At 35.5% G+C, this 72,089-nt stretch overlaps 4 protein-coding genes across 4 annotated transcripts in view; 1 reads left to right on the top strand and 3 right to left on the bottom strand.

Moving 5' to 3' along the window:
• Positions 1–9,716, top strand: part of LOC131680170 (uncharacterized) — a 14,827-nt gene extending 5,111 nt beyond the window's left edge. Inside the window, exons 2-4 of the mRNA XM_058960891.1 lie at positions 3,913–4,228; positions 4,393–7,521; positions 7,590–9,716. Of these exons, the coding sequence (XP_058816874.1) occupies positions 3,913–4,228; positions 4,393–7,521; positions 7,590–9,700 (5,556 nt within the window). The 3' untranslated portion in view covers positions 9,701–9,716. The remainder of the gene's footprint in view (positions 1–3,912; positions 4,229–4,392; positions 7,522–7,589) is intronic.
• A 5,291-nt stretch (positions 9,717–15,007) lies between these two features.
• LOC131680168 (uncharacterized) lies at positions 15,008–19,504 on the bottom strand. The gene is made up of 2 exons (XM_058960890.1): positions 16,457–19,504; positions 15,008–16,366 (listed from the first exon to the last, which is right to left on the bottom strand). Exons 1-2 carry the CDS (start codon positions 19,502–19,504, stop codon positions 15,008–15,010), a joined length of 4,407 nt encoding a protein of 1,468 aa, XP_058816873.1.
• Positions 19,505–41,337: 21,833 nt separating this feature from the next.
• On the bottom strand, positions 41,338–42,319 carry LOC131680167 (uncharacterized). The gene is made up of 2 exons (XM_058960889.1): positions 41,554–42,319; positions 41,338–41,510 (listed from the first exon to the last, which is right to left on the bottom strand). The coding sequence occupies exons 1-2, from the start codon at positions 42,317–42,319 to the stop codon at positions 41,338–41,340; spliced, it is 939 nt and encodes a 312-aa protein (XP_058816872.1).
• A 125-nt stretch (positions 42,320–42,444) lies between these two features.
• LOC131680166 (uncharacterized protein K02A2.6-like) lies at positions 42,445–47,009 on the bottom strand. The gene is made up of 4 exons (XM_058960888.1): positions 46,565–47,009; positions 44,809–45,371; positions 43,180–44,729; positions 42,445–42,721 (listed from the first exon to the last, which is right to left on the bottom strand). The coding sequence occupies exons 1-4, from the start codon at positions 47,007–47,009 to the stop codon at positions 42,445–42,447; spliced, it is 2,835 nt and encodes a 944-aa protein (XP_058816871.1).
• Positions 47,010–72,089: the final 25,080 nt, after the last annotated feature.

Genomic DNA, 72,089 nt, shown 5'->3' with positions numbered 1-72,089 from the left:
GCAGAGCGAATAATCCATGAATAATAGTCTGCGTTCCTTGTAATTGTTTGCGTAAGTATATTAAGACTATGTGGAAAATTAATTACTTCATAAACTATAACATGAACAGTTTCACGAGCTCGACTGTCATGAATCGGTTAAAAAATCAATGAATAATAAACTACGTTCCAGTGAAATTGATTACGTGCAAAGATTAAAATCAGGCACATAATCGTAAATTTCATTAACTATATCTTGAAAGTGGAAGTGTTTTTTTTTGAATTTGTAAACCATTCCACGCGCACGAATGGTGAATTGTAACTTATATGCTCGCAACTATAATCAGTTGACGAAGCAAGAATGGATCCATGAATTATATTCCGAGTGTCGTGTAATGATTTTCGAGAAAATATCAAGACTTTGTTAATTTTGTGATCTAATTCACAATCAGTAATGAATCAGTTAATGTCGTATATTTGGACCATAGACAATGTTCCTAGATTTGAGGATAAAATATGAGTCAACGACTTTCGAGTTCGCGAATTGTTGGCGTGAGAAAAAGGCGTCTGCGGCGCGCCCCCGGGCTAACTTTCGGCGTCGGCGTTTGTTAAAATTTTCCGGCGGCGGCGGCGTGTCGCGACGGCGCACAGGTCTACTGCTAAATGGCCCCTCTTTGCAGCGATCGTATCCTTTGGTGACTAAGTAATCAAACAAGGTCACTGATTCGATCACTGACTACACTGGAATTGCAGAAGTATCCTCCCGAAAATCGTTTCCTTCAAATTTTCAGTTTAACAGTTTAAAATGTGATGTTTTCGCATTATGTAAAACTTGGTTAATTTTCGATATAAATCTCAACTTCCACGACTTTAATATAATCCGTCTGGATCGAGAAAACCCTTATGGAGGAGTACTTTTGGGGATTAAAAAGGGCTATTCTTTCCACCGAACTAATTGCTTCCATCTGCATTCCTCCTTGAGACTCGGTAGGGCACCGAACGCTTCTTAATATTACGGAATCCTTACCGGAACCGCTCTAGTTCTAGGAGACTTTAACTCGCACGGTACGGTATAGGGGTTGTCTTGATGATGATAATAGATCAACATTAATCCAAGATCTTTGAAACAATCTTAACCACGGTAGAAATGACGCGGATTCCTACACCACCAGCACACGCAGGCGCGTTTGCCTATCATAATTTCAATTGCTGACGGTTCAAAAACATCGGAAACAATCAATGTCTCGTATGACCTCACACGGAACATTGATTGGAAGAGTTACGCGACAGCGATATCCGCTAAAATGGAATCCACTCAAGAACTTCCTCCGGAGGTAGAGTACAGGTTTTTGGCTGGCTTGATCCTCGACAGCGCGAATCAAGACTTAACCAATACCCGGTGCGAACACCCACGGCCGGTCTCCTATCCCGTGGTGGGACAAAGAGTGCTCAGAGCTGTACGCGGAGAAGTCCACTGCATATAAGGCCTTCCGAGAAGACGAGTAACCCGTTAACTATCAACAGTACGCGTCGTTAGAAAGACGAATGAAGAGTCTAATGAAAGCCAAAAAACGCAGTTATTGGCGACGGTTCGTCGACGGGTTAACGAAAGAAACAGCGATGAGCACTCTTTGGAGTACGGCTTGACGTATGCGTAACCGAAACTGTACCAGCGAGAACGTAGAATATTCAAACAGCTGGATGTTCGCTTTCACCAAGAAGATTTGTCCGGACTCTGTCCCGGTACAGAAAACGTACCGCGCCGCGTCTCTTCGTGATACCGCGAACGAAACACCGTTTTCGATGGTGGTGTACTCACTTGCTCTCTTGTCATGCAACAATAACACCCCAGGGTTACACAGAATTAAATTCCACTTGCTGAAGAATCTGCCTGACACTGCAAAAAGGCGCTTGTTGATCTTATTTAGCAAGTTTTTAGAGGGCAACATTGTCCCTCATGACTTTAGGGAAGTGAAGATCATCGCCATCCAAAAACCAGATAAACCAGCCTCCGACCACAACTCGTATCGACCGATTGCGATGCTGTCCTGTATTCGGAAGTTGTTGGAGAAAATGATCTTGTTCCGCCTCGACAATTGGGTCGAAGTAAATGGGTTGCTGTCAGATGCACAATTTGGTTTTCGCAAAGGCAAATGGACGAACGATTGCCTTGCGTTTCTTTCTACAGAAATCCAAATGGCCTATGCTAACAAAAAGCAGATGGCATCAGTCTTCTTGGATATTAGGGGGGCTTTTGACTCAGTGTCCATCTATGTTCTTTCAGAAAAGCTGCATCAGCATGGTTTTTCGCCGATTTTAAATAACTTTTTGCTAAACCTGTTGTCTGAGAAGCACATGCATTTTTCGCATGGTGACTTAACAACGTCTTCCCCAGGGCTCATGTCTAAGTCCCCTATTTGACAATTTTTATGTTAATGATATTGACGATTGTTTTGCCAATTCATGCAAGGCAACTTGCAGATGACGGGATAGTCTCTGTTACAGCCCCCAAAACTGCCGATTTGCAAGGATCATTACAAGATACTTTGGGCAATTTGTCTGTTTGGGCTCTTCAGCTGGGTATCGAGTTCTCCACGGAGTAAACTGAATTGGTTGTCTTTTCTAGGAAGCGTGAGCTGGTGTAACTCCAGCTTCTATTAATGGGTGTAACGATCAATTAGGTCTGTCTGAAGATGTGACATTACTACCCTATGGTTACCAATTGCCACCAACACAAGTATGCAGCCATTATCAGCGATCGGTCATCTGTGCACCCTATGGTGCTGTCGGAGTTGCGATCACCATTATCTAAACCAGCGTGGCGCGAAAGGGATGGCTAATCATCTACCTATCGTTGGATCGACCAAAGAAGGAGAGATCAGTCTGCTACCGATCACGGCCGAATATGGGTGTCCCAAGGGGAACCTGCGTGCAATTTTATATCTAATTGTAACCGAATTATTGTAGAGTCGTAATATAAGTTAATTCTAGGAAATTGAGTATTAAATGTTCGTGTTAAGGAATAAATCGCGTGTGTAATATGTGTAACATGAAGCCTTTTATTCACGAGGGGCCTTAATTGCCCATTCCGACCTAACGGAGGGAGGCACTGGCGGTCAGAAGTTACCCTGGAAAACCGATCATCGAGACACAAGGAGGTCAGCAAAAGGTCAGTCATCGTCTTTCCCAACATTGCTGGTCCTTCGAGCCGGATCGTCACGACGGAAGGAAGGAATTCGAACCTTCGGATTTGGGAACAAAGGGACCCTTTGATTGACGCTGAACAACGGACCTGGATAATACACCTTTGTGACCGCAGACAAAAGGACCGCGCCATCGCGCTGGTAGATGACGCCGCTATTCAAACGCCAACTATACAAAGGGCCTTCGCCATTACCAACGCTTCAGGACTGGTGCGCTATCCAACCTGCAACTCAACGGGGTGCGACTGCATGTTATCGCTATTTGCATGCTGGCGCATTTTCGAAATTTATCGCATCTGGAAGGAATTCATCGCAAGGAATTGGACACTGAACAACAAGCTCCGTCTATTTTCTGTCAGGTATGTAGAATAGACTACGTATATGTTCAGCCGAAGTTCCACTTGCGTCATCTAACAATCGTCCTTTATCCCCTTTAACTATCTCTACGAAACCTTGAGCGTCGGACGGACGTGATCTGGATCCAACCTACGGAGTGGTTGGAGTACACTCCAACAAGCAGAGCAGACTATTAGAATCGGAGGCATCGAGAACGCTCTATTAATATTGGATCTGGTCATCGTGCAACAGCCATTGTGGCCAGGTAAATTTATTGAACAAGTATATGCCCAGCCGAAGCTGGATTTTATGGATGCTACCTACAATAAATTTAACCTTTTCGTGCAAATTGGATTTCTGCTTCAACAAAGTGAGCCCTGATTTGTGAATTGCAGTTACATGCAGTTACAAACCCTTACGATCTCGTTGGCATCAAACTTAGTTCTCCAGGTGAGGCCAAGAGTATATGTCCTGCCGAAGCAGGTCGTCTTTCGATATTACACCTGTATTCCCCTTACGATTGCATTGGTATCTACGCTGCTCCAAAGATAACGAAAATCATCTTTCGGCTTTGGTTGCCTTACGGAATTTACGGCTTGGTGTGGATATTGCTTGTCCAGTTATTCGACCGAAAGTTCTTCGCACATCAGCTGGTGGAAATACCTCTACAGTTGGTGGTCTTCGGCTCTGGTGCCACTGTTAGTTCTCCAGGTAGGGCGAGACAGTATATGTTCGGCCGAAGGCGGTCAATCTTGATACTACATGATCATTTCCCCTTCCACTGTATTGGATCAATCCTATTCTGCTACAATCGGAGCTGACAGCAAGGCAGCATCGGTGCTGTTAATTTGTAATTGTATTCAACATGCCAGCAGCTTCAACATCCACGTCGAAGAAGATGGCTTCGTTGAAGTCGCTTCTTTCGAAACTGAAGGGTCTGCACGCTTCCTTCAACAACATCGCGGAGTTTGTGTCAGAGTATCGCGAGGACACAAGTGCGAGCCAGGTGTCGGTTCGTTTGGAACGATTGGCAGAAATATGGGACAAAGTGAGCGACGTGGTTTGTGAGGTGGAAGCTCACGAGGAATTTTCCTCGGAGGGAGATGCTTTTGCGAAGGAACGAATTGATTTCGAAAATCGTTATTTCGATATTAAATCGTTCTTAATGGATAAGGCACGGGATTTGCAGGACCCTCCGGTTTTGGACCAATCAACGAGGCAAGCCGATACCTCCATACAAGGATCATTGGACCATGTTCGACTACCGCAAATTAAATTGCAAACGTTTGGTGGTGACATCGATGAATGGCTTAGCTTCAGGGATCTCTTCACGTCATTAATTCACTGGAAAACGGAACTTCCAGAAGTGGAAAAATTCCACTATCTGAAGGGATGCCTTGAAGGCGAGGCAAAGGCTCTGATCGATCCAATTAAGATCACGAGGGGAAATTATGTGATTGCTTGGGAAATGCTACTCAAGCGATACAATAATAGCAAATTGCTGAAGAAACGTCAGGTCGAATCGCTGTTTAAACTTCCTACAGTTTCAAAGGAATCGGCTGTCGAGTTACACAATCTTTTGGATGGATTTGAAAGGATCATACACACTCTGGATCAAATAGTACAACCTGTGGATTATAAGGACCTACTACTAATAAATGTGCTGTGCTCACGGTTAGACCCACACACGCGGCGAGGCTGGGAAGAACACTCGTCGACCAAGGAACAGGACACATTGAAAGACTTGACAGAATTCCTGCAACGTCGTATCAGAATACTGGAATCTCTTCCATCGAAATCTACGGAGCATAAACGAGAGTCATCACCGATTAAAAGGAAGCAACCACCATTTCGAGTTAGCCATAATGCAGTGCAATCATCATCGGTTGGAAGGTGTGCTGCCTGTCCAGAAAACCATTGGCTGTACAGCTGTCCAGTCTTTCAGCGCATGGCGGTAGCAAACAGAGAATCACTGCTTCGTTCTCAGTCTCTCTGTCGCAACTGCTTCAAACGGGGCCATCAAGCCAAAGACTGTTCGTCAAAATACTCTTGTCGGAAATGTAAAGGCCGACATCACACGATGGTATGCTTTAAGGCGGATGGGGAAGGCAGTTCCCGGGATCAAGCAAATGAAACTAGTGCATCTACAAGCAACAAACCATCAACATCCGCTCCAAGTACAAATACGAGGGTAGCAAATGTGGCTGCTACCGAAACCGTTGCATCAAACTTCGCTCAGAAGAGAACATCCAATGTACTTCTTGCTACGGCTGTAGTCATTATCGAAGACGACGGGGGAGCTCGCTACCCAGCGCGAGCGTTACTTGATTCCGGTTCGGAATGCAATTTTATCTCGGAAAGGCTATGTCAACGGTTGAATGTGTCAAGAGAGAAGGTGGACATTTCTGTCCTAGGCGTTGGCCATGCGTCAACTCAGGTTAACCAACAATTTCAAGCGACAATCAAATCTCGAATCTCGTCATTTTCGCGCAAAATGAGCTTTCTTGTTTTGCCAAGGGTTACGGTCAATCTACCTACAGTAACAGTGCAAATATCGGGATGGGAGATCCCAGATGGAATTGATCTAGCGGATCCCACTTTCTTCCAATCAAAAGGTGTGGATTTAGTGCTAGGCATTCAGGCATTCTTTAGCTTCTTCAAGAAAGGCAATGAATTATCGCTGGGCGATGGTTTACCACTACTTACCGAGTCGGTTTTCGGTTGGGTGGTTGCCGGAGAAGTAGATTCTACTAGAAAGACCACACGCATAGTATGTAACATGGCGGTATCTGACACTATGGAGAAGTTAATGGAGCGGTTTTGGTCCTGCGAGGAAGTGGGAAGCGGCAAAATTTACTCTCCAGAGGAGGCGCGCTGTGAGGAGCAGTTTGGGCGCACTATTCACCGAGAATCAAACGGTCGGTACACAGTAACACTTCCCAAGAACGAGGCGGTCTTGGAACGGTTAGGGTCATCAAAGGATATCGCCATGAAACGCTTTCAAGGACTGGAAAGAAGGCTTTCCAGGGACGATGAACTTCGCCGACAATACGAGGATTTCATGACAGAATACCTTCAGCTTGGACACATGCGAAGGCTGGACGATTCCCAGGAAGACAAGGTCAAACGATGTTACTTACCGCATCATCCTGTAGTGAAAGAGTCCAGTACCACGACTAAGGTGAGAGTGGTCTTCGATGCTTCATGCAAAACGTCAACTGGAATTTCGCTAAATGATGCGTTACTCGTCGGACCAATCGTGCAGCAAGATCTTCGCGCAATCATACTACGTTGTCGAACTCGCCAGGTAATGGTTGTCGCAGATGTCGAAAAAATGTTTCGGCAGATTAATATGGATCAGGCAGATGTACCCTTACAGAGCATCTTGTGGAGGTTTTCCCATGAAGAAGTGGTTAATACGTTCGAGCTTACGACGGTCACCTACGGCACAAAACCAGCACCGTTTCTAGCCACGCGGACACTCAAACAGCTGGCATTTGACGAACAAGGTCGATTTCCTCTGGCAGCACAAGCAGCAGATGAAGACATCTACATGGACGATGTAATATCTGGGGCTGATGACATCGAAACCGCTATGCAGCTCAGGATGCAATTCGATGCAATGATGTTGAGCGGTGGATTCAGACTGCGAAAATGGGTTTCCAACTGCGAAAGGGTCTTAGAAGGAATACCGAAGGAAAATCGAGCACTACCAGGGGCGGACGAAATTACTTGGGATAAAGATGATACAGTTAAAACACTTGGGTTATCATGGCTGCCCAAAACGGATTGCCTGAAATTTCAATTTACTATACCTACACTTTCACTAAATCAATCTCTAACCAAGCGCATGATTCTGTCTATCATCGCATCACTCTTCGACCCCTTGGGGATCTTGGGGGCAACCATCGTAACGGCCAAGATTTATATGCAACAACTGTGGAACTATCGTAACAAAGATGGGCAACGTTTGGAATGGGACGAATCTATACCTACAACGGTAGGTGAGGAGTGGCGAAGATATCAGCTACACTGCCTTCGTTAAATTTGCTTCGGATTCCACGATGTGCAGTCGCACCGGAAAGCATAGATATCGAGATCCATTGTTTCTCAGACGCCTCTGAGAAGGCGTATGGAGCTTGCTTATACCTTCGCAGTAGGGATACCAACGGAAGAATTACAGTCCAGCTTTTAACTTCGAAATCGAAGGTAGCACCATTAAAGGTTCAAACGTTACCGAGACTGGAGTTGTGTGGCGCTCTACTAGCGGCGCAGCTTGTGGAGAAAGTTTCGGATGCAGTGAAGGGTATCAGCAAGGTTCATTTCTGGACCGACTCAACGTGTGTTCTTCAGTGGCTGAAAGCAGAATCACCAAATGTTTGGAGTAGTTTTGTGGCAAATCGTGTATCAAAAATTCAGGCTATTTCGGAAAATCATTCTTGGCATCACGTCCCAGGTATCTGCAATCCCGCAGATCTAATATCGCGTGGTATTCTACCGAATGCAGTAGAAGGAAACAGTTTGTGGTGGGAGGGCCCAGACTGGTTACAGGAGAAAGCTGATAAATGGCCCAGTCAGCCGAATATTAATTATACTGACGCACCAGAAATGCGACGAAGTACAGTAACCGTTATCGCAACTAAACTGCCAACATTCACAACAAGCTTCATTGTAAAATTCTCATCCTACAGTCAGCTCATCCGGGCCACTGCTTATTGGTTACGGTTAATTGCTATCTTACAGCACAAGGAAAGCGGTAAGAGAAAGGGATTTCTCAGTACAAACGAGCTGCGAGAAGCGGAAACTGTAATACAACGGAAGGTACAGCAGGAATCATTTGGAGATGAACTGAATGCTCTGAAAGGTGGAAAATCTGTTTCTCGTGGTTCCTCGCTTCGATGGTTCATCCCAGCTATAGGAGAAGATGGTATTCTGCGGGTAGGTGGCAGGTTAAGTCACTCTCAGGAATCGTTTGATACAAAACACCCAATTATTATGCCAGCCAGACATTTATTGACGGCGATGCTATTTAAACACTACCATGAGAAACTGCTACACGCGGGAACTCAATTGCTATTGAGTACAGTACGGTTACGGTATTGGCCTTTGGGTGGCAGAAATGTGGCCAGAAAGATAGTTCACCAATGTCTTCGATGCTTCAGAGCCAAACCGTCGGCCATCAAGCAGCAAATGGGTGAACTGCCAGCTGCTCGGGTTACAGTTTGCAAGGCGTTTTCAAAAACCGGAGTGGATTATTTCGGACCGGTGTACATTCGGGATGGCAGACGTCGACCGACGATCAAGGCATACGTAGCGGTTTTTGTATGTATGAGCACGAAGGCAGTACATTTGGAACTGGTTACTGACCTGTCTACAGAACGCTTTCTTCAGGCGCTGCGACGCTTTATTTCTAGACGGGGCTTATGTACAGATGTGTATTCCGACAATGGAACAAATTTTGTTGGTGCCAGAAATCAATTAAAAGAACTCTTTACGCTGCTGAAAAATAAGAAGCATCATGAAATGGTTTCAAAGGAGTGCGCCAAGGATGGCATTCAGTGGCATTTCAACCCACCAGGTGCCCCACACTTCGGAGGCTTGTGGGAAGCCGCTGTACGTTCAGCTAAATTTCACCTACTTCGAGTGCTCGGGGAAAACTCTACGTCGTACGAAGACTTCAACACACTGTTGATCCAGGTAGAAGGTTGTCTAAATTCTCGGCCTTTGACGCCTATGTCGGATGATCCAACAGACCTAGAACCGTTGACACCGGGTCACTTTCTAACCGGAGGATCCTTGCAAGCTATTCCTGAGCTTGACTACACCGATGTACAACTAAATCGGTTGAACCGATGGCAGCTAGTTCAACGTCAGCTTCAGGATTTCTGGAGGCGTTGGCGGCGAGAATATTTGTCACAACTACAAGGCAGAACTAAAAATTGGGAACCACCAGTGAAGGTAGAGACCGGCCAATTGGTGACTATTGTAGACGGAAACCAACCTGCAATGCGCTGGAAGATGGGTCGAATTCACGAGCTGCACCCAGGAGATGATAACGTGGTACGAGTGGCCACCGTAAAAACAGCATCTGGATTCCTTCGTCGACCAGTAGCGAAGCTGTGCATCCTTCCAACACAAGAAACACCAAGTTCATCAGCTACAGCAAACAACTCACTCAACTAGATCATACGGTAGTATCCATCCAATGCATCGAAAGGGAGTTTGTTTATTTATTTCAGAAGTTCCTGTCAACTTCAGGGTAGGTGAGGATGTCTGAAGATGTGACATTACTACCCTATGGTTACCAATTGCCACCAACACAAGTATGCAGCCATTATCAGCGATCGGTCATCTGTGCACCCTATGGTGCTGTCGGAGTTGCGATCACCATTATCTAAACCAGCGTGGCGCGAAAGGGATGGCTAATCATCTACCTATCGTTGGATCGACCAAAGAAGGAGAGATCAGTCTGCTACCGATCACGGCCGAATATGGGTGTCCCAAGGGGAACCTGCGTGCAATTTTATATCTAATTGTAACCGAATTATTGTAGAGTCGTAATATAAGTTAATTCTAGTAAATTGAGTATTAAATGTTCGTGTTAAGGAATAAATCGCGTGTGTAATATGTGTAACATGAAGCCTTTTATTCACGAGGGGCCTTAATTGCCCATTCCGACCTAACGGAGGGAGGCACTGGCGGTCAGAAGTTACCCTGGAAAACCGATCATCGAGACACAAGGAGGTCAGCAAAAGGTCAGTCATCGTCTTTCCCAACAAGGTCTTTACATTTAAATATCTCGGGGTCTGGTTCGACTTTAAAGGTAGGGGAAACCGAGGTGATTTGAAACAGAGGAGAGTTGAAACAGTTATTAGTGAAACAGTACCGTTAGGGATAAAACAATAATGCATTTGTTTTATTTATATCGTGCCCACAAATCCTCCAATACACGCCAACTACGTTATATAAGTGGTTGTGTATTTAGGGTAAACACTGTACAAAAAATGTGCAAAAGTAAGTTTTCGTTATTTTCTTAAAATTGGTATAAATAGGGTATTAAGTGATTTTCGATCAAGAAAATATCACTATTATGTAGTCTAAGCGTTAACATTTATGAATTGTATGCGTTTCTTTCTATCTTTGCGATGTATAAATTGTAAATTCCAAAAATTCTAAAAATTTCAAAAATTCCAAAAATCCCAAAAATTTCAAAAATCCCAAAAATTCTAAAAATACCAAAAATTTCAAAAATCCCAAAAATTCTAAGATTCTAAAATCCTAAAATTCTAAATTTCTAACATTCTAAAATTCTAAAATTCCAAAATTCCAAGATTCCAAAATTCTACAAGTCTACAATTCTACAATTCTAAAATTTTAAAATTCTAAAATTCTAAGATTCTAAAATTCTAAAATTCTAAAATTCTAAAATTCTAAAATTCTAAAATTCTAAAATTCTAAAATTCTAAAATTCTAAAATTCTAAAATTCTAAAATTCTAAAATTCTAAAATTCTAAAATTCTAAAATTCTAAAATTCTAAAATTCTAAAATTCTAAAATTCTAAAATTCTAAAATTCTAAAATTCTAAAATTCTAAAATTCTAAAATTCTAAAATTCTAAAATTCTAAAATTCTAAGATTCTAAGATTCTAAAATTCTAAAATTCTAAAATTCTAAAATTCTAAAATTCTAAAATTCTAAAATTCTAAAATTCTAAAATTCTAAAATTCTAAAATTCTAAAATTCTAAAATTCTAAAATTCTAAAATTCTAAAATTCTAAAATTCTAAAATTCTAAAATTCTAAAATTCTAAAATTCTAAAATTCTAAAATTCTAAAATTCTAAAATTCTAAAATTCTAAAATTCTAAAATTCTAAAATTCTAAAATTCTAAAATTCTAAAATTCTAAAATTCTAAAATTTTAAAATTCTAAAATTCTAAAATTCTAGAATTCTAGAATTCTAAAAATCTAGAATTCTAAAAATCTAGAAATCTAAAAATCTAAAATTCTAAAATTCCAAAATTCCAAAATTCCAAAATTCCAAGATTCCAAGATTCCAAAATTCCAAAATTCCAAGATTCCAAGATTCCAAAATCCTAAAATTCCAAAATTCTAAAATTCTAAAATTCTAAAATTCTAAAATTCTAAAATTCTAAAATTCTAAAATTCTAAAATTCTAAAATTCTAAAATTCTAAAATTCTAAAATTCTAAAATTCTAAAATTCTAAAATTCTAAAATTCTAAAATTCTAAAATTCTAAAATTCTAAAATTCTAAAATTCTAAAATTCTGAAATTCTGAAATTCTGAAATTCTAAAATTCAAAATTCTAGAAATCTAAATTCTGAAATTCTTAAATTCCAAAAATTCTAATATTCTAATAATCCAAAATTATAAAATTTTTAAGTTCTAAAGTTCTAATATTATACAATTCTGAAATTCTATCATTCTCAAATACCAAAATTCTATAATTGCAATATTCTAAAATTCTGGAATTGTAAAATTCAAAGATTCAAAAGGTCAAAAATTCTGAGATTCTTAAATTCAAAATCCGAAATTTCAAAAATTTTGGAATTCTAAAAATTCTGCTGAAATTGGAGAATCTAGTATCCTAGAAATTTGGAATTCTATAATTTGGCAATTCTTAAAACCATAAAATTTCAAATGCTAAAATTTTAAAAAGTTCATTTTTTTTTGTTTTAGATTTTTAATATTCAAAAATTCTTTTGTTCTCGTGTGCGCTTTGAAATAGACGTATCTAACAATGAGAGACCCTTTGCTTACTTTCGCTTCTGTTAGTAACTCGGCCGATTTTACGTAGACCACTTTACCATTCTTGTCATTGAATAATGTTCTTGTAAAAACCGCTGTCTTTCGTACTGTACTGTAAATAGAGTGGAAAGTTTAATAGAGACCCCGTAATGATCGCAAGTGTAAGTAATCAAAGTCCCTCATTGTTAGATAGGTCTATTTGAAAAAGTGCTAGCGAATTCTAGTAATCTAAATTTGAATTTTTTTGCAATTTTATAATTTATTTGCACTTACACTTGACCTGCACGACCGTAACGTGCACCGCGGTTGGATGAATAACATCAAGGGTGCAGACGTGGAAGCAGCTCTGGGAATGATCAATCGAAGGATGATATGCTCCTGTAACTGCCACATATCGGCAGCAGCTTCTGGTCCTGGATAATGCGTCACAGCTATTCCGTGTTGTCGGACAACGAAATTGATGCTTCTTGTTCTCCATGTCGGTGCTAATCGACGAAAAAATCTATCATATCGCATGTTGTATCCTTTAATGTCTGTTGCTTTGGTCGAATGGCAAGTTTTCTATCAGCCTCAATTTTTTACGAGTCATAGGATGTTTTTTCGTTCAAAATCTGGGACCGCTTCTGTTAAATGAAGACGAAAAATATTTGAGAAAAATGTATCCCAAATAAAAGAGCAACATCAACTAACTTTGGATCCGCCAACATTAACTACACCGGATCTCCTAGATCAGAGCCATTCCCTGGATCGCAACGAAAATAATGTACACTATTGTATTCCTGAGCGCTTCCACCAAGGCACCGGGCGGCACTATCGTACGCATAAACCATGGGCGGTTCGTTGACCTGCCATTGCAATCGGCAGGAAATGTTAAAAATGAACGAGCTTCGTAGAAAAACTTCCTTTTGATGGTATTCATGAACCGGCGCGGCTGTTTTTTTGTTTTGATTCACAGATATCCGCTTAAATCTGTATCAGTCACAGTGCTTCTGGTGAATTCTTTTTTTTATAATTAAGCATTGACGTCGCATAAAATTTTCAATGATCGCCTGACCGAAATTATTAAAAAAAAACAGAGGCCGCGACAAATGTACCACCAACTTGAAACAAATTATTTGATCCGCTCTCTGCACAATAAATTATTACCGAACTACCACCGGTAATCTGTTCCGGCATACCGAACTACTAAAAAAATGCACCCGCGTCGATCCAAGTTGAATTAAATCATGACACGACAGGAACGTTTTGTTAAAACGTCAATATTTCGCGATGGCGCAGATCCGCCATAATTATGTAGAAACAAAACGCACATTCGAAAGATTCATGAACGAGACGGAAAAGAAACTCATCGTGCTATCTTTTTCGTTCTCATGGAGTAGATAGAACCGTCAAAATTTTCGAGACCGATTCGCACGACAAAAATGGCACTGGGTTGAGAAAAAGGCAAAAGAAGTTTTGGTCGAATTCATTATAATTCTATTTAAAAATTTAATACTGTTTTATTTAGTTTGATTGCGCATATTGTTTACATCAGACACTCCCCTTAATTCATTTAGTACGTATTTCACTGCCTTTATAATCCTTTTGGAATCAGTTACAATAATCCTTTATAATCATTTTATAATAAGCGTATTGCTAGTTAGGACTTTTATATCAGCCGGGCCCTTTTATAATTTGTTATAAAATCATTAACAAAATTCTTCATAATCCATTGTTGCGTTATGTTTATGCACATGGCCAGATAGGCCAGATAACTGGGACGTGACGTGTGGATACGAAAAAACCTAATGTCAATTGCAGCCAGGAGGAGCTGTCAAATGCAGTCAAAGGGAACCGTCAAATGCAGTCAGGGGGAACTGTCAAATGTAGCCAGTCCATTTAAAATATGTGAGGAAGAAAGAGTGGCTATGCAAGACAAGAGATCAAATGAACAGAAAAAAAGAAAACATATCCACAGGTTTTGTCCCAGGATTTTAATAGAGAACATGAAAATTCGATTTGTTTGCATTTGGCAGTGGGCCTTTTTCAAATGTTTGGTTAGAAATTCCTTACTTCTACAATGAATCATGTACAAGAAAGGTAAAAATGTTAAATTTAACGGAATAATGTATGATGCCGACATCAAATAAAAAATTACAGCTGAGCGACCTTGTTTGGAAAGTGTTAACATTTGGCAGCGAACCAAACCAAGTTTCTCATACTATGATCGAATCAACAAAAATTCCAAGACCATGTAAACAATCTCTCTGAACTGTCAAAAAAGTGAGGTTAAACTTTATCATGCAATGTTCTCCACCGAGAGGTTCACTTTAGTTTGTTTACATAACCAATGAACTTTGTACCGCGACTCACCACTTCATTTGCCGCGTTGCCAGGAACTCAAGCAAAAATATTCAAAACAGTGTTGCCCAAACACACATTTTGAGTCCCACCATTCTTGCAAAGGTGGAAAAAATACTCAACATTCTTGCATTTTTCAAATTTAAAAAAATCATTAAAAAATCACGATAGCTCCAAATAGTCTCATTTCAACGGCAATATTCTTAAAAATGTGTAGTCTTTTGAATAAAAATAAGAAAAAAGGGGGTTAGGTCGGACGAGAAAGGTCTATTGGCTTCGTCGGTAGAAACCATTTAGTTCTGCGAGTTATTGTAGGTAAGTAATCTAATAGCCAGCGTTTCCAGAACATATTTGCTATCATTTGAGACACCTTCCAGGTCTGTCATAGAGCCGTGGTACTATCGTCATATGGAACAAGTGGTTTTGACCCATTAGAGGAACCGATAAGAAAATGATTAGGTGTTAATGCCGGCGACGACTCGTAATCAATCGGAACATGTGTAAGCGGCCTGCTGTTAATGATGTTTTCAACCTCCAATAAAGCGTTTCTCAGCACCTCGTCTGTGGGAAGGCGCGATGGACGAATTTCTGCTAGAACCTTTTTTACTGATTGGATTAGTCGCTCACAGCAGCCACCCATGTGTGGGGACGCTGGTGGATTAAACGTCCAGGAGGTTTCAGGTGTTGTGAACTCTGCGACCATCTTGTTCTGGTCTAAATCAGCTAGTGCTTTTTTCAACTCTTTATCGGCCCCTATAAAGTTCGTGCCGCGATCGCTAATAATTTGCACGGGAGTTCCTCTTCGCGATATGCAGTTTCGCAGAGCCATTATGCATGAATCCGCTGACAGCGAGTGAGCTATTTCGATGTGAATTGCTCGAGTTGTTAGGCAGGTCATTAAGACTCCCCATCGTTTCTCTGATCGACGACCAACTACTACGGTCATGGGGCCGAAGTAGTCCACGCCCGTGTTGGAAAACGGACGAATATATGCTGCCAAACGGGCTTTTGGTAGATTTCCCATAGCTGGTGGGTTTGGCTTCGCAGATCGAATCTTACAGCGTTGACATTCTCGTCGAATTCTCCAGCATACAATGTGCACGCGAGGAATGTAGTACTTCCTGCTAACTTCATTGATGAATGTTTTTTGACATTGGTGATGATAACGTTGGTGAATTTCTTGGAGGATTAGTTTCGTGACAGGGTGGTCACGTGGTAGAACAATGGGATAGTTCGTATATTTCCCAGCGAAATCGCTTTCATCAATACGACTGTGAATGCGCATAACACCATCGTTATCCATGAACGGACAAACTTTGAAGAGCGCACTTTGTTTGGGTAAGGTCTTTTTAACTGTAGCACTGATCGTCACCATTAGAATCTTAATCTCAGCACCGTAAGACATTTCTTGAGCTCGCTTCACATGGAACCTTTGTGCTTGTGCCATTTCATCCCGCGTAAGAGGACCTGTAACGGGAATTCCTCCTGCTTGTTTGCGCCTAGCGTTTGTCGGGAATCGCCGTACATAAGCTGTTAGCCGCACCAGATGTTTCCAGCTCGAAAAGTTTTCTGGCTGCAAGATGTCGGTAATCGGACTTTCGGAATGGTGTAAAAGGTTTGGTCGAATCTCTTCAGTTGTTTTCTCGACATTGAATGATGACACCGGCCATCCGTTGTGTGCACTCCAAAGAAAAGATGGTGCGTTAAACCACCGACTGTTGTTCGTCAGATCCGGCAATCGCTGCCATTTCGTGGCTTCATCAGCTACGTTTAGCTTTCCAGATAACTATCTCCACTCTGAAATGTCAGTGGATTCTAATATTTCCCCAACGCGGAAGGCAACGAATTGCGAGTATCGCCGATGATCGGAATTAAGCCAGCACATGACATCACGTGCATCGGTCCAGAGAAAACGACGAGAAATTTGAAAGGTGTGATTTTGTTGAATATTCAGAGCCAGTCGTGCTCCGATAACTGCCGCTTGAAGCTCGAGACGAGGGATTGAAACAAATTTTAGTGGCGCTACTCGAGTGTTGGCTCCCACAAGAGTGCAGTGTATCTGATCATCCTCCTCGAACCGGAAATACGATACAGCAGCGAACCCAGTTTCGCTAGCGTCTACAAAGGTATGTAGCTCGATATTTCGTCGGTTACAGTTGGTATTGAATGGATGATAACATCTAGGAACTCGTACCGACTCGACTTGGGGTAGAACGCGCAACCACATATTCCACTTTTCCAGTTCCCTGTCTCCAATCAGTTCGTCCCAACCTGTACCGGCTCTCCAAATTTCTTGAAGCAGTGTCTTCAAGAACATCGTATAATTCGCTATAAGACCAAGAGGATCGTAGATGCACATCAAAGTTCTTAGGACTTCACGCTTTGTTGGTCGCTTCTCTCCAAATAGCAGTTCCCGGTTACGGTCTGTAGATAGTTTATATCGAAACACATCGTTTGTAGTACCCCACCACATCCCTAGAACTTTCTCGAAGCAAATGTCGGGATTAATATCCAGGTTCTTCTCAGGATTTGGTCCACCATCGACTGCTTTCAGAACTGATAATGAGTTCGACATCCAATTTCGCATCTCAAACCCACCTTGCTGATGGATAAAGCGAACATTTGTTGCTACGTCAATTGCCTCTTCCTCGGTATCAAAACTCGCCAACATGTCATCAACATAGTGTCGTCGTCTGATAACATCCACTGCAATTGGATGTTGCTGTTCAAAACGTGACGCGTTCTCGTTAATGATGAATTGAGCACTGCTGGGCGAGCATGTAGCCCCGAATGTCATTACTCTCATGACGTAATCACTGGGTTTTTCTGTCTCTACATCGTCGCACCATATGAATCTTTGGCAGTGTTGATCGGAGTCGTTTATCACCACTTGGTGGTACATTTCGCGGATATCACCACATATCGCCACTCGCCGTTCTTGAAATTTATACAGTACTGACGGTAGGGATGTCAGCATGTCAGATCCCTTTACGAGGACTGAGTTTAATGAAACGCCACCTATAGTTGCCGCAGCATCCCACACGATGCGTACCTTGCCCGGTTTATTTAGGTTGAACACCGGGAATATTGGTAAGTACCATACACGGTCCTTGGGCATCATGTATTCATCTGGTGTAAGCTTGCGAATGTATCCTTTCTTTAAATAATCAGCCATCTTCGTTCGTAGTGTGCTTGCCAATTCAGGTTCGCGTTGCATTCTTTTCATCAAGCAATTATGTCGCCGCACTGCCATTGATCTGCTGTCTGGAAACCGAACGTCATCATACTTCCATAAGAGGCCGGTTTGGTAGCGACCGTTATTAAAACTTGTAGTAGAACGCAGACTCTTCAAAGCTCGTTCGTCTGCCGTAGAAAGTAGTGTTCTTTCCGGCTTTGTGACTCCCAAACTTTCGGGAGTAAAGTAATTTTTCACCGCAGTGTTAAGATCATCGTCCTTCGAGAGATTTTCGCCATAGGAGTGAGAACATATATGATAGCTACTTGGATACCCGGATGCGGTGTTGTGTTTTAAACTGGTACCGTAAATCATCCATCCAAGGCGCGTTTTTGTAGCTATCGGTTCATGTTCGTTCCCCTCACGACTGTCTAGCGGATGTACTACACGAATGTTGTTTATACCAATAAGAATTCGAGGTTGAACGTCGATGTATGAATCCACTGGTATTCCCTTCAGGTAAGTATGTTGCTCGGAGAGCTTCTCAACCGACAGTGACTGAGCTGGCAGTTTTAGCTCCTTCACTGTATAGACGTCGGATAGGCGGTATCTGCTATCTGGGTTATGCGAGCCCGATATGTCCACAGTTATTTTGGTTGCTGAATCTTCATAGCGGCAAGTATCGGAAGTCCAACGCAAGCATAGGGGATGCTTTTCTCCTTGAAGCTTCAACTCAGCCGCTAAGGTTTCCTCTAACAAGGTCAGTGAAGATCCGCAATCTACAAAGGCATGAGTGCTTACAGACAATCCCTGATTATGCAGTGTCACGGGAATGTATTTGAATAGCACGGATTTTCCGTTCCCGCTGTGTGTGTTACAAACGAAGTCATTGGAAGTAATATTGCTGGGGTCGTGTGTGATCGTTTGGGTTTGAGCTAGCTGGCTACCACTGAGTTTGTCTTTGGCGTCGTTATGAAGCAGACGGTGATGCTTGTAGGGGTAGTCATTTATCCCACATGATTTGCTGAATTTACATAATCCTCTGTGAGATCGTAGGCAACAACGACACAACTTTTGATCCCGCAGAAGAGCCCACCGAGAGGAATGGTCTAGGCTCAGAAACTCTTTACAATTGTCAACTGAAACACAATTTCCTTGACAGATGGTGCATCCAGCGCTAACGGACTCACATGGTCTGGGTGCGGTAACGGAATGAGCATTAATGAATCCGTCATCCTTTCTTCCACGTCGAGAATTGTAATCAGTGGCACTCGTAACCGATGGTATCGTCACGATGCTGGCTGCTTCAGCGAGAGCATACAACCAGTCGCTGAACTCGGTAAGTGTAACTCGTTGCAGATTTTGGCGATGTGTTGCCCAAGTGAGCTTGATCATCGGTGGAAGCCGATCTACAAGACTTTGTAGGAGCGATATATTGTAAAGATGTTCTTCTAAGTTGCAAGCCTGCACTGTAGCCACCATATTGCGCACCGCTAGGGCGAACTCGACTATCGAGTTTAATTTATCCGCTCTCGGGGGTGGTAATTGATTGATCTTCTGCATCAGCGAATAGACAATGATCTCTGGTCGACCATATAGCATCTTGAGTGTTGATATTACTTTACCTAGGTTCGAAGGATGCAAAAGTTGGCATCTGACGGCCTCTAGTGCTTTGCCTTTGAGGCATCGCTGCAACCGGGTCATGTTTTCTTCAGGACTATACCCGCACAATCGAGTTGTATTCTCAAAGGTCGCAAAAAACAGTGGTCAGTCCTCGGGGTTTCCGCTGTATACTGGCAGTTCCTTAGAAACAGCGTGACGCGCGGCAATTTGGCTTTGGTTGAGCAATGCTGTTTCATTCGCGGCGGCTGTTTCAAGCAAGTGATCCTCAGAATGAAGCTCTGTAGCATTTGGACGCACACGAGGTAACAACAAAGGAGAGGATTGATGTTTCGGGTGTAAGGCTGTAATATCGGTACGCGGAGCTGTCGATCCAGCCGTCAGCATTAGTTGGTACTTCTTTTGGAGGAATTTTCTCTCAAGTGCATGTTCTTCCTCGAGCAGCTGCAACTGCAGTTCTATTGGCAAGAGCGGTGTTGGAGCGCCTGCCTGGTTGTCAGAAACTGAAAGCGACGAGTGCGACGAGCCGGGTGCAGGATTCACTTGATCTGCATCGGAGTGATCATCCGTCGGTAGGCATTTCGGGCATCTCCAGTCATGATTCGCGATGTCATGAGTTACACCAACGCAGTTGAAGTGGTACCACATAAGACATTCATCGCAACTGACCATCAAACCGTTGTCCGGCGAGTTGCAGAGAGCACAGCTTTGATCCGGAGGGGGGCATGGCTTTTTTCCTGGCATTTTGGTTACGGCTTGTCCGGAAAACGAAATTTTAAAATGTTGCGCCAGCAACAAGAAAACAGTTTCCGGAATTCTGAACTCGTTTATTCGATAGCCGAATTAAAATTTCCAATAAATAATGATATTCTTTTTAAATATAAGTATTCATCACACATGTGAAGAACTCACGTTTTGTAGGTTTTCCGTTTCGTTATCCGGAACGGGAGAAGCTTTTAGTAACCTAATCAACGCCCTACGCATAGAAAATTCATAAGCCTTTTACATTTTTAGTTTGTTGAATTAACAATTACCTTAATCTAAAATCGAACTAGTGTGGTTTATCAAAGCCTCACGTTACTCTAACCTCACTCTGCGGTGTTCCTAGAGTTTCGTAATAATCTGTAGTTATGCAAGGGTTCAATTCTATTCACGGTTAGTATTACCTGAAATGTCAGTTATAGCGGTACTACACACGTGCCAATTGATAAATTTTATAAATTAATACTATAAAAAATAATTTAGTTCTACCTCCAGAAGCAAATTAGAAAGAATGAATTCAGATGACGTTCACCACTCTGGCGTTTCCTCTTCCGACCGATGACATTCGTCGTCCGTCATTTTTGTTCGTTAAGTTAAGATGACTGGTTACTAGGTGCGTTGCCACACGAGGGGTGTGCACAACAATAGTGGAACAAGATATCTGACCTAATCTCTAAATAAAAGTCATATTGTGGTAAGTTTTGGTGTGCAATGCCAATTTCACCATTGGTTCTTCCTATAGTGGTGATTACCTAGTGTAGTGATAAGTTTATGTGAGTAGATAATGAATCCGAAAATAAGTAATATTTGTAATTTTCATATTAGGCGCGTTCCCTGGGCGATTTGGGGGCGATTTAAGGGCGGGTAGAGCGGCTAAAAATGACGACGGCAAGTCGCCCAAATGTTGCATTTGAAATAGTCCTCTAATTGCCAGCAATTTGCTGGCAAATTGAAGGGCAATTAGCGCATCCGAGTTGGCAAATAGCCCCCCGATTGCCAGCAACTTGCCCTTTTTGACTGGGGAGTAATCTCTTGTGGAAAAATCTCTAACCCTATGCGGGGTTGGGAATCAAACCCAGGTGAGCTGCCTACAATCTTTTGTTTTGCATTCTCAATCCATCGAGCGTTGGTTTCGATTCTATTCCCCCAACGAGTGTTGATTTATAATGCAACCTATAGGGGAACATGGGGAGACTTGACCAGGTTTTCAGTTAAAACTGCATAAATCTCTAAAAAAGCCTTCAATCCCTCAAAAGTCATTCAGATATAATGCGCAAAGTTATTGCGCGTCTTCATGATTTTTTGCAGAATTTTTAATTTAATTTTTGAAAAGTTACAAAAGTTTTTCTGTGATCGTTTTTTCTGGTCAAGTCTCCCCATTGCGGGGAGACTTGACAAAGGCGTGGGGAGACTTGACCAAGAGAATTTTGAAAAATCATAACAAAAAATAATGACATAAAACCTACTGTAATTATTTTTTTCCCTATTGTCGAGATCCTTAGGTAACAGTAAAAAATATAAAAGAGTTGCATTTGATAAATTTTGATTTTTTTAATGCATTTCTTTTCAAGGATTAACTGTACTGCTTGCATTGCATGTTCACACGTCACGAAATCAGCCCTACTTTTGCTAACTTTGTTTACAAATATTAAAATATAAAGACTTATGTTTGGGGTGGAATTTTTTTATGGCGTGATTAACATTAACAGTAGATACCAAAGCTTAATAAATATTAGGAATTTTGTATCTTTCTTCAGCTGATCGCCACTTGGTCAAGTCTCCCCATAAAATCTTGGTCAAGTCTCCGCAACATTAGTTATTGCGTTCAATGTCATGCAAATTCTAGTAATAACTTTTCCAATGTTCCAGTTTATGTTAAATCATCTCACACTCCACAAGGATTAAGATGGTATATTAGTACATTAATAGTAATTAGTAGTCGAGTAGATATTAGGGTGGGGCAAAATGATCGTTTTTTCAGCACAGCACTTTTTTGGTTCCTTTTGGGGTCCCAAACAACTGTGCAAAATTTGGGGTCGATTGGTGTTGACCCGGCGTAGCGCATTGCGTTTGAAATTTGTATGGAGATTAGTATGGGAAAACCTACATTTTTGCATTTTTAATTCTACAGACTACAATTCTTCCTTTAGTATGCAAACAAATAGATAGAAGTGTAGTCCAGGATATGCTGAACAGCTTTGCCGAAGGATGTATGGTGTTTGAATGTCTCTAAGCCAAGTTATAGCTGTTTAAAGTTCGATACATCGAATTAAATGCCAAAAATCATTTTTATTGCCAACACTGCGGGTGTACCAATAGTATTTCATATAGCATTCCGAAATAACATTATATATTTTAGTTTCACCACATTGGTATGTTTGAATGAATTATTCAAAAGCCTTAGATCAATTTCATGAATGTAGGTAGTTGAGCAATAGGGTGTAGTGAGGGGGGATGGGGGGGGACTTTAATATGTAGAAATTCGAACTGAAATGTTGTCGAGTTGGAAGGTTCAGATGAATTATTTCAAAACAATTACACAATGCCCTACGCATAATAGTAACGATGAAATAAAACATACTGTATCCCTTTGCCTTGACTTTTATCAATAGAAGTTACGTTACAGACTGAATCAACTGATGTCGAGTTGATATGTCAGAGGATTATATTTCGGTTTAATACGCATTATAATTTGATAGCATGCTCATTTTTGTGCTGTTCGATCACGAGGCGTGAAGCTAATTTCTGGATTTCAACATGAAATCTACCAGATCCCTACAACAATTTTTGCTTCAGGTGATCGAACAGCATCGAAATGAGCATCCCATCAAATCATTGTGCCTATTAAACTGAAATATAATCAATGCAATTCTCTGACATATCAACTCGACATCAGTTGATTCAGTCTGTAACGTAACTTCTATTGATTAGGCAAAGGGATACTAAGGCTTTTGAATAATTCATCCAAACATACCAATGTGGTAAAACTAAAATATATAATGTTATTTTGGAATGCTATATGAAATACCATTGCCGGTGTACCAGTGTTGGCAATAAAAATGATTTTTGGCATTTAATTCGATGTATCGAACTTTGAACAGCTATAACTTGGCTTAGAGACATTCTAACACCATACATCCTTCGGCAAAGTTGTTCAGCATATCCTGGACTATACTTCTATTTATTTGCTGGTACACTACAGAAATAATTGTAGTCTGTAGAATTAAAAATGCAAAAATGTAGGTTTTCCCATACTAATCTCCATACAAATTTCAAACGCAATGCGCTACGCCGGGTCAACACCAATCGACCCCAAATTTTGCACAGTTGTTTGGGACCCCAAAAGGAACCAAAAAAGTGCTGTGCTCGGTTGATGTGGCTATGATTACGTTTTTCCATATAACAATGCCCCACCCTAGTAGATATGTCCATACAAAGTTTGATAAAAAATTACATCATTTAATTCAAATTTATTAATCAAGTAATATTTTCTGTAAGGAAAGGGTATTTCATTCCAAACTTTTAAAATTACCTTAACGGATCGAAACAAGTATAAAAATATTTTTGAAAATAATTTAAGAATCGAATAGAAGACGCCATAGCCGAAAACAGAATTTTGCGCTTGGTCAAGTCTCCTCATGTTCCCCTATATCTAAACAAAATGATCCATCGCAATGGAAACTTCGAACTTGCAAGATTTTAGAGCTTCACTATTTAGGGTAAACATTAAACCATTGTTTATGTCGATAAAACGAGCAAATACTTGATCAAAAATTTCCTACTGATGCTGGCAGGAAGTTTCGGATTTATCTATGTTCACGTCCCCTGGGAGTATTTTCAAATGTACGGGATGTTTGTTTTCTTTAAAGATTATGGGATTGTTCCTTTGAATCAAACTTGCAAGAATTCTGATTGATTTCTGTCTACTTGTCATTCTAATGATTCACCGATTCTGAATCCGTTTGCTGGGAGTCCCAATTCCGAGAAAAGGAAACAATCTAGCTTGAAAAAAAACATACGCTATGTCATAATAAGACATATACTGAATTAGTTTCATTTGGCATGAAATTAATGTAATATTTGTATGGCTTGTATCAACAGTGTATTACTTGACGAATTGGATTGTTATCGACGCATTGAAAAATATTTGCAGTACTAACGTATTTTTGTGTATTAGCGTATTTTCGACGTATTATCGACGTATTGAAAAATTCTTCCGGAAGTAACGTATTTTAGTGCATTAGTGTATTTTCGGCGTATTAAATGTATTAAGGTGTATTGAAACATTTCTCGTGTATTTTTTCAATTGGGTATTTTCAATTCACTTTGAATGGGGAGTGAACTGCCCCTCGACAAAAGATTTGTTTTTGTTCCTTCAAACTTGTTTGTTCGGTTAAACTTATCATGATTTTGTTGTTTCAAACGAAATATTTGTTGAAACTACTGAAAAGCCAACAAAGGAATTAGTTGGTAAATTCAACCAACAGTATTGATTGAATCAAACCTGAATCTTGTTTGTCACTATATCAAACGGGAAAATTGTTATTTAAAACCAAAATTTGTTTATTTTTACTAATTTTTTTCTGCGTGTATATATAAAGTGTCTGTAGTTCAGGAGCGTTTTATTTTATATAGGAGTTTCAAAGTAGAACTGGAACTGAAACATTCACATTCCCAGAGCGTTTTGTTTTATTGTTTGTGGCACTAAAAACTGGATTCTAACAGCACTGCGCACTTACTATTCTTCTATTAAATTCTTCTCATAGACTGGTTAGTTCGACTGGTCTGTCTATGAAAGTACCATCTCTATCACTTGAAATACATGTGTTTTGACAGCTCGCAGTTTTCAGTAGCAGTTTGATCACTCGCACTTTGAAAGTGCGAAGTCCAGGTTGGTGGGAAGTGCGCAATATAATTTCAAACAGTTTTGTTTTAAAATTTAAAACTGTTATACGACGCTGTTCTATTTGTTGCTGATTTTAAAACACGTTTAGAACTGTGTTTTAAATACTTGCAAAGTTTTCAGCATGGACACTTAGACCCGATAGACTGGGGAAAAATAAATTTGAATGCAGTAACGCTGAAGGCATGGCGAGACATGAATTTTAAATTGAATAGAACATCCGCTAAAACTGTTGCTGGGGAACCCGGATAGAATTTTACAATACCATTTACCCTACAAACAATCATAAAACAATAAATATTATAGTTATTACTGTTTCAACATTGTTCAATGATAAGTTCTCACAGTAGATTTACAATAAAATTTCATGTAACAATAAATTTCACTGTTCAGCAAAAAACTGATACAGTGCATTCACATTAAATTTTACTGTTTTCGAGAAAACAATGTATGGAGAAATTTATTTTTTTTAATGTTAAGGTGAAGATATGTGGAAGCCACGTTGCTAGGCACCGACTCGCTTGTTTACATTAGGAAAAACTGAAATCTGAAGTGAAAATTCAAACGCACAAATGAGAGATTCCGAACATTTTCCTTTGGTCATCTGCACATTGGTAGAAAATTTGAAGTTTTGTTAGTAAACGATTAAAGTTTCGCTAGTGTTTTTGCAGTGGTTTGTGAAAAAAGTGCATTTGAAAAAGTGCAATGAAAACGAGAAGAAGAGTGTTTCGAAAAGAAACCCCAAGTGAAGAGGGTGATATTTTCGCACAAAATAGCAGCTACAGATGGCATTCCGTCAAAAACTCGGATTGATTGTATAGGAAAATGTTCTAGCTTCCTTAAGGTGAAGATATGTGGAAGCCACGTTGCTAGGCACCGACTCGCTTGTTTGCATTAAGAAAAACTGAAATCTGAAGTGAAAATTCAAACGCACAAATGAGAGTTTCCGAACATTTTCCTTTGGTCATCTGCACATTGGCAGAAAATTTGAAGTCTTGTTAGTAAACGATTAAAGTTTCGCGAGTGTTTTTGCAGTGGTGTGTGAATAAAGTGCATTTGAAAAAGTGTAATGAAAACGAGAAGAAGAAAAATAAGAAACCCCAAGTGAAGAGGGGTGATATTTTCGCACAAAATAGGAGCTACAGATGGCATTCCGTCAAAAACTATCGGATTGATTGTATAGGAAAATGTTCTAGCTTCCATAAGTAGCAGATTCGTGACACACCAGCAAGGTTAGTGTGTTGAAAAACGTATTTTTATATTTGCACATGTCAGATACATGGTTAGGCAGGAGAGAGGGGTGTGTGCGGCGTAGCAGCTATGTTGTGGCTCGCATGTATAATGTCCTTAAGTAGCAGTTTCGTGGCACACCAGCAAGGTTAGCGTGTTGAAAAACGTTTTTTATATTTGCTCATGTCAGATACATGGTTGTGGCAGGTGAGAGGGGTGTGTGTGGCGTAGCAGCTATGTTGTGGCTCACATGTATAATGTCCTTTAGATACATAACCACCCCCTTTTTCACTGTAAAAGTCTATTTTACATTGAAATTTACTGTAAAAACGTTAAAGTTTATTGTTTTTGTATTGTAGCATAACACTAAAACTTACTGTAAATTATTGTAAAATTACTGTACTGTCACAGTGAAAATCATGGTTTTGTTAGGGCATGTTCAGGAGCGTTTTATTTTATATAGGAGTTTCAAAGTAGAACTGGAACTGAAACATTCACATCCCCAGCAGAGCGTTTTATTTTATTATTTCGAACAGTTTTGTTTCAAAATTTAAAACTGTTATACGACGCCGTTCTTTTTGTTGCTGATTTTAAAGCACGTTTAGAACTGTGTTTTAAATACATGCAAAGTTTTCAGCAGAGACACTTAGAACCGATAGACTGGGGAAAAATACATTTGAATGCAGTAACGGCGAAGGCATGGCGAGACATGAATTTTAAACTGAATAGAACACCCGCTAAAACTGCTGCTGGGGACAGAAAGTTCCAGTTTTAAAATTTTCAGTTTTATATTATAGAACTGTCAAAATTATAAATCTAAAACTGAAACTCTCCTGAACATGCTCTTTACAGTACATTTCTATTCGGGAGAGCAAGTTCTAGTTTTAAAATTTTCAGTTTTATGTTATAGAACTGTCAAAATTATGAATCCAGAACTGAAACACTCCACATGATCTAAGAATTCAGTACTGCAGGCGTGACAATCGGCTTCTTATTTTTCCTTCGGCATTCTTCTTTTCGCACATTAGGCATTACACCAATCGACATAACCCCACAAAATGAGCCGGATGAACTTCGTTTGACAATTCTCGGTGGTTTGCTTACATGGAAGTTACATGAGTTCGAATGTAACAGATGAGCACCCGTTGCACTCGCACTCATGTAACTGACAAAGTAAACAAACCACCGAGAATTGTCAAACATGAACTTCATTCATCATGAGTTCATTCGTGTCGCCATCTTGTAGAACTCAATTTTCACCCTGCCGAAATCTTCCGAACAGTGAAAATTAATGAAAATGGATTCTTGTTAATTTTTTTAATGCATACAATCTTTAATTTATTCAGAGGGGGAACAACTTGACAGCTTCTATACAAATCGTTGAAACCACTTTATTTGGGTCTGTGGGTCTAAAATGGCGGATCAATTTAAACTTGTTCACAGTGAAAATTTTCTTGTTCAGTTTTTTTTTACTTTCGATAATTCATTTTTGAAGACTTTTTGGGCGTTTGGTGTTGTTTTGTTATAAAAATGCATCTTTATTCCGATGCATTATTTTTAAATGATTCATGATTTTTGGAATCATCAGCATACAAATAAGCGGCGCTCATACTAGTTAGTGAGCGCCTTTATTTAGTCTTAAGATATTAGGTAGTAATATTTGTATTGCAATGTAAAAAACACACACAATGATACTGGACTGTTTTCCTCCCTCTCCGATAAAAAATGAACTGTCATCACTTCTGAATTTCGTGGAAACCTTTGCACCGTACACTGAGCCAAACCTACTTAAGAATTTCATAAGTCGCAACTTATGAAGGTGCACAATTTTGATTCCATTGAGCGCTTATGAATTTCATAAGTTCGTCCTATGGAATTAATAGGCGCATGTAATGATGTTCATAACCGTATTATTGTGCAAATGTCATAATTTCACCATACGAAATCTGTGAAATTAGAGAAACAGGCATTTTTAAAAGTGCATTGAAACTGAGGTTTCTTTGCAATTTTGTGGCAATGAAATGTAAGTAAATATTCTTTTCTTTCTCATTGTTCCATATTTAACATGACTTTCACAAAAAAAGTATGGAATTGACACCAACTTTCAAGATTTCATTTTCATTCATTTTACAGCTTTTTGGAACTATAATGAGGTACATCACACACGCATCCAAACATCAAATTTAGGTTAAGCACTTTTTATTCATGTAAAATTAATTCAATTAAATAATAAAGATATGCCATAAAATGAAAAAAAAAACGTGATGCTGAATTAATATTTTCTCGAACTAATTTGATGATTTCCATAAGCACATTCCTATGAAAGGTACAAGAACGGCTTAAAAATTTCATTAGCATTACTTATGAAAACCCTAAGTGACTCGATGGCCATTTTCTCCTCCGAGTCATAAGTCAAACTTATGATTTTCATATGGGATACTTGTGGCGCAAAATCATAAGCGATTCTTATGGAATTCAATAGTCATTTTGTCTCGGTGTACATGTCGCAGCACCTCAAGACGGAACAGGTGTGCACATTTTTTTCTGTGTGTGAGTGCGGTTGTCATTTTTCTTCGGTGAAGCCGAAAAAACAAGAGGATATGAAGAAGAAAAGCACAAACAGTTGACGTAGCGGGCCCTTCTGTTGCCATCAGTTTTGTTTCAGTTCGGTCATAGTTAATTTAATCGATTTTTTTCGAGGTAAAAAGTGTCCATAAGTGTTCTAATCGATAGATCCGAAGTGAAGCTCGGCCTTTTCTCACTTTTCATCGTGCGCCAAAGAATCAGGATGCTCGCTCGGATGTTGATGTTTACTTGAAGGGCACTACCGTGAAGTTACCTACCAAAAAGCTCATCTACCAAAAAGCTCATCAAACAAAAAGCTCATTTATTATAGAGCACCACCTTAAACAGTAAAGGCTTTGAAGGTGGTACTCTGAAAGTAGAGCTTTTTATTTCATGGTGGTATCCTGGTGGCAAGAACAGGAACTAAATGAATGTCCTAACAAATTCATAAAGTTGTCAAATATCATAATAAAAGATCCAGAATATAAAAAGTCAATAATAAATAAGTGGAAAATATTGGAATTGAATTGTTGCACTTAAGTAGAATTAGTTGGGGCTCGCTAGTTGGTGTGTTCGTTAGTTGGGTGTCCGCTAGTTAGGGCATGGCCATTTATGTCAAAACTGAAACAATTTTTCACTAGTTGTCTATCCGAGGGGCAAGCACTAGCGGGTTTGAGTGCGTCGTATTGAAAATACCAACGCATTTGAAATATAATTTAAGTACACAATCATATTTAATAAATAAATGGAAAATATTGGAAAATAGAGTTGAATTGAATTGTTGCGCTTAAGATAATTTCGTAGGAAAAGCCCACAAGTAGAATTACGTGATGCAGCACAAATTCGTTAGTTGGGGTCTTCGTTAGTTGAGTGTCCGCTATTTGGGGTATGGCCCAAATAAAAGGCACTTATGTCAAAACTAAAACAATTGTTTAATAGTGGTCTATTTCCCATATGCTTATTCGTATGTCAGTGGCGCCATAATTTCAAATGTGGTCACAGTCTCTACAACTACAAATATATTTAAAATGACCGTTAAAGCGGGCAAAGCGTTGTTTTGGAGTGTCATGTCTGTTAGTCTGTGCATGTACCAAATTCGGAAATTTATCCTACATGTATATTTATATTACTAAAAGAAATGAGCAAATACTGCTATACACTGAAAAAAATCCAAACGTTAAATCTATTTGCTTCAAACCGCTTAAAATTCATATGAAGAAGAAATGCTATTGTTATCACGCGCCCACATATCTTCTATGTGTCAACTGTATAAACTATGTATGTATACACATAAGTTATATGTGCATATTGTTATAGAATGAGGTTTTATGTGCCTAATAGTTATGAAATGTGAATGTAAGATTAATATTTCTTGTAAATACACACATTAGGTTTATGTGCCAGCAAATAATGTCTATATGTCTCCGTTAATTGCAAAAATCTATGTGTAAAATCAATAGGCATAACGTTTACTTTTTTTTGAGTGTAGTCTAATGTTATTAACAGTGCACTCTTTGTGGGAAACAAAACGCTCAATATTCTGAACAACATTGATTTTCATGAAGAATTTTCCCAATTCGAAGCAATATGGGTACTTTTCTGATGTTACCAAAAATTTCTGGTAATTTTGGCAGTCACATATTTCCTTTACAGACCCAGATATTGCGAAAATTAATTTTAATATTAATATTTTCTTCCACATGCCAATAATATACTACCCGTGATCGCAAATCAGTCCCATAAAGATAGGAAATCCCGTAGAAAATGGGACAAATATGCGATCATGGGCTGCTTTGACAAAATAATGTGATTTCCAAAAAATTGTCAACGAGTGTTGTACTGACGTATTGTAATTCGAGTAGCTACATATTACCTCCACAAAACGAGTAGATCGTAGTTTCCAAAAAAATGCCAACAAGTAATGTAATGACATATGGTAATTCTGATAGCCACTTATTTCCTCTACAAAACCAATGGTACATCATGTTGCGTAAATTAATTTCCATATTTTTTATATTTTTTTAAAATTTTCTACCATATGCCAAAATTACAGAAGCTTTGACCAAAAAGTGTGATTTCCAAAAAATTGCCAACGAGAATTGTAATGACATATAGTAATACTTGTAGCCACTGATTTCCTCTACAAAACCAGTAGTACGTAATGTTGCGTAAATTAATTTTTATATTATTTGTATTTCTTTAAAATTTTCTACCATATGCCAATAATACAAAAGCTTTGACCAAAAAGTGTGATTTCCAAAAAATTGCCAACGAGAATTGTAATGACATATGGTGATACTTTTAGCCACTGATTTCCTCTACAAAACCAGTAGTACGTAATGTTGCGTAAATTAATTTTTATATTTTTTGTTATTTAAAAAAAAAAATTACCATATGCCAATAATACAGAAGCTTTGACCAAAAAGTGTGATTTCCAAAAAATTGCCAACGAGAATTGTAATGACATGGTGATACTTTTAGCCACTGATTTCCTCTACAAAACCAGTAGTACGTAATGTTGCGTAAATTAATTTTTATATTTTTTGTAATTTAAAAAAAAAAATACCATGTGCCAATAATACAGAAGCTTTGACCAAAAAGTGTGATTTCCAAAAAATTGCCAACAAGAATTGTAATGACATATAGTAATACTTGTAGCCACTGATTTCCTCTACAAAACCAGTAGTACGTAATGTTGCGTAAATTAATTTTTATATTTTTTGTATTTTTACCATATGCCAATAATACAAGCTTTGACCAAAAAGTGTGATTTCCAAAAAATTGCCAACGAGAATTGTAATGACATATGGTGATACTTGTAGCCACTGATTTCCTCTACAAAACCAGTAGTACGTAATGTTGCGTAAATTAATTTTTATATTTTTTTGTATTTTTACCATATGCCAATAATACAGAAGCTTTGACCAAAAAGTGTGATTTCCAAAAAATTGCCAACGAGAATTGTAATGACATATGGTGATACTTGTAGCCACTGATTTCCTCTACAAAACCAGTAGTACGTAATGTTGCGTAAACTAATTTTTATATTTTTTGTAATTTAAAAAAAAAAATGTACCATATGCCAATAATACAGAAGCTTTGACCAAAAAGTGTGATTTCCAAAAAATTGCCAACGAGAATTGTAATGACATGTAGTAATACTTGTAGCCACTGATTTCCTCTACAAAACCAATCTTTATATTTTTTGTATTTTTTAAAATTTTCTACCATATGCCAATAATACAAAAGCTTTGACCAAAAAGTGTTATTTCCAAAAAATTGCCAACGAGAATTGTAATGACATATAGTAATACTTGTAGCCACTGATTTCCTCTAGAAAACCAGTAGTACGTAATGTTGCGTAAATTATTTTTTATATTTTTTGTAATTTTTTAAAAAAAATTACCATATGCCAATAATACAGAAGCTTTGACCGAAAAGTGTGATTTCCAAAAAAATGCCAACGAGAATTGTAATGACATATAGTAATACTTGTAGCCACTGATCTTCTCTAGAAAACCAGTAGTACGTAATGTTGCGTAAATTAATTTTTATATTTTTTGTAATTAAAAAAAAAAACCATATGCCAATAATACAGAAGCTTTGACCAAAAAGTGTGATTTCCAAAAAAATGCCAACGAGAATTGTAATGACATATAGTAATACTTGTAGTCACTGATTTCCTCTAGAAAACCAGTAGTACGTAATGTTGCGTAAATTAATTTTTATATTTTTTGTAATTTTTTTAAAAAATTACCATGTGCCAAGTATACAGAAGCTTTGACCAAAAAGTGTGATTTCCAAAAAAATGCCAACGAGAATTGTAATGACATATAGTAATACTTGTAGCCACTGATTTCCTCTAGAAAACCAGTAGTACGTAATGTTGCGTAAACTAATTTTTATATTTTTTGTAATTTTTTAAAAAAATTACCATATGCCAATAATACAGAAGCTTTGACCGAAAAGTGTGATTTCCAAAAAAATGCCAACGAGAATTGTAATGACATTTAGTAATACTTGTAGCCACTGATTTTCTCTAGAAAACCAGTAGTACGTAATGTTGCGTAAATTAATTTTTATATTTTTTGTAATCTTAAAAAAAATTACCATGTGCCAACAATACAGAAGCTTTGACCAAAAAGTGTGATTTCCAAAAAAATGCCAACGAGAATTGTAATGACATATAGTAATACTTGTAGCCACTGATTTCCTCTACAAAACCAGTAGTACGTAATGTTGCGTAAATTAATTTTTATATTTTTTGTAATTTTAAAAAAAAAATTACCATGTGCCAATAATACAGAAGCTTTGACCAAAAAGTGTGATTTTCAAAAAATTGCCAACGAGAATTGTAATGACATATAGTAATACTTGTAGCCACTGATTTCCTCTACAAAACCAGTAGTAAGTAATGTTGCGTAAAGAAATTTTTATATTTTTTGTAATTTTTTAAAGATTTCTACCATATGCCAATAATACAGAAGCTTTGACCAAAAAGTGTAATTTCCAATAAATTGCCAACGAGAATTGTAATGACATATAGTAATACTTGTAGCCACTGATTTCCTCTACAAAACCAGTAGTACGTAATGTTGCGTAAATTAATTTTTATATTTTTTGTGATTTTTTAAAAAATTTGCCATATGCCAATAATACAGAAGCTTTGACCAAAAAGTGTGATTTTCAAAAAATTGCCAACGAGAATTGTAATGACATATAGTAATACTTGTAGCCACTGATTTCCTCTACAAAACAAATTTTTATATTTTTTGTATTTTTTAAAATTTTCTACCATATGCCAATAATACAAAAGCTTTGACCAAAAAGTGTTATTTCCAAAAAAATGCCAACGAGAATTGTAATGACATATAGTAATACTTGTAGCCACTGATTTCCTCTAGAAAACCAGTAGTACGTAATGTTGCGTAAATTATTTTTTATATTTTTTGTAATTTTTTAAAAAAAAATTACCATATGCCAATAATACAGAAGCTTTGACCGAAAAGTGTGATTTCCAAAAAAATGCCAACGAGAATTGTAATGACATATAGTAATACTTGTAGCCACTGATTTTCTCTAGAAAACCAGTAGTACGTAATGTTGCGTAAATTAATTTTTATATTTTTTGTAATCTTAAAAAAAAATTACTATGTGCCAATAATACAGAAGCTTTGACCAAAAAGTGTGATTTCCAAAAAAATGTCAACGAGAATTGTAATGACATATAGTAATACTTGTAGCCACTGATTTCCTCTACAAAACCAGTAGTACGTAATGTTGCGTAAATTAATTTTTATATTTTTTGTGATTTTAAAAAAAAAATTACCATGTGCCAATAATACAGAAGCTTTGACCAAAAAGTGTGATTTCCAAAAAAATGCCAACGAGAATTGTAATGACATATAGTAATACTTGTAGCCACTGATTTCCTCTAGAAAACCAGTAGTACGTAATGTTGCGTAAATTATTTTTTATATTTTTTGTATTTTTTTAAAAAAAATTACCATATGCCAATAATACAGAAGCTTTGACCAAAAAGTGTGATTTCCAAAAAAATAACAACGAGAATTGTAATGACATATAGTAATACTTGTAACCACTGATTTTCTCTAGAAAACCGGTAGTACGTAATGTTGCGTAAATTAATTTTTATATTTTTTGTAATTTTTTAAAGATTTCTACCATATGCAAATAATACAGAAGCTTTGACCAAAAAGTGTGATTTCCAAAAAAATGCCAACGAGAATTGTAATGACATATAGCAATACTTGTAGCCACTGATTTCCTCTACAAAACCAGTAGTATGTAATGTTGCGTAAATTAATTTTTATATTTTTTATGATTTTTCCAAATTATCTCCACCACGTGCAAATATTTTCTTCCAACCTAAAAGCTTATATATTCCACCTACCAAAAAGCTCGTTTTCAGAAAAGCTTCCATACCAAAAAATTCACCTGCCATACTGAACATTATCCGGATTCTGGAGAAGAATGTAAATTCCAAAAAATTGCCAACGAGAATTGTAATGACATAGTAATACTTGTATTTTTTTGTATTTTTTAAAATTTTCTACCATATGCCAATAATACAAAACCTTTGACCAAAAAGCGTTATTTCCACAAAATTGCCAACGAGAATTGTAATGACATATAGTAATACTTGTAGCCACTGATTTTCTCTAGAAAACCAGTAGTACGTAATGTTGCCTAAATTATTTTTTATATTTTTTGTAATTTTAAAAAAAAAATTACCCATATGCCAATAATACAGAAGCTTTGACCAAAAAGTGTGATTTCCAAAAAAATGCCAACGAGAATTGTAATGACATATAGTAATACTTGTAGCCACTGATTTCCCCTACAAAACCAGTAGTACGTAATGTTGCGTAAATTAATTTTTATATTTTTTGTAATTTTTTAAAAAAAATTACCATATGCCAATAATACAGAAGCTTTGACCAAAAAGTGTAATTTCCAAAAAATTGCCAACGAGAATTGTAATGACATATAGTAATACTTGTAGCCACTGATTTCCTCTACAAAACCAGTAGTACCTAATGTTGCGTAAATTAATTTTTATATTTTTTATGATTTTTCCAAATTATCTCCACCACGTGCAAATATTTTCTTCCAACCTAAAAGCATATATATTCCACCTACCAAAAAGCTCGTTTTCAGAAAAGCTTCCATACCAAAAAGTTCACCTGCCATACTGAACATTATCCGGATTCTGGAGAAGAATGTAAATTCCAAAAAATTGCCAACGAGAATTGTAATGACATATGGTGATACTTGTAGCCACTGATTTCCTCTACAAAACCAGTAGTACGTAACGTTGCGTAAATTATTTTATATATTTTTTATAATTTTTTAAAATTTTCTACCATATGCCAATAATACAGAAGCTTTGACCAAAAAGTGTGATTTCCAAAAAATTGCCAACGAGAATTGTAATGACATATAGTAATACTTGTAGCCACTGATTTCCTCTACAAAACCAGTAGTACGTAATGTTGCGTAAATTATTTTTTATAGTTTTTATAATTTTTTAAAACTTTCTACCATATTTTTTAAAACTTTCTACCATTTAAAAAAAAATTACCATATGCCAATAATACAGAAGCTTTGACCGAAAAGTGTGATTTCCAAAAAAATGCCAACGAGAATTGTAATGACATATAGTAATACTTGTAGCCACTGATTTTCTCTAGAAAACCAGTAGTACGTAATGTTGCGTAAATTAATTTTTATATTTTTTGTAATCTTAAAAAAATTACCATGTGCCAATAATACAGAAGCTTTGACCAAAAAGTGTGATTTCCAAAAAAATGTCAACGAGAATTGTAATGACATATAGTAATACTTGTAGCCACTGATTTCCTCTACAAAACCAGTGGTACGTAATGTTGCGTAAATTAATTTTTATATTTTTTGTAATTTAAAAAAAAAATTACCATGTGCCAATAATACAGAAGCTTTGACCAAAAAGTGTGATTTCCAAAAAAATGTCAACGAGAATTGTAATGACATATAGTAATACTTGTAGCCACTGATTTCCTCTAGAAAACCAGTAGTACGTAATGTTGCGTAAATTATTTTTTATATTTTTTGTAATTTTTTTAAAAAAAATTACCATATGCCAATAATACAGAAGCTTTGACCAAAAAGTGTGATTTCCAAAAAAATGCCAACGAGAATTGTAATGACATATAGTAATACTTGTAGCCACTGATTTTCTCTAGAAAACCAGTAGTACGTAATGTTGCGTAAATTATTTTTTATATTTTTTGTAATTTTTTTAAAAAAAATTACCATATGCCAATAATACAGAAGCTTTGACCAAAAAGTGTGATTTCCAAAAAAATGCCAACGAGAATTGTAATGACATGTCGTAATACTTGTAGCCACTGATTTTTTTTAGAAAACCAGTAGTACGTAATGTTGCGTAAATTAATTTTTATATTTTTTGTAATTTTTTAAAGATTTCTACCATATGCAAATAATACAGAAGCTTTGACCAAAAAGTGTGATTTCCAAAAAAATGCCAACGAGAATTGTAATGACATATAGCAATACTTGTAGCCACTGATTTCCTCTACAAAACCAGTAGTACGTAATGTTGCGTAAATTAAATTTTATATTTTTTATGATTTTTCCAAATTATCTCCACCACGTGCAAATATTTTCTTCCAACCTAAAAGCTTATATATTCCACCTACCAAAAAGCTCGTTTTCAGAAAAGCTTCCATACCAAAAAGTTCACCTGCCATATTGAACATTATCCGGATTCTGGAGAAGAATGTAAATTCCAAAAAATTGCCAACGAGAATTGTAATGACATATAGTAATACTTGTAGCCACTGATTTCCTCTACAAAACCAGTAGTACGTAATGTTGCGTAAATTAATTTTTATATTTTTTGTAATTTTTTAAAAAATTTTGCCATATGCCAATAATACAGAAGCTTTGACCAAAAAGTGTGATTTCCAAAAAATTGCCAACGAGAATTGTAATGCCATATAGTAATACTTGTAGCCACTGATTTCCTCTACAAAACCAGTAGTACGTAATGTTGCGTAAATTAATTTTTATATTTTTTGTAATTTTTTTAAAAAAAATTACCATATGCCAATAATACAGAAGCTTTGACCAAAAAGTGTGATTTCCCAAAAAATTTCCAACGAGAATTGTAATGACATATAGTAATATTTGTAGCCACTGATTTCTTCTACAAAACCAGTAGTACGTAATGTTGCCTAAATTAATTTTTATATTTTTTGTAATTTTTTAAAGATTTCTACCATATGCCAATAATACAGAAGCTTTGACCAAAAAGTTTGATTTCCAAAAAATTGCCAACGAGAATTGTAATGACATTTGGTAATACTTGTAGCCACTGATTTCCTCTACAAAACCAGTAGTACGTAATGTTGCGTAAATTAATTTTTATATTTTTTGTATTTTTTAAAAATTTTCTACCATATGCCAATAATACAGAAGCTTTGACCAAAAAGTGTGATTTCCAAAAAATTGCCAACGAGAATTGTAATGACATATAGTAATACTTGTAGCCACTGATTTCCTCTACAAAACCAGTAGTACGTAATGTTGCGTAAATTATTTTTTTATATTTTTTATAATTTTTTAAAACTACCATATGCCAATAATGCAGAAGCTTTGACCAAAAAGTGTGATTTCCAAAAAAAAATGCCAACGAGAATTGTAATGACATTTGGTAATACTTGTAGCCACTGATTTTCTCTACAAAACCAGTAGTACATCATGTTGCGTAAACTAATTTTTATATTTTTTATGATTTTTCCAAATTATATGCCAGACGTACAGAGTTCATCGAACAAAAAGCTCTCTACTGGCACTCTACCTACCAAAAAGCTCCTCTTCAGAAAAACTAGCAAACCAAAAAGTTCACCAGCCATATTGCATAGTATCCGCATCCTGGTGGTGAGTATACGAAACTGAAATCTTACAAGAAATTGGCTCTGAAAACTGAAACTTATCCGCTCGACGCGCCAACTAGATTTCATTATAGGTACCAGTCAAATGATGACGAAAGTATGTTCTACCAACCGAAAAGCTTATGTACGCCACCTACCGAAAAGCTCTTTTTCAGAAAAGCTTTTATACCAAAAAGTTCACCTGTCATACTGAACATTATCCGGATCAAGGATGCCAAGTGTTTTTCCAAAAATCTAATATTTTTTTTAAAAAATCTGGAATTGTCTGGATAGCTTAAATTTTTTTGGGAGAGTTATAAATGTTACAAATTATTAATGAAACATATTTGTATGTTATCAAATATATTACAGCTTACTGAAAATTCGATAATTGCACTGCCAATCTGACCATCTTAAACATTTATTTTTCAGCATAGAGCATATGGATTAAAATTGTGTCTCTTAGCTTTCAGTATTTTGGATTGCTGAAACTTCCAGCAATCCAAAATTCGACTAAATTTATTCACTTTTAGCGAAAAGACTAGGGTACGCAAAGAGTGTGCAGAAAGTGAAGCCGAAAAAAGTCTACCTATCGAGCAAAATTAGAATCCAACTTTGCTGCAGAGGTATCAGAGATGGATTCCAATTGTGCTCGATAGGTAGGCTTTTTTGACTTCACTCTTTGCGCAACTCTTCTCTATAGACTGTGGGTATGGTGTGCTTCCAACTTTTCTAAGGCTGTGAACCATTTGGCGATTTTTTTTAACGTTTAGTTAAAATTTGACAGCTTGAAAGTTATTTTCTCTTGAATGGAAAAAATTAACCGAGAGATGATATGGATAATTATTTAGAATTGACAGTTGCGATGAGCACAAGTTGGTAGAGGTGTGAACATTTGTCGATATTTAAAAATTAGTTTTTTTCTTATTACATTAAGTATGACAGTCGTAGCCTCGAAAAGTAAACATCCACATCATGAAATAACCCAAACAAATCTTAACACAACACGTTATCGTTTCCATCTTTATCCCTTAATTTTGTATTGAAAAATATTGACAACCTCCATTAGGTACAGAAAATGTTGCCACCTTTTTATTCTGCATCATGGGCAAAATTTTAACCATTGAGCTGTCAAATTTAACTATCGCTCTGTCAATTTTAACCATGCTCCAGAGTAGGGTTATTTTGCAAATAACATTCGAAGTGTCAGATTTTAACTAAAAGTTAAAAATTTCACCAAATGGTTCACAGCCTAAAAAGTATTGGCGAGTGCTAGCAAATGCTATATTTATCCCTAAGGATTTTGGACTTAGCGTCAGCCTGGTGCATTGGTCAAGTGCCGTGGTTCTGAAGAGACGAAGTCGAAACGCAAACACCTGAACTAATTAACTGATGAACTGTTTTCGTTTCTGAACTTTCAATATTTTATCAAATTTACATTATATTGAAGCATTTTCGAAAAATTAACAATTTGCATCATTAACATAAACTATTGCATGAATGGGAATGGATTCTCCAAATTTTTGAAGATGTCGATAAAATAACCCCTTTCAACCTTTCTCCTATAGAAAGGTTATGCAATCACTCTGAACATCGGCAACATAATCATGGGTCATGTACCATTCGACTCAGTTCGTCGAATTCGGCTAATGTCTGCGTTTGTGCGTATGTATGTGTATGTATGTGACCAAAAAAATGCATATCGGTTACTCGGAGGTGGCCGAACTGATTTTCTCAAACTTAGTCTTAAATGAAAGATACAACCGGATTTAATAAAAACCAGTGAAAAATTTAGTTTGAAATTGTTTTGAGTTTGAAAGTATTTCAAAATTCAAAATAATTTAAAATTTCTTTTTTTTTCTTTTTTTTTGTTGGGATTTGGAACCACCGCGACCATTGAGTTGATCTATTATGGTATACCCCTGCTTAATATCGCATCGGTTCAGGTCGACGAGTTACCATTGAGGGTAACTGTCATTGTCTGATGGTGCGAAGTACCCCAGTCTGGTATAATTCTTAGAATGAATTTAACTACCACATTGAGATTTTCTAACCAGATTTCACAAGGACTTAGTATGACCTTGTTGAAATATTGTTTTCTACGCACTAGTAGTGCTGGACAGTCGCAGAGCAAATGTTGAGAGGTCTCTATATCACAGTCACAAAACCGACAGACTTCTGTTTGACTTCGATTTATTTTTTTCAAATGATATCTGGCTGGGCAGTGCCCCGTAAGTAGCCCAATAACAATGCTTAGTGATTTTTTATTTATGTTTAGTATTTTTTCCATAACTCGCTTGTTTGGAGTTATGAACAGTTTTGATTGCCTTGAAGTTGTTGCAATCCAGTTTGACTGTATTGCATCTTCCTCCCATTTTTTGATTTCCATTTGTAGTACACATTTGGACACCCCGCAGAAAGGCTCTGGTCCAATGAATGGTAAGTTTGAGCCTTGTCTAGCTAGTATATCGGCTTTTTCATTTCCTTCGATTCCACAGTGGCCTGGTACCCAGTACAGATAAACCTGGTTTTTATCAGCCAGTTGCTACAGTAGTGTCATACATTCCCACACCAATTTGGATTGGCATTCGTAGGATTTTAGTGCATTCAGAGCTGCCTGACTGTCAGAAAATATGCAAATCCGTGCGCGTCTATAGTTCCTTTTTAAACATATAGATGTGTAACTCCAGTCCGTCGCGCCTGATCACTGTACAGCACGCCTCGCTTACTCGACCACGACCGATCACCGTAACCGTCTGAATCCAACTGTCTCGTCGTACACACTCTATCACTGTCGAATGTGTTTTCTCTCTTCATCCAACACGTCAAGTAGACCCGTCACTGAAACTCAGAGGATTATCTCTTTTCTCATGTATACGTCAATCTAACCGTTACATCCCTCCCTTTTTTTAGAAATCTAAAGAACATCAGAATCCAATTGATCAATGTTTTATTCACAACCCTAAATTTACCTCACCTACAAAGACTTACCGTATACCTTACAGCACAAAGTCTTCGTACTTAGCTGGTATCTTTCGTCGTCTCTCCAGCGTCGCTCGGTTGTATGCTGAAGGTCCCTCCAGTCTCTCGAACTCATTCTCATTTGTTTCATCCATCGTATTTAGTTTCGGTTTTAATGTTTCCCTCTCAGTGTATTCCTCTTTGCTCTCCTCTAGTTTTTTTTAGATAAGTGCTGTTACGAACATAAATTTTACCTGTCTCGTTGGATTTGATCTGAACTGCTCCTCCGTTGACATCAACCACTTCGAACTCTTCTGCTGTGAAATTCGGCTGCAATGCACCTTTTTTCAGATTCCGCTGTAGTACCGTATCACCCCTGTCCAAATTGTGATGCGTAGCGTTGCGTTTAGTGTCTGCTATTTGCTTGTGATATTCCTTTAATTCCATGTCCTTAGCCTTAGCTGCTTCCAATGACAGTGAAGGAGGTTGATGTATGGACGGTATGCCGTTGTATATTTCCCTCCCAAACATCATTTTATACGGAGACAATCCGGTTGTCTCTTGTGGAGTGGAGTGATATAGTATTAAATATTCGCTCAAATCAGTTTTCCAATCAGTTCCTTGAATGGAGCTGATTTTCACCCTTTTCCCTATGTTGCGCATCTGCCTTTCTACGGCGCCATTTTGTTCGGGCCAATATGGGGTAGAAAGATTAAGATGTATTCCGTAGCTGAAGCAAAAATTTTTAAATTCATGGGCCTTGAATTGCGGGCCATTATCAGCGGTGATTGACCTTGGAATTCCAAATAAGCTAAACGTTTTCAAAAGCACTCCGATAACCCGTTGTGTGGTGGCCGGTTTCATTGGTTCGGCTTGAATAAAACGTGAGGTATAGCAAACAACGACAAGCAATGACATGTCTCCGGGAAGGCCTTCTTTGAAGTCTATTGCAACATCTTGCCATGGTTGCGTGGGGAGTCGTCGAGACATAGGATTGGGTTTATCGGGAAGAGATGTCATTTTACACGGTTTGCAATTTTTAACGGTTGCCTCTATCATTTTGTCCATAGTTGGAAACCAAACCTTAGCTCCGAGTTGTGCTTTCATGGAGGTACTTCCTTGATGTCCGAGATGGGCCAGATTGATCACTCTCTCAACGCTTTTGGTACAACTATTCTGTCACCCCGTAGAATCAGCTCTCCGAACAAAGACAAGTCCTCCTTGATAGTCGCGGTTTTGTATTCCCTTGAAACCTCTTCCCAATCCGCCGAGTATATCGCTGCTTTGACCTTCTGGAGCTCTTCGTCTACAATTGAGGCTTCTTCCAGCTCTTCCACACTTATAGCACATGGCCGCACTTCTTCTGCTAGCCACGCAATAACATCTGGTTCCGCTTCAGAAATCTCTAGCACCTGGGACAATCTGGATAGTGGGTCAGCTAAATTTTTTCCCCAGGTTCATATTCAACGGTAAAATCGAAACTTAGTAACCGCAAAATCCAGCGCTCGATGCGAGCTGATGGTTTTGATTGCGATTTGTTGAATAAATATGCGAGTGGTTTACAATCCGTCACCAAGGTAAAATGGTAAAATGGATTCCGTATAAATAAATGAACAGCTTTTCCATTGCCCATATTATGGCAAGGCACTCCTTTTCTGTTTGGCAGTATTTCTTTTCGTGATCTGCCAAACTCTTCGAAATGCATGAAACTGTTCTAGGGATGTCGTTCTTCATTTGGACCAGTATGGCGCCTAAACCGTATGGGCTCGCATCTGTAATTAATCGCGTTTCGTCCTTCGGGTCAAAATAACCTAAAGATTCAACCTTTCCCAAGATTGATTTAATAGCTTTTAATTCTTGGTGCTGCTCTTCCCCCCCACACAAAAGAACTCTCTTTCAGCAGCAAGGATCGCATGTGACGGGTAATCGAAGCTAGGTTGGGAACAAATTTTCCGACAAAGTTGATCAACCCTAAAAGAGATCTCAGTTCTGTCATTGAGCTGGGAGGTTGTAAATCCAGAATTGCTCTGATTTTCTCGTCCGTAGGTCTGATGACCTCTGTTGAAACGTGATGACCCAGAAAAATTACTTCTCTTACTCCAAACTGAGATTTTTGCTCGTTGACCTTCATGTTCATCTGTTGTAAACGATCCAGAACTTCTTTTAGTGTTTGGTCATGTTCCTCATCAGTTGCTCCGTAGATCAGTAGATCATCCATGTATACTATCAATCCATTAATACCTCTAAAAAGATTTTCCATCTCCCTTTGGAATAGTTCGGGAGCCGACTTTATACCAAACATAAGTCGGCAAAATCTGTATACCCCGCTTCTTGCGACAAATGTGGTAACGTTTCGGCTCTCCCGATCCAGTTCGAAATGATAATACGCCGTTTCCAAATCAATTTTCGACAGTTTTGATACTTTTCGAACGGACGCTATCGCCGCGTCAATATTTGGTATTGGGTAGTTCTCTCGTCGTACAGCCCTATTTACCGCTCTCATATCCACGCACATGCGAAGCCGTCCGTTGCTTTTCCGGATTGGTACCAAAGGTGAAACCCACGTCAATGGGCCCTCGGCTCGTTCGATGATGTTCTTTTGAAGAAGTTCTTGAATTTCGGTTTCGACATCTGCCTCCATTGCGATGGGGAATCTCCGGGCAGCTTGTGCAATTGGCTGAACGTTTCCATCAACCTGTATTTTCAGTGTCACGTTCGGTACCTTTGGAAATTCCGAAAGATTATCGACGGGATTTTCTTGGCTTATTTGGTTTATGTTATAACCGATTTTGAGCACTCCCAATGCAAATGCTGTGCTTTTACTAAGCAGATTCGTTTGACCTAGAGGAGCAACAAGAATGTGTGACCAAATCCCTGAGTCAGCTCCTGGTATCATGATTTCCGCCTCGAAAACATGGCTGAACGCAATATTTTCGTCAGAAGCGAAAGGTTTTAGTCTCATATCATCACGATCGGGAATCCTTTCATTCAAGATATGTGCTTTGTTATTCTTGATAAACTCAAAGGTTTGAGCGTTGATTATATTTGCCGGCGACCCCGAATCAATTAACAAAGCCACCTCAACTCCTCCAATTTTCATATGAAGCACTTCGTTAAGTTCTTTATCCTCAACGAAAAACACCGCTTTGTTATTCTCGTGATTCTCTGTAATAGCGAGCACTCGTTTGGGTTGAGCCGATGGTTTGTGGAAATCAGTTTCGTTTTTCTTCCTTTTACGACAGCACACTTTAAAATGGCCCTTAGTACCGCAATTAAAACAAGCAAAGTCCCTGGCCGCACATTTCTCCGTTTCTCTGGCAAAATGGCCATATCTATTACAGTTATAGCACTTCTTAGAACTTTTCTGATCACTGTTTGGAGCTCTCGATTTCTGGTCTGTTATTCGTTGGACAATCGGCATTTCACATATCTGTTATTAATTTTATAATATAATAAGAAGATAAATAAAAATAGTACTTACTGATTCGTCATGTGTTCTAATTATTTACCGTTGTTGGATGTCTCTCGTATTGCCTGGTTTGCCTCTGCACTTCTTCGAGGGTTTTGCCGAGAGTAATCAAATCGCGTAATGTTGTATCCTCTGTCAGCAGACGTTTCCTCAGGTCAGATGATTTGCATCCTTCGATTATCTGATCCACAATCATGTCGTCGATATCAGTGAAAGCACACCGATTTGCTTGATCCTGCACCCTGAACACATATTCTTCAAAAGGCTCCAGCTCTTCTTGCTTCATTGCTCGCAGGAGGTGTCTTTCGAAACGTTTTTTTGATTGTGGCGCAAAATATTTCTCAAGCGACATAATTCCTGAATCATATTTGACTAGCACAAGTTCTCCACTACCATCAACTGCGGGTGTTTGCACTTCCCATCTGAACACTTTATCATAGTAAGATTGTAGCTCAAGGCCACCCAGCACCAGTAAGAGATCATATTTTTCCGTATCTTCTTGAATCGAATTAGCTTTGAGAAACCTCTCAAACGCTCTTTTCCATTTAAGCCAATCGCCTCTGGGATCACTACTGATTTTGAACGGTGGCATTGCCGATGCATCTGAAACAATCACATTTTCAAAGGAAATCACTAAATTACACAAAGAAATTTTTTTCAATGCCGTGTGATATGCGGTTCTTAATTATCTCTTATGTATGCACTTATATCCATTTTTTCCAAGCACTGTCAGACTGATCATCCTTAGTCTGGATAATCAAGTATCCCATGTCATAACCATGGGATGCACATATATATACATCTCAACATCACTGCACGAAGCATAATTTCCTAAATCTCTTATCTTTTCTCTTCAGCATAACCCAGTACGTAGCGTACCCCGCACCTTGCAGGGCACTAGACATGTCCTGCACGAAGCAACTCTGCACGATCTAAACGTTGCACGAAGAAAGCTGCACGAAGCATACCTTGTACGAAGGGCATTCAGTGTAAAGCAATCTCTGCACAAAGCACACTTTGCACGAAGCAAACTTTTGTAAATTAAACTGTATCCCTGCATATAGCACAACCTAGCACGTAGCATAACCTAGCACGTAGCACACCGCGGCACAAAGACCTCTTCACAGAAATAATATTTTCCGCAACTCATGCTATTGAACTAATAATTTCAATCAAAGGATCGTTTGTTACGAAGCAACACTCATGTTGAATACACATTACTTTTCCAGTGCTTTTTTCTATGCCATCGTATAATTCTTAGCTTCTTTCTTCTCCGCATTAATTATTTTTTATATTGAACATCCCACTAGTCAGTTGACCAGCGATGAATAAAAAAAATAAATTCGCAAGTATTTTCGACGGCCATCTTTTTCACTATTCATTCTATTTTTCTTTTCCATTTGCACGCCATTTTGTTTTACTATAGGACGCTTCGTTTGTTCCGCATTGCCATTAATTTCAGTAATCTAATTAGTTAAAACTTTTTTATTCTAGCATGGCGCGGCACTAGATAGTTTTTTTTTTATAATGTGGTTAATTTTGCACTAAGCACAGTTTTCACCCACCGATTTTCATCCTCGTCGCCATTGTAACTCCAGTCCGTCGCGCCTGATCACTGTGCAGCACGCCTCGCTTACTCGACCACGACCGATCACCGTAACCGTCTGAATCCAACTGTCTCGTCGTACACACTCTATCACTGTCGAATGTGTTTTCTCTCTTCATCCAACACGTCAAGTAGACCGTCACTGAAACTCAGAGGATTATCTCTTTTCTCATGTATGCGTCAATCTAACCGTTACAAGATGCACACTCTAAGATGGCATATATTTCTGCAAGGAAAACAGTTGTCCATCTTCCCATTGGTATCGAGACATCAAGCCCAGGACCAGTCACTCCAGCTCCAGTGCTATCGTTCATTTTTGATCCATCTGTGTAGAAATTAATTGATCCTGGTAGAATATTTGAGCCTCCTATCTCCCAAGTTCGACGGTCCATTTCAACCACTTGGTACGGTATGTCTAGGTTTAGGCTTTTTTCCATCCAGTCTTCATTCATTGCTACTAATGGATTCATGAAGAAATCTTTCAGTATACTCAGATGCCCAAAAAGATTGCCTTCAAGAAAATTATTGTTTCTTCGCAGCCTTAGTGCACTCTTTTTGGCTTCCATTTGCACGTATTGATGCAGTGGAAGCTTATTAAGAGCTGCGTCTATGGCCTTTGTTGGTGTACTATACATTGCTCCTGTTATGGCCGTGCAGGCCAAGCGTTGTAATTTGTCTAATTTTTTCCGGGCCGTACATTGCTTTGTTTTCGGCCACCATACTAGTGCAGCATACACATCATTTTAGGTTTAAGCCCTCACTTTTTTCCAAAAGTTTTCTTACTTATCCAGAGAGCATTTGTGGCTTTGCATATTACCTGCTCTAAGTGTAAGTTCCAGTTAAGTTTCTCATCTAGAATGACTCCTAAATATTTTGTACTTGACGAATATTTTAGGATAGATCCATTAATTGTCAGACTTTTGAGCGTCACTTTTCTTCTGCGAGTAAACGGAACCAAATCTGCTTTAGAGGGGTTTATGTTTAACCCTTCTCCTTGGCACCACTGGAAAGTGCAGTTCAATGCAGATTGCATTCGATCTGTGATGATGTCGTCGAACTTCCCACGAATTATTATGACCACGTCGTCAGCAAATAGCCAACTTCAAAGCCTTTTTCCGCAAGTTTATTGAGTAGATCGTCTACAATAAGCGACCATAGCAAGGGCGACAATACACCTCCTTGAGGACATCCCTTAGTGGTCGTTATTGTTATGGACGATTCCCCCAATTCAGCAGATACTTTTCTGTTATTCAGCATTTCCATGATCCAGACTTTAATGCAAGGATCAAAGTTTCTTTTCTCCATTGATTTTTTTATCGATTTGTAAGATGCGTTATCGAAAGCACCTTCTATATCAAGAAATGCTACTAGAGCAATTTCTTTTTTCTCGAGAGTACTCTCTATTTTGGTTACTAATTTATGTAGAGCTGTGACAGTAGATTTATTTGATTGGTATGCAAATTGAGATTTACTAAGGGGATTTAGTTGTAAATATTTTGATTTTATGTGTTCGTCAATTATCTTTTCCATGACTTTAAGCACGGTAGATGTTAGGCTTATTGGTCTAAAAGATTTTGGGTTTGTTTTGTCTTTTTTGCTTGCTTTAGGAATGAAGACAACGCGAACTTGGTTCCATATTTTTGGTATGTGACCAAGTTTTAAACTTGCTTCGAAAATTGTTGTTAAGGAATCAAGCAATGCGTCTCCACCCCTTTGTAGAAGTGCAGGAAAAATACCATCCCTTCCAGGAGATTTGAACGGTTCAAAGGAATTCACGGCCCATTCAAGATTTCTTAACAAGATGAATATTTTTGGCGGAGTTCGGACCCCTCGAACTCTCCTCCTGGATCCGCCACTGGTTTCAAGTGTTTTATCGTCGACACATAGCATCCCAAGTTCGTGGCTGTCGAACCATTGTATGTATGTGCAAACGTACTGAGTATGTAATATACATTTTCATCATCGTATTGAACATAACCAGCCATAGAATCGTAGTTTGCACAAATGAGAAAGGCACAATTGCACCACTAGGCGGATTAAAACAGGTTTTTTAGCATTGGAAATGCTTTACTCTACTATATGGGGCTGGGGTTAGGTGTAAAACTAAAGTCTGATTTCGAACTAGGTCACGAAAATGTGGCAGATTTTAATCGACTGTAGTGCTGTTAATTGTTGACGGATTTGCGTCATTTAAATACTAATCGATTCAAAGAAGTCCAATTTAAAAATTGGTTGCAACTATAAATAGGGATCTTTAATTTGGAAAAATTGTGCCAGTTTTTCGTATTTATTGATAGCAGGTGTCCTTACGAGTGCACTCATATCATTCTTAAACCTTAATTATTCTTTTTTGATTTTTAAATTAAAAAGATGGGTGGGTAATGCCTAGGACATAACCGGAGTGTCGTGACTACTCGTTTGACTTGTAATTCAAATCGAATGATACTCAATAAAATATGTGGGAATGTTTCAAGTTATTCTTTATAATAATTATGGTGGTTTTGAAAACAACCTTTGTTGTTGGCGTCTGCGTTGATAAGGGATGCGCTGGATTCTAAGCTCGTTGAGACATTCATTCATGAAATGAACAATTTTCTTGCTTTGAAATATCAATGTTAAAATCTCTCGAAACAACCATCGGAATCTTTTCCGTACAGAAATGAATACGCTTAGCGAAAAAACTAGGGGCGGGTAATGTCCGGGACATAACCGCGATGCTCATATTCTTAAAATTCTGCTTGTATCTCTTTCAAATGGCTAAATTTTACTCATTAAGTTCGATTCACCGGGCTCAGCAAAATTTTCCTGGGGATCCCGTTCGTTAGTATATTCAGCAAAACAATTTTATTACCGAGTTCTCCGCGTTGAATACAGGTCAATAATTTCATATAATGATTTCAACATGCAGACAATGTACATGTATGACAGGTGGGAGTGTTCTGAAGTGGTTTTAGTGGAGGTAACAACATAAAATCATGTATTGGACATTTTACAATGATTCTCCTTAACCCTGCAAAACCACGTGGTTGGCAGCAGAGGGTTAAGTTGTTTGGAAGAGATGACAGTTAATAACTTTTCGAGGCTGCGACTGTCATACTTAATGTAATAAGAAAAAAACTAATTTTTGAATATCGACAAATGTTCACACCTCTACCAACTTGTGCTCATCGCAGCTGTCAATTCTAAATAATTATCCATATGTCAACTTTTGAAATGGTTCGCTCTCTCGGTTAATTTTTTCCATTCAAGAGAAAATAACTTTCAAGCTGTCAAATTTTAACTAAACGTTAAAAAAATCGCCAAATGGTTCACAGCCTTAGAAAAGTTGGAAGCACACCATACCCACAGTCTATAGAGAAGAGTTGCTCAAAGAATGAAGTCAAAAAAGCCTACCTATCGAGCACAATTGGAATCCATCTCTGATACCTCTGCAGCAAAGTTGGATTCTAATTTTGCTCGATAGGTAGACTTTTTTCGGCTTCACTTTCTGCACACTTGTTGCGCGCACCCCTCGTGCGACCACGCACCTTGTATCCAGAAACCTTGACCTGACGAATAGGGATGAAAGACGACAAATGTCATCGGACGAGGAAGCAAACGTTGTCTGCAGTGTCATTTCCTTGAGTCCGCCTGCTGAGTTTACACGAGGTTTTTTGGTAACGCCAATTAGTTTGGAATTTAGTCTATATATTTCTAATCGTTCGACCAAGTTCGATCACTGATATCGCTATATTTAAACTTTATAATCAAGGTAATAATATTTGTAATTCATTGAAGATTCAAAACTAATATCCCAGCAAACCAGCAATCGTATATGAAAGTTTACAATAAATTACAAATAATGACAGACTAAATCAAAATTACAAATAGTGCAAGCAAAAATTATGTTTTGTTGTAAAAAGTTCACATAAAATGCAAATCTATTATCGAAATACAATGTTGACTTGAAGTTATTTATTAGTCCACTACAACTTAAAACAAAATTGTTAATTCGGAATATTAATGACAATTTTGAAACATTGAATAAGAATCAATTTGCAATTTGATTAAACTGCAAAATCGTTCAAAAAATGTTCACCTCTTTATAGCTCTTCACAAATTCTCTGCAAAACTCGTTCAATATTTGAGCAGTAAAAATGTACGCATTACTTATTAACTCTCCGGATGTCGCGTAAATGTCCCATTGAGCGAGCAACCGCTGGTGCGCTAAGACGATTTCGCTAGCTTTTCAGAGCACTTTCGGACTTCCGGAAAGTTAAAGAATGTCGGTTGTGATTTGACAGGTATAGAAGGTATCATTAGAGTTCCATATTTAGATTGGATTATGGTATTTCTAGATCGTAATCACAAAGAGATAAAAATGATTAAAAATAAACGTTGCTTGACAGTGTATAGATAGATGAGTACATAGCGGATATGCTGGGGATACGAAGTTCTCAGGTTCGAAACTGGAAGTAAATGGTAGCAGGTAATTTTAATAATTAATTCCAACCTCACCCATGAAAAACATCTATCAGTGTGGTTGGGCGTAAGTGTCTAATAGAGAATTATGGAAATTTCATCCTGATTTTTTATTTGCATAATACTCTTTGTTATCACATTCTATATGAATGCAACTCACTTTATAAATCATTGAGGACATTAAGCTGTATAAACCTTCATGTGTTATTGTAAAGTTGATTATATATAAACTCAAAATGAAAAACTAGATGATTGTATAATGCTTCTGATGAGATCAAAATTCGTCGTAAATCACAAGGTTCTACTATACCGATTTGTTGTACGTATAGGGCCTCCACTTTCGTTCACATAGAAGGGATCTGTGCATTTTATACAATCAATTTATATCGTTTAAGAGTATAGTTAATCAAATTGTAACTTACTAAAGTGAATCAAAATGTTGGCTGGGATTGTATTAAGTTCAGGATTGCGAGTAGTTGTGGTTAGCTTTGTCTGCGTTCGATAATCGCGCTATATCGGCCTGAAAGCTAAGGATATTTTTCCTTCACGTTATCCCAGGCTTCTCCCGTTCCGGACAACGAGAGATAGAGACCTACAAAACGTAAGTCCTTCGCAATTGCAAAGATAAATAATTAAAATTCCTATTATGAATTTGCAGGAGATTTTAATTCGAGTGAATAAAGAATTTAAAATAACGGAACCCGTTTCTCTGTCGCTGGCACAACAACACTCTTTGCGTACCTTTATACGGCCTTTGACCATACCCTAGTCTTTTCGCTAAAAGTGAATAAATTTTGTCGAATTTTGGATTGCTGGAAGTTTCAGCAATCCAAAATACTGAAAGCTAAGAGACACAATTTTAATCCATATGCTCTATGCTGAAAAATAAATGTTTAAGATGGTCAGATTGGCAGTGCAATTATCGAATTTTCAGTAAGCTCTAATATATTTGATAACATACAAATATGTTTCATTAATAATTTGTAACATTTATAACTCTCCCAAAAAAATTTAAGCCATCCAGACAATTCCAGATTTTAAAAAAAAAAATTAGATTTTTGGAAAAACACTTGGCATCCTTGATCCGGATAATGCTCAGTATGACAGGTGAACTTTTTGGTATGGAAGCTTTTCTGAAAAAGAGCTTTTCGGTAGGTGGCGTATATAAGCTTTTCGATTGGTAGAACATACTTTCGTCATCTGGTACCTATAATGAAATCTAGTTGGCACGTCGAGCGGATAAGTTTTAGTTTTCAGAGCCAATTTCTTGTAAGATTTTAGTTTCGTATACTCACCACCAGGTTGCGGATACTATGCAATATGGCTGGTGAACTTTTTGGTTTGCTAGCTTTTCTGAAGAGGAGCTTTTTGGTAGGTAGAGTGCCAGTAGAGAGCTTTTTGTTCGATGAACTCTGTACGTCTGGCATATAATTTGGAAAAATCATAAAAAATATAAAAATTAGTTTACGCAACATGATGTACTACTTGATTTGTAGAGGAAATCAGTGGCTACAAGTATTACCATATGTCATTACAGTTCTTGTTGGCATTTTTTTGGAAATCACACTTTTTGGTCAAAGCTTCTGTATTATTGGCATATGGTAGAAATCTTTAAAAACTTACAAAAAATATAAAAATTAATTTACGCAACATTACGTACTACTGGTTTTGTAGAGGAAATCAGTGGCTACAAGTATTACCATATGTCATTACAATTCTCGTTGGCAATTTTTTGCAATTTACATTCTTCTCCAGAATCCGGATAATGTTCAGTATGGCAGGTGAACTTTTTGGTATGGAAGCTTTTCTGAAAACGAGTTTTTTGGTAGGTGGAATATATAAGCTTTTTGGTTGGAAGAAAATATTTGCACGTGGTGGAGATAATTTGGAAAAATCATAAAAAATATAAAAATTAATTTACGCAACATTACGTACTACTGGTTTTGTAGAGGAAATCAGTGGCTACAAGTATTACTATATGTCATTACAATTCTCGTTGGCAATTTTTTGGAAATAACACTTTTTGGTCAAAGCTTTTGTATTATTGGCATATGGTAGAAATCTTTAAAAAATTACAAAAAATATAAATATTAATTCACGCAACATTACGTACTACTGGTTTTGTAGAGGAAATCAGTGGCTACAAGTATTACTATATGTCATTACAATTCTCGTTGGCAATTTTTTGGAATTTACATTCTTCTCCAGAATCCGGATAATGTTTAGTATGGCAGGTGAACTTTTTGGTACGGAAGCTTTTCTGAAAACGAGCTTTTTGGTAGGTGGAATATATAAGCTTTTTGGTTGGAAGAAAATATTTGCACGTGGTGGAGATAATTTGGAAAAATCATAAAATATATAAAAAATAATTTACGCAACATTACGTACTACTGGTTTTGTAGAGGAAATCAGTGGCTACAAGTATTGCTATATGTCATTACAATTCTCGTTGGCAATTTTTTGGAAATCACACTTTTTGGTCAAAGCTTCTGTATTATTGGCATATGGTAGAAATCTTTAAAAAATTACAAAAAATATAAAAATTAATTTACGCAACATTACGTACTACTGGTTTTGTAGAGGAAATCAGTGGCTACAAGTATTACTATATGTCATTACAATTCTCGTTGGCAATTTTTTGGAAATCACACTTTTTGGTCAAAGCTTCTGTATTATTGGCATATGGTAGAAAGTTTTAAAAAATTATAAAAAATATAAAACATAATTTACGCAACATTACGTACTACTGGTTTTCTAGAGGAAATCAGTGGCTACAAGTATTACTATATGTCATTACAATTCTCGTTGGCAATTTTTTGGAAATCACACTTTTTGGTCAAAGCTTCTGTATTATTGGCATATGGTAGAAAATTTTAAAAAAATACAAAAAATATAAAAATTAATTTACGCAACATTACGTACTACTGGTTTTGTAGAGGAAATCAGTGGCTACAAGTATTACTATATGTCATTACAATTCTCGTTGGCAATTTTATGGAAATCACACTTTTTGGTCAAAGCTTCTGTATTATTGGCATATGGCAAATTTTTTTAAACAATTACAAAAAATATAAAAATTAATTTACGCAACATTACGTACTACTGGTTTTGTAGAGGAAATCAGTGGCTACAAGTATTGCTATATGTCATTACAATTCTCGTTGGCAATTTTTTGGAAATCACACTTTTTGGTCAAAGCTTCTGTATTATTGGCACATGGTAGAAATCTTTAAAAAATTACAAAAATATAAAAATTAATTTACGCAACATTACGTACTACTGGTTTTGTAGAGGAAATCAGTGGCTACAAGTATTACTATATGTCATTACAATTCTCGTTGGCAATTTTTTGGAATTTACATTCTTCTCCAGAATCCGGATAATGTTCAGTATGGCAGGTGAACTTTTTGGTATGGAAGCTTTTCTGAAAACGAGCTTTTTGGTAGGTGGAATATATAAGCTTTTTGGTTGGAAGAAAATATTTGCACGTGGTGGAGATAATTTGGAAAAATCATAAAAAATATAAAAAATAATTTACGCAACATTACGTACTACTGGTTTTGTAGAGGAAATCAGTGGCTACAAGTATTGTTATATGTCATTACAATTCTCGCTGGCAATTTTTTGGAAATAACACTTTTTGGTCAAAGCTTTTGTATTATTGGCATATGGTAGAAAATTTTAAAAAATTACAAAAAATATAAAAATTAATTTACGCAACATTACGTACTACTGGTTTTGTAGAGGAAATCAGTGGCTACAAGTATTGCTATATGTCATTACAATTCTCGTTGGCATTTTTTTGGAAATCACACTTTTTGGTCAAAGCTTCTGTATTATTGGCATATGAAATTTTTTTTAAAAATTACAAAAAAATATATAAATTAATTTACGCAACATTACGTACTACTGGTTTTGTAGAGGAAATCAGTGGCTACAAGTATTGCTATATGTCATTACAATTCTCGTTGGCATTTTTTTGGAAATCACACTTTATGGTCAAAGCTTCTGTATTATTGGCATATGGTAATTTTTTTAAAAAAATTGCAAAAAAATATAAAAATTAATTTACGCAACATTACGTACTACTGGTTTTGCAGAGAAAATCAGTGGCTACAAGTATTACTATATGCCATTACAATTCTCGTTGGCAATTTTTTGGAAATCACACTTTTTGGTCAAAGCTTCTGTATTATTGGCATATGGTAGAAAGTTTTAAAAAATTATAAAAAATATAAAAAATAATTTACGCAACATTACGTACTACTGGTTTTGTAGAGGAAATCAGTGGCTACAAGTATTACTATATGTCATTACAATTCTCGTTGGCAATTTTATGGAAATCACACTTTTTGGTCAAAGCTTCTGTATTATTGGCATATGGCAAATTTTTTTAAAAAATTACAAAAAATATAAAAATTAATTTACGCAACATTACGTACTACTGGTTTTGTAGAGGAAATCAGTGGCTACAAGTATTACTATATGTCATTACAATTCTCGTTGGCAATTTTATGGAAATCACACTTTTTGGTCAAAGCTTCTGTATTATTGGCATATGGTAGAAAGTTTTAAAAAATTATAAAAAATAATTTACGCAACATTACGTACTACTGGTTTTGTTGAGGAAATCAGTGGCTACAAGTATTACTATATGTCATTACAATTCTCGTTGGCAATTTTATGGAAATCACACTTTTTGGTCAAAGCTTCTGTATTATTGGCATATGGCAGAAAATTTTAAAAAAATACAAAAAATATAAAAATTAATTTACGCAACATTACGTACTACTGGTTTTGTAGAGGAAATCAGTGGCTACAAGTATTACTATATGTCATTACAATTCTCGTTGGCAATTTTTTGGAATTTACATTCTTCTCCAGAATCCGGATAATGTTCAGTATGGCAGGTGAACTTTTTGGTATGGAAGCTTTCCTGAAAACGACCTTTTTGGTAGGTGGAATATATATGCTTTTAGGTTGGAAGAAAATATTTGCACGTGGTGGAGATAATTTGGAAAAATCATAAAAAATATAAAAATTAATTTACGCAACATTAGGTACTACTGGTTTTGTAGAGAAAATCAGTGGCTACAAGTATTACTATATGTCATTACAATTCTCGTTGGTAATTTTTTGGAAATAACACTTTTTGGTCAAAGCTTTTGTATTATTGGCATATGGTAGAAAATTTTAAAAAATTACAAAAAATATAAAAAATAATTTACGCAACATTACGTACTACTGGTTTTGTAGAGGAAATCAGTGGCTACAAGTATTACTATATGTCATTACAATTCTCGTTGGCATTTTTTTGGAAATCACACTTTTTGGTCAAAGCTTCTGTATTGTTGGCATATGAATTTTTTTTTTTTAAATTACAAAAAAATATATAAATTAATTTACGCAACATTACGTACTACTGGTTTTGTAGAGGAAATCAGTGGTTACAAGTATTGCTATATGTCATTACAATTCTCGTTGGCAATTTTTTGGAATTTACATTCTTCTCCAGAATCCGGATAATGTTCAGTATGGCAGGTGAACTTTTTGGTATGGAAGCTTTTCTGAAAACGAGCTTTTTGGTAGGTGGAATATATAAGCTTTTTGGTTGGAAGAAAATATTTGCACGTGGTGGAGATAATTTGGAAAAATCATAAAAAATATAAAAAATAATTTACGCAACATTACGTACTACTGGTTTTGTTGAGGAAATCAGTGGCTACAAGTATTGCTATATGTCATTACAATTCTCGCAGGCAATTTTTTGGAAATAACACTTTTTGGTCAAAGCTTTTGTATTATTGGCATATGGTAGAAAATTTTAAAAAATTACAAAAAATATAAAAATTAATTTACGCAACATTACGTACTACTGGTTTTGTAGAGGAAATCAGTGGCTACAAGTATTACTATATGTCATTACAATTCTCGTTGGCATTTTTTTGGAAATCACACTTTTTGGTCAAAGCCTCTGTATATTGGCATATGAATTTTTTTTAAAATATACAAAAAAATATATAAATTAATTTACGCAACATTACGTACTACTGGTTTTGTAGAGGAAATCAGTGGCTACAAGTATTGCTATATGTCATTACAATTCTCGTTGGCATTTTTTTGGAAATCACACTTTTTGGTCAAAGCTTCTGTATTATTGGCATATGGTAATTTTTTTAAAAAAATTGCAAAAAAATATAAAAATTAATTTACGCAACATTACGTACTACTGGTTTTGTAGAGGAAATCAGTGGCTACAAGTATTACTATATGTCATTACAATTCTCGTTGGCAATTTTTTGGAAATCACACTTTTTGGTCAAAGCTTCTGTATTATTGGCATATGGTAGAAAGTTTTAAAAAATTATAAAAAATATAAAAAATAATTTACGCAACATTACGTACTACTGGTTTTTTAGAGGAAATCAGTGGCTACAAGTATTACTATATGTCATTACAATTCTCGTTGGCAATTTTTTGGAAATAACACTTTTTGGTCAAAGCTTTTGTATTATTGGCATATGGTAGAAATCTTTAAAAAATTACAAAAAATATAAAAATTAATTCACGCAACATTACGTACTACTGGTTTTGTAAAGGAAATCAGTGGCTACAAGTATTACTATATGTCATTACAATTCTCGTTGGCAATTTTTTGGAATTTACATTCTTCTCCAGAATCCGGATAATGTTCAGTATGGCAGGTGAACTTTTTGGTATGGAAGCTTTTCTGAAAACGAGCTTTTTGGTAGGTGGAATATATAAGCTTTTTGGTTGGAAGAAAATATTTGCACGTGGTGGAGATAATTTGGAAAAATCATAAAAAATATAAAAAATAATTTACGCAACATTACGTACTACTGGTTTTGTAGAGGAAATCAGTGGCTACAAGTATTGCTATATGTCATTACAATTCTCGCTGGCAATTTTTTGGAAATAACACTTTTTGGTCAAAGCTTTTGTATTATTGGCATATGGTAGAAAATTTTAAAAAATTACAAAAAATATAAAAATTAATTTACGCAACATTACGTACTACTGGTTTTGTAGAGGAAATCAGTGGCTACAAGTATTACTATATGTCATTACAATTCTCGTTGGCATTTTTTTGAAATCACACTTTTTGGTCAAAGCTTCTGTATTATTGGCATATGAAATTTTTTTTAAAAATTACAAAAAAATATATAAATTAATTTACGCAACATTACGTACTACTGGTTTTGTAGAGGAAATCAGTGGCTACAAGTATTGCTATATGTCATTACAATTCTCGTTGGCATTTTTTTGGAAATCACACTTTTTGGTCAAAGCTTCTGTATTATTGGCATATGGTAATTTTTTTAAAAAAATTGCAAAAAAATATAAAAATTAATTTACGCAACATTACGTACTACTGGTTTTGTAGAGGAAATCAGTGGCTACAAGTATTGCTATATGTCATTACAATTCTCGTTGGCAATTTTTTGGAAATCACACTTTTTGGTCAAAGCTTCTGTATTATTGGCATATGGTAGAAAGTTTTAAAAAATTATAAAAAATATAAAAAATAATTTACGCAACATTACGTACTACTGGTTTTGTAGAGGAAATCAGTGGCTACAAGTATTACTATATGTCATTACAATTCTCGTTGGCAATTTTATGGAAATCACACTTTTTGGTCAAAGCTTCTGTATTATTGGCATATGGCAAAATTTTTTAAAAAATTACAAAAAATATAAAAATTAATTTACGCAACATTACGTACTACTGGTTTTGTAGAGGAAATCAGTGGCTACAAGTATTACTATATGTCATTACAATTCTCGTTGGCAATTTTTTGGAAATCACACTTTTTGGTCAAAGCTTCTGTATTATTGGCATATGGTAGAAAGTTTTAAAAAATTATAAAAAATATAAAACATAATTTACGCAACATTACGTACTACTGGTTTTGTAGAGGAAATCAGTGGCTACAAGTATTACTATATGTCATTACAATTCTCGTTGGCAATTTTTTGGAAATCACACTTTTTGGTCAAAGCTTCTGTATTATTGGCATATGGTAGAAAATTTTAAAAAAATACAAAAAATATAAAAATTAATTTACGCAACATTACGTACTACTGGTTTTGTAGAGGAAATCAGTGGCTACAAGTATTACTATATGTCATTACAATTCTCGTTGGCAATTTTATGGAAATCACACTTTTTGGTCAAAGCTTCTGTATTATTGGCATATGGCAAATTTTTTTAAAAAATTACAAAAAATATAAAAATTAATTTACGCAACATTACGTACTACTGGTTTTGTAGAGGAAGTCAGTGGCTACAAGTATTACTATATGTCATTACAATTCTTGTTGGCAATTTTTTGGAAATAACACTTTTTGGTCAAAGCTTTTGTATTATTGGCATATGGTAGAAATCTTTAAAAAATTACAAAAAATATAAAAATTAATTCACGCAACATTACGTACTACTGGTTTTGTAGAGGAAATCAGTGGCTACAAGTATTACTATATGTCATTACAATTCTCGTTGGCAATTTTTTGGAATTTACATTCTTCTCCAGAATCCGGATAATGTTCAGTATGGCAGGTGAACTTTTTGGTATGGAAGCTTTTCTGAAAACGAGCTTTTTGGTAGGTGGAATATATAAGCTTTTTGGTTGGAAGAAAATATTTGCACGTGGTGGAGATAATTTGGAAAAATCATAAAAAATATAAAAAATAATTTACGCAACATTACGTACTACTGGTTTTGTAGAGGAAATCAGTGGCTACAAGTATTGCTATATGTCATTACAATTCTCGCTGGCAATTTTTTGGAAATAACACTTTTTGGTCAAAGCTTTTGTATTATTGGCATATGGTAGAAAATTTTAAAAAATTACAAAAAATATAAAAATTAATTTACGCAACATTACGTACTACTGGTTTTGTAGAGGAAATCAGTGGCTACAAGTATTACTATATGTCATTACAATTCTCGTTGGCATTTTTTTGGAAATAACACTTTTTGGTCAAAGCTTCTGTATTATTGGCATATGAAATTTTTTTTAAAAATTGCAAAAAAAATATATAAATTAATTTACGCAACATTACGTACTACTGGTTTTGTAGAGGAAATCAGTGGCTACAAGTATTGCTATATGTCATTACAATTCTCGTTGGCATTTTTTTGGAAATCACACTTTTTGGTCAAAGCTTCTGTATTATTGGCATATGGTAATTTTTTTAAAAAAATTGCAAAAAAATATAAAAATTAATTTACGCAACATTACGTACTACTGGTTTTGTAGAGGAAATCAGTGGCTACAAGTATTACTATATGTCATTACAATTCTCGTTGGCAATTTTTTGGAAATCACACTTTTTGGTCAAAGCTTCTGTATTATTGGCATATGGTAGAAAGTTTTAAAAAATTATAAAAAATATAAAAAATAATTTACGCAACATCACGTACTACTGGTTTTGTAGAGGAAATCAGTGGCTACAAGTATTACTATATGTCATTACAATTCTCGTTGGCAATTTTATGGAAATCACACTTTTTGGTCAAAGCTTCTGTATTATTGGCATATGGCAAAATTTTTTAAAAAATTACAAAAAATATAAAAATTAATTTACGCAACATTACGTACTACTGGTTTTGTAGAGGAAATCAGTGGCTACAAGTATTACTATATGTCATTACAATTCTCGTTGGCAATTTTTTGGAAATCACACTTTTTGGTCAAAGCTTCTGTATTATTGGCATATGGTAGAAAGTTTTAAAAAATTATAAAAAATATAAAACATAATTTACGCAACATTACGTACTACTGGTTTTGTAGAGGAAATCAGTGGCTACAAGTATTACTATATGTCATTACAATTCTCGTTGGCATTTTTTTGGAAATCACACTTTTTGGTCAAAGCTTCTGTATTATTGGCATATGAATTTTTTTTTAAAAATTGCAAAAAAATATATAAATTAATTTACGCAACATTACGTACTACTGGTTTTGTAGAGGAAATCAGTGGCTACAAGTATTGCTATATGTCATTACAATTCTCGTTGGCATTTTTTTGGAAATCACACTTTTTGGTCAAAGCTTCTGTATTATTGGCATATGGTAATTTTTTTAAAAAAAATTGCAAAAAAATATAAAAATTAATTTACGCAACATTACGTACTACTGGTTTTGTAGAGGAAATCAGTGGCTACAAGTATTACTATATGTCATTACAATTCTCGTTGGCAATTTTTTGGAAATCACACTTTTTGGTCAAAGCTTCTGTATTATTGGCATATGGTAGAAAGTTTTAAAAAATTATAAAAAATATAAAAAATAATTTACGCAACATTACGTACTACTGGTTTTGTAGAGGAAATCAGTGGCTACAAGTATTACTATATGTCATTACAATTCTCGTTGGCAATTTTATGGAAATCACACTTTTTGGTCAAAGCTTCTGTATTATTGGCATATGGCAAAATTTTTTAAAAAATTACAAAAAATATAAAAATTAATTTACGCAACATTACGTACTACTGGTTTTGTAGAGGAAATCAGTGGCTACAAGTATTACTATATGTCATTACAATTCTCGTTGGCAATTTTTTGGAAATCACACTTTTTGGTCAAAGCTTCTGTATTATTGGCATATGGTAGAAAGTTTTAAAAAATTATAAAAAATATAAAAAATAATTTTTCGCAACATTACGTACGACTGGTTTTGTAGAGGAAATCAGTGGCTACAAGTATTACTATATGTCATTACAATTCTCGTTGGCAATTTTTTGGAATTTACATTCTTCTCCAGAATCCGGATAATGTTCAGTATGGCAGGTGAACTTTTTGGTATGGAAGCTTTTCTGAAAACGAGCTTTTTGGTAGGTGGAATATATAAGCTTTTTGGTTGGAAGAAAATATTTGCACGTGGTGGAGATAATTTGGAAAAATCATAAAAAATATAAAAAATAATTCACGCAACATTACGTACTACTGGTTTTGTAGAGGAAATCAGTGGCTACAAGTATTACTATATGTCATTACAATTCTCGTTGGCAATTTTTTGGAAATAACACTTTTTGGTCAAAGTTTTTGTATTATTGGCATATGGTAGAAATCTTTAAAAAATTACAAAAAATATAAAAATTAATTCACGCAACATTACGTACTACTGGTTTTGTAAAGGAAATCAGTGGCTACAAGTATTACTATATGTCATTACAATTCTCGTTGGCAATTTTTTGGAATTTACATTCTTCTCCAGAATCCGGATAATGTTCAGTATGGCAGGTGAACTTTTTGGTATGGAAGCTTTTCTGAAAACGAGCTTTTTGGTAGGTGGAATATATAAGCTTTTTGGTTGGAAGAAAATATTTGCACGTGGTGGAGATAATTTGGAAAAATCATAAAAAATATAAAAAATAATTTACGCAACATTACGTACTACTGGTTTTGTAGAGGAAATCAGTGGCTACAAGTATTGCTATATGTCATTACAATTCTCGCTGGCAATTTTTTGGAAATAACACTTTTTGGTCAAAGCTTTTGTATTATTGGCATATGGTAGAAAATTTTAAAAAATTACAAAAAATATAAAAATTAATTTACGCAACATTACGTACTACTGGTTTTGTAGAGGAAATCAGTGGCTACAAGTATTACTATATGTCATTACAATTCTCGTTGGCATTTTTTTGAAATCACACTTTTTGGTCAAAGCTTCTGTATTATTGGCATATGAAATTTTTTTTAAAAATTACAAAAAAATATATAAATTAATTTACGCAACATTACGTACTACTGGTTTTGTAGAGGAAATCAGTGGCTACAAGTATTGCTATATGTCATTACAATTCTCGTTGGCATTTTTTTGGAAATCACACTTTTTGGTCAAAGCTTCTGTATTATTGGCATATGGTAATTTTTTTAAAAAAAATGCAAAAAAATATAAAAATTAATTTACGCAACATTACGTACTACTGGTTTTGTAGAGGAAATCAGTGGCTACAAGTATTACTATATGTCATTACAATTCTCGTTGGCATTTTTTTGGAAATCACACTTTTTGGTCAAAGCTTCTGTATTATTGGCATATGGTAGAAAGTTTTAAAAAATTATAAAAAATATAAAAAATAATTTACGCAACATTACGTACTACTGGTTTTGTAGAGGAAATCAGTGGCTACAAGTATTACTATATGTCATTACAATTCTCGTTGGCAATTTTATGGAAATCACACTTTTTGGTCAAAGCTTCTGTATTATTGGCATATGGCAAAATTTTTTAAAAAATTACAAAAAATATAAAAATTAATTTACGCAACATTACGTACTACTGGTTTTGTAGAGGAAATCAGTGGCTACAAGTATTACTATATGTCATTACAATTCTCGTTGGCAATTTTTTGAAAATCACACTTTTTGGTCAAAGCTTCTGTATTATTGGCATATGGTAGAAAGTTTTAAAAAATTATAAAAAATATAAAACATAATTTACGCAACATTACGTACTACTGGTTTTATAGAGGAAATCAGTGGCTACAAGTATTACTATATGTCATTACAATTCTCGTTGGCAATTTTTTGGAAATCACACTTTTTGGTCAAAGCTTCTGTATTATTGGCATATGGTAGAAAATTTTAAAAAAATACAAAAAATATAAAAATTAATTTACGCAACATTACGTACTACTGGTTTTGTAGAGGAAATCAGTGGCTACAAGTATTACTATATGTCATTACAATTCTCGTTGGCAATTTTATGGAAATCACACTTTTTGGTCAAAGCTTCTGTATTATTGGCATATGGCAAATTTTTTTAAAAAATTACAAAAAATATAAAAATTAATTTACGCAACATTACGTACTACTGGTTTTGTAGAGGAAATCAGTGGCTACAAGTATTACTATATGTCATTACAATTCTCGTTGGCAATTTTATGGAAATCACACTTTTTGGTCAAAGCTTCTGTATTATTGGCATATGGCAAATTTTTTTAAAAAATTACAAAAAATATAAAAATTAATTTACGCAACATTACGTACTACTGGTTTTGTAGAGGAAGTCAGTGGCTACAAGTATTACTATATGTCATTACAATTCTTGTTGGCAATTTTTTGGAAATAACACTTTTTGGTCAAAGCTTTTGTATTATTGGCATATGGTAGAAATCTTTAAAAAATTACAAAAAATATAAAAATTAATTCACGCAACATTACGTACTACTGGTTTTGTAGAGGAAATCAGTGGCTACAAGTATTACTATATGTCATTACAATTCTCGTTGGCAATTTTTTGGAATTTACATTCTTCTCCAGAATCCGGATAATGTTCAGTATGGCAGGTGAACTTTTTGGTATGGAAGCTTTTCTGAAAACGAGCTTTTTGGTAGGTGGAATATATAAGCTTTTTGGTTGGAAGAAAATATTTGCACGTGGTGGAGATAATTTGGAAAAATCATAAAAAATATAAAAAATAATTTACGCAACATTACGTACTACTGGTTTTGTAGAGGAAATCAGTGGCTACAAGTATTGCTATATGTCATTACAATTCTCGCTGGCAATTTTTTGGAAATAACACTTTTTGGTCAAAGCTTTTGTATTATTGGCATATGGTAGAAAATTTTAAAAAATTACAAAAAATATAAAAATTAATTTACGCAACATTACGTACTACTGGTTTTGTAGAGGAAATCAGTGGCTACAAGTATTACTATATGTCATTACAATTCTCGTTGGCATTTTTTTGGAAATCACACTTTTTGGTCAAAGCTTCTGTATTATTGGCATATGAATTTTTTTTTAAAAATTGCAAAAAAATATATAAATTAATTTACGCAACATTACGTACTACTGGTTTTGTAGAGGAAATCAGTGGCTACAAGTATTGCTATATGTCATTACAATTCTCGTTGGCATTTTTTTGGAAATCACACTTTTTGGTCAAAGCTTCTGTATTATTGGCATATGGTAATTTTTTTAAAAAAATTGCAAAAAAATATAAAAATTAATTTACGCAACATTACGTACTACTGGTTTTGTAGAGGAAATCAGTGGCTACAAGTATTACTATATGTCATTACAATTCTCGTTGGCAATTTTTTGGAAATCACACTTTTTGGTCAAAGCTTCTGTATTATTGGCATATGGTAGAAAGTTTTAAAAAATTATAAAAAATATAAAAAATAATTTACGCAACATTACGTACTACTGGTTTTGTAGAGGAAATCAGTGGCTACAAGTATTACTATATGTCATTACAATTCTCGTTGGCAATTTTATGGAAATCACACTTTTTGGTCAAAGCTTCTGTATTATTGGCATATGGCAAAATTTTTTAAAAAATTACAAAAAATATAAAAATTAATTTACGCAACATTACGTACTACTGGTTTTGTAGAGGAAATCAGTGGCTACAAGTATTACTATATGTCATTACAATTCTCGTTGGCAATTTTTTGGAAATCACACTTTTTGGTCAAAGCTTCTGTATTATTGGCATATGGTAGAAAGTTTTAAAAAATTATAAAAAATATAAAACATAATTTACGCAACATTACGTACTACTGGTTTTGTAGAGGAAATCAGTGGCTACAAGTATTACTATATGTCATTACAATTCTCGTTGGCATTTTTTTGGAAATCACACTTTTTGGTCAAAGCTTCTGTATTATTGGCATATGAATTTTTTTTTAAAAATTGCAAAAAAATATATAAATTAATTTACGCAACATTACGTACTACTGGTTTTGTAGAGGAAATCAGTGGCTACAAGTATTGCTATATGTCATTACAATTCTCGTTGGCATTTTTTTGGAAATCACACTTTTTGGTCAAAGCTTCTGTATTATTGGCATATGGTAATTTTTTTAAAAAAAATTGCAAAAAAATATAAAAATTAATTTACGCAACATTACGTACTACTGGTTTTGTAGAGGAAATCAGTGGCTACAAGTATTACTATATGTCATTACAATTCTCGTTGGCAATTTTTTGGAAATCACACTTTTTGGTCAAAGCTTCTGTATTATTGGCATATGGTAGAAAGTTTTAAAAAATTATAAAAAATATAAAAAATAATTTACGCAACATTACGTACTACTGGTTTTGTAGAGGAAATCAGTGGCTACAAGTATTACTATATGTCATTACAATTCTCGTTGGCAATTTTATGGAAATCACACTTTTTGGTCAAAGCTTCTGTATTATTGGCATATGGCAAAATTTTTTAAAAAATTACAAAAAATATAAAAATTAATTTACGCAACATTACGTACTACTGGTTTTGTAGAGGAAATCAGTGGCTACAAGTATTACTATATGTCATTACAATTCTCGTTGGCAATTTTTTGGAAATCACACTTTTTGGTCAAAGCTTCTGTATTATTGGCATATGGTAGAAAGTTTTAAAAAATTATAAAAAATATAAAAAATAATTTTTCGCAACATTACGTACGACTGGTTTTGTAGAGGAAATCAGTGGCTACAAGTATTACTATATGTCATTACAATTCTCGTTGGCAATTTTTTGGAATTTACATTCTTCTCCAGAATCCGGATAATGTTCAGTATGGCAGGTGAACTTTTTGGTATGGAAGCTTTTCTGAAAACGAGCTTTTTGGTAGGTGGAATATATAAGCTTTTTGGTTGGAAGAAAATATTTGCACGTGGTGGAGATAATTTGGAAAAATCATAAAAAATATAAAAAATAATTCACGCAACATTACGTACTACTGGTTTTGTAGAGGAAATCAGTGGCTACAAGTATTACTATATGTCATTACAATTCTCGTTGGCAATTTTTTGGAAATAACACTTTTTGGTCAAAGTTTTTGTATTATTGGCATATGGTAGAAATCTTTAAAAAATTACAAAAAATATAAAAATTAATTCACGCAACATTACGTACTACTGGTTTTGTAAAGGAAATCAGTGGCTACAAGTATTACTATATGTCATTACAATTCTCGTTGGCAATTTTTTGGAATTTACATTCTTCTCCAGAATCCGGATAATGTTCAGTATGGCAGGTGAACTTTTTGGTATGGAAGCTTTTCTGAAAACGAGCTTTTTGGTAGGTGGAATATATAAGCTTTTTGGTTGGAAGAAAATATTTGCACGTGGTGGAGATAATTTGGAAAAATCATAAAAAATATAAAAAATAATTTACGCAACATTACGTACTACTGGTTTTGTAGAGGAAATCAGTGGCTACAAGTATTGCTATATGTCATTACAATTCTCGCTGGCAATTTTTTGGAAATAACACTTTTTGGTCAAAGCTTTTGTATTATTGGCATATGGTAGAAAATTTTAAAAAATTACAAAAAATATAAAAATTAATTTACGCAACATTACGTACTACTGGTTTTGTAGAGGAAATCAGTGGCTACAAGTATTACTATATGTCATTACAATTCTCGTTGGCATTTTTTTGAAATCACACTTTTTGGTCAAAGCTTCTGTATTATTGGCATATGAAATTTTTTTTAAAAATTACAAAAAAATATATAAATTAATTTACGCAACATTACGTACTACTGGTTTTGTAGAGGAAATCAGTGGCTACAAGTATTGCTATATGTCATTACAATTCTCGTTGGCATTTTTTTGGAAATCACACTTTTTGGTCAAAGCTTCTGTATTATTGGCATATGGTAATTTTTTTAAAAAAATTGCAAAAAAATATAAAAATTAATTTACGCAACATTACGTACTACTGGTTTTGTAGAGGAAATCAGTGGCTACAAGTATTACTATATGTCATTACAATTCTCGTTGGCATTTTTTTGGAAATCACACTTTTTGGTCAAAGCTTCTGTATTATTGGCATATGGTAGAAAGTTTTAAAAAATTATAAAAAATATAAAAAATAATTTACGCAACATTACGTACTACTGGTTTTGTAGAGGAAATCAGTGGCTACAAGTATTACTATATGTCATTACAATTCTCGTTGGCAATTTTATGGAAATCACACTTTTTGGTCAAAGCTTCTGTATTATTGGCATATGGCAAAATTTTTTAAAAAATTACAAAAAATATAAAAATTAATTTACGCAACATTACGTACTACTGGTTTTGTAGAGGAAATCAGTGGCTACAAGTATTACTATATGTCATTACAATTCTCGTTGGCAATTTTTTGAAAATCACACTTTTTGGTCAAAGCTTCTGTATTATTGGCATATGGTAGAAAGTTTTAAAAAATTATAAAAAATATAAAACATAATTTACGCAACATTACGTACTACTGGTTTTATAGAGGAAATCAGTGGCTACAAGTATTACTATATGTCATTACAATTCTCGTTGGCAATTTTTTGGAAATCACACTTTTTGGTCAAAGCTTCTGTATTATTGGCATATGGTAGAAAATTTTAAAAAAATACAAAAAATATAAAAATTAATTTACGCAACATTACGTACTACTGGTTTTGTAGAGGAAATCAGTGGCTACAAGTATTACTATATGTCATTACAATTCTCGTTGGCAATTTTATGGAAATCACACTTTTTGGTCAAAGCTTCTGTATTATTGGCATATGGCAAATTTTTTTAAAAAATTACAAAAAATATAAAAATTAATTTACGCAACATTACGTACTACTGGTTTTGTAGAGGAAGTCAGTGGCTACAAGTATTACTATATGTCATTACAATTCTTGTTGGCAATTTTTTGGAAATAACACTTTTTGGTCAAAGCTTTTGTATTATTGGCATATGGTAGAAATCTTTAAAAAATTACAAAAAATATAAAAATTAATTCACGCAACATTACGTACTACTGGTTTTGTAGAGGAAATCAGTGGCTACAAGTATTACTATATGTCATTACAATTCTCGTTGGCAATTTTTTGGAATTTACATTCTTCTCCAGAATCCGGATAATGTTCAGTATGGCAGGTGAACTTTTTGGTATGGAAGCTTTTCTGAAAACGAGCTTTTTGGTAGGTGGAATATATAAGCTTTTTGGTTGGAAGAAAATATTTGCACGTGGTGGAGATAATTTGGAAAAATCATAAAAAATATAAAAAATAATTTACGCAACATTACGTACTACTGGTTTTGTAGAGGAAATCAGTGGTTACAAGTATTGCTATATGTCATTACAATTCTCGCTGGCAATTTTTTGGAAATAACACTTTTTGGTCAAAGCTTTTGTATTATTGGCATATGGTAGAAAATTTTAAAAAATTACAAAAAATATAAAAATTAATTTACGCAACATTACGTACTACTGGTTTTGTAGAGGAAATCAGTGGCTACAAGTATTACTATATGTCATTACAATTCTCGTTGGCATTTTTTTGGAAATCACACTTTTTGGTCAAAGCTTCTGTATTATTGGCATATGAAATTTTTTTTTAAAATTGCAAAAAAATATATAAATTAATTTACGCAACATTACGTACTACTGGTTTTGTAGAGGAAATCAGTGGCTACAAGTATTGCTATATGTCATTACAATTCTCGTTGGCATTTTTTTGGAAATCACACTTTTTGGTCAAAGCTTCTGTATTATTGGCATATGGTAATTTTTTTAAAAAAATTGCAAAAAAATATAAAAATTAAATTACGCAACATTACGTACTACTGGTTTTGTAGAGGAAATCAGTGGCTACAAGTATTACTATATGTCATTACAATTCTCGTTGGCAATTTTTTGGAAATCACACTTTTTGGTCAAAGCTTCTGTATTATTGGCATATGGTAGAAAGTTTTAAAAAATTATAAAAAATATAAAAAATAATTTACGCAACATTACGTACTACTGGTTTTGTAGAGGAAATCAGTGGCTACAAGTATTACTATATGTCATTACAATTCTCGTTGGCAATTTTATGGAAATCACACTTTTTGGTCAAAGCTTCTGTATTATTGGCATATGGCAAAATTTTTTAAAAAATTACAAAAAATATAAAAATTAATTTACGCAACATTACGTACTACTGGTTTTGTAGAGGAAATCAGTGGCTACAAGTATTACTATATGTCATTACAATTCTCGTTGGCAATTTTTTGGAAATCACACTTTTTGGTCAAAGCTTCTGTATTATTGGCATATGGTAGAAAGTTTTAAAAAATTATAAAAAATATAAAACATAATTTACGCAACATTACGTACTACTGGTTTTGTAGAGGAAATCAGTGGCTACAAGTATTACTATATGTCATTACAATTCTCGTTGGCAATTTTTTGGAAATCACACTTTTTGGTCAAAGCTTCTGTATTATTGGCATATGGTAGAAAATTTTAAAAAAATACAAAAAATATAAAAATTAATTTACGCAACATTACGTACTACTGGTTTTGTAGAGGAAATCAGTGGCTACAAGTATTACTATATGTCATTACAATTCTCGTTGGCAATTTTATGGAAATCACACTTTTTGGTCAAAGCTTCTGTATTATTGGCATATGGCAAATTTTTTTAAAAAATTACAAAAAATATAAAAATTAATTTACGCAACATTACGTACTACTGGTTTTGTAGAGGAAGTTAGTGGCTACAAGTATTACTATATGTCATTACAATTCTTGTTGGCAATTTTTTGGAAATAACACTTTTTGGTCAAAGCTTTTGTATTATTGGCATATGGTAGAAATCTTTAAAAAATTACAAAAAATATAAAAATTAATTCACGCAACATTACGTACTACTGGTTTTGTAGAGGAAATCAGTGGCTACAAGTATTACTATATGTCATTACAATTCTCGTTGGCAATTTTTTGGAATTTACATTCTTCTCCAGAATCCGGATAATGTTCAGTATGGCAGGTGAACTTTTTGGTATGGAAGCTTTTCTGAAAACGAGCTTTTTGGTAGGTGGAATATATAAGCTTTTTGGTTGGAAGAAAATATTTGCACGTGGTGGAGATAATTTGGAAAAATCATAAAAAATATAAAAAATAATTTACGCAACATTACGTACTACTGGTTTTGTAGAGGAAATCAGTGGCTACAAGTATTGCTATATGTCATTACAATTCTCGCTGGCAATTTTTTGGAAATAACACTTTTTGGTCAAAGCTTTTGTATTATTGGCATATGGTAGAAAATTTTAAAAAATTACAAAAAATATAAAAATTAATTTACGCAACATTACGTACTACTGGTTTTGTAGAGGAAATCAGTGGCTACAAGTATTACTATATGTCATTACAATTCTCGTTGGCATTTTTTTGGAAATCACACTTTTTGGTCAAAGCTTCTGTATTATTGGCATATGAAATTTTTTTTAAAAATTGCAAAAAAATATATAAATTAATTTACGCAACATTACGTACTACTGGTTTTGTAGAGGAAATCAGTGGCTACAAGTATTGCTATATGTCATTACAATTCTCGTTGGCATTTTTTTGGAAATCACACTTTTTGGTCAAAGCTTCTGTATTATTGGCATATGGTAATTTTTTTAAAAAAAATTGCAAAAAAATATAAAAATTAATTTACGCAACATTACGTACTACTGGTTTTGTAGAGGAAATCAGTGGCTACAAGTATTACTATATGTCATTACAATTCTCGTTGGCAATTTTTTGGAAATCACACTTTTTGGTCAAAGCTTCTGTATTATTGGCATATGGTAGAAAGTTTTAAAAAATTATAAAAAATATAAAAAATAATTTACGCAACATTACGTACTACTGGTTTTGTAGAGGAAATCAGTGGCTACAAGTATTACTATATGTCATTACAATTCTCGTTGGCAATTTTATGGAAATCACACTTTTTGGTCAAAGCTTCTGTATTATTGGCATATGGCAAAATTTTTTAAAAAATTACAAAAAATATAAAAATTAATTTACGCAACATTACGTACTACTGGTTTTGCAGAGGAAATCAGTGGCTACAAGTATTACTATATGTCATTACAATTCTCGTTGGCAATTTTTTGGAAATCACACTTTTTGGTCAAAGCTTCTGTATTATTGGCATATGGTAGAAAGTTTTAAAAAATTATAAAAAATATAAAAAATAATTTACGCAACAGTACGTACGACTGGTTTTGTAGAGGAAATCAGTGGCTACAAGTATTACTATATGTCATTACAATTCTCGTTGGCAATTTTTTGGAAATCACACTTTTTGGTCAAAGCTTCTGTATTATTGGCATATGGTAGAAAATTTTAAAAAAAATACAAAAAATATAAAAATTAATTTACGCAACATTACGTACTACTGGTTTTGTAGAGGAAATCAGTGGCTACAAGTATTACTATATGTCATTACAATTCTCGTTGGCAATTTTTTGGAATTTACATTCT

This window comes from Topomyia yanbarensis, chromosome 2 (genome assembly GCF_030247195.1).
Source record: "Topomyia yanbarensis strain Yona2022 chromosome 2, ASM3024719v1, whole genome shotgun sequence".
Taxonomy (NCBI): Eukaryota; Metazoa; Arthropoda; class Insecta; order Diptera; family Culicidae; genus Topomyia; species Topomyia yanbarensis.
The sequence above is the reverse complement of the archived record's forward strand: the minus strand, read 5'-3'. Positions and strand labels throughout refer to the sequence as shown.

What these genes read in the sequence shown, in the direction of transcription:
- LOC131680168 (XM_058960890.1), bottom strand. Translation starts at nt 19,504, where the DNA reads ATGACCCGGTTGCAGCGATGCCTCAAAGGCAAAGCACTAGAGGCCGTC. An exon ending in CGCAATTCGTTGCCTTCCGC is followed by an intron (nt 16,367 to 16,456) that starts GTTGGGGAAATA and finishes ACGAAATGGCAG; the next exon opens with CGATTGCCGGATCTGACGAA.
- LOC131680167 (XM_058960889.1), bottom strand. Translation starts at nt 42,319, where the DNA reads ATGACATCTCTTCCCGATAAACCCAATCCTATGTCTCGACGACTCCCC. An exon ending in GATCAAATCCAACGAGACAG is followed by an intron (nt 41,511 to 41,553) that starts GTAAAATTTATG and finishes AAAAAAAACTAG; the next exon opens with AGGAGAGCAAAGAGGAATAC.
- LOC131680166 (XM_058960888.1), bottom strand. Translation starts at nt 47,009, where the DNA reads ATGTATAGTACACCAACAAAGGCCATAGACGCAGCTCTTAATAAGCTT. An exon ending in AGAGTGTGCATCTTGTAACG is followed by an intron (nt 45,372 to 46,564) that starts GTTAGATTGACG and finishes TGATTGTTTCAG; the next exon opens with ATGCATCGGCAATGCCACCG. An exon ending in CTGAAAGAGAGTTCTTTTGT is followed by an intron (nt 42,722 to 43,179) that starts GTGGGGGGGAAG and finishes CCCACTATCCAG; the next exon opens with ATTGTCCCAGGTGCTAGAGA.